Below are 72,089 nucleotides of genomic sequence, written 5' to 3'. Positions count from 1 at the left end.
CTTATTACTGAAACAACCAAGCTCAGAAAACATCAAGGACCCCTGAAGAGTGATGGGGACAAGATTTATGAAGAGAATAGAATAAAAGGAAAACTAATCTTGCACTTGTGACAATGAAGCTTTGTTTACAAAAGGGCTTGAGTGAAAAGATTCTTTCCTGTTATCCCTCATGCTATTAATTATCTAATTTATTGACCTAATTTGGCATAAGTGGAACTTGCCTCTGAGTAAATAAAGCTCTTATACCAAAGCACTTACTAGACAGTAAGCTCCACTAAACACAGTAGGCTTATTTCTAAATACTGTTCTGTCATAAATCTGATAATCTGTTCTCTAGACTACATATAAGAACTTGTTCATGTTAATACAGTGGGGATACCTTTCATAAGTCACTAAAACAGTATTAATCAACTAAATTTAAAGCAAACAGCCCTGGCCTACAAGTATATCTTCCCCAAATCAGCTCAAAACACAACAAAAGAGGATTTAATTTTCCTTGTTGTTGTTGTTATTGTTGTTTTGAAGGAGCAAAAACATAAGGAAATTGTTATTCATTTCTAATGATGACAAAGTTGACTTTTAGCATTATTCACATTAGTTCCAGTTTCATAACACAAGAGACTCTCCTTCTCACTCTTTCCAGAAAATTCCACCCATTCACTAATTACAAACAAGAGATAAAGATTGCCAGCAATAAATTAATGAAGAAGATACATCACTGCCAATTGACTTTACTACTAAGTTAATGGGAAAAATATGTATAAAAAGAGCCACCCAAAAGAGAGGGATGGTTCCTATGCTCAGAGGAATATTATTTCAGAAGATACATTTATGACATTAACATATTCAAATTCAAATCTTTATTGTCAGTGCACAACATATGTGCAATGAGATTGGTTGAACTCCCTCAGTGCACACCCCCCAACACAATTCAACTCACAGTGAAGACAGAAAATCCCTAATCCAATAAATCATATTAACAAAACAACATACAATTATCTTAATCTAATTTTTAAAAGAGAGAGAGTTGATATAAGTAAAACACAACACTTGAAAAATGATATCACTGCAATTGGTTTTCTGAAAGAAATGTAAGTACAAGGTTATATAGATTCTTGCCTGACACAAAGTTTAAATGAGTGCAGAATGTAGCATTCTGAAGTTCTCAAAATACCAGATTTCTAGTTTTTTAGTTTGAAAGATGGGCTTAAATTGAAAATATATGAGTTCCTGGAAGCATCGGGACTCTAACTCTGCCATTAATCTTTTTTTTTCCTTCTATCATACCAAATCTAGTTTTATAAAATAAAGCCATGGTATGACATCATATTTAATATTTCCCTGCCCTCTGAAAGTGATGACCAGTGAATTGCAACAAGAACAAAGAAAGATTGAATATTATATTCATGTGTCAGAAATATAAAACCTTACAGAAAAAATTCATGATGTGTAGAGGAGGATGTATAACTGGGCCAGAAAGAAGGAAGAACTACATGTTTTGGAGTAGAGAGATGTGGAGACCTTGGCAAATTAATAACTTATTTTTCTCTTCAGTATAATTAGTCAAAGCAACAGAATACAATCAAATTAAGGAATTATGGACTTTTGTATGTTCATCTCTCAATATCTTTGGACATGATCATTTAGAGCAGTGGTTCTCAAGGATCGGTACTTGGATCTTGAGGTCCCCAAGGCCCTTTCATGAGATCCATGAAGTCAAATCTATTTTTATAATAAGAAAGGTAAAGGTAAAGGTTTCCCTCGCACATATGTCCTAGTCGTTCCCAACTCTAGGAGGCAGCACTCATCTCTGTTTCAAAGCCGAAGAGCCAGCACTGTCCGAAGACATCTCCATGATCATGTGGCCAGCATGACTAAATGCCAAAGGCACACGAAATGCTGTTACCTTGCCACCAAAGGTGGTTCCTATTTTTCTACTTGCATTTTTTACGTGCTTTCGAACTGCTAGGTTGGCAGAAGCTGGGATAAGTAACGGGAACTCATCCCGTTATGTGGCACTAGGGATTCGAACCACTGAACTGCCAACCTTTCGATCGACAAGCTCAGTGTCTTAGCCATTGAGCTGTTTCACTCTTATTCTCAAGTAACTGTTCTGCCCCAGCTACGGATCCTAAAGAACACAGCACACACAAACTCTGAACAAAACTTAGTTTACTCAAATAACACCGTTTTAGCAAATGCTGGCTGTTAATAAAGCGTTTGTAACAGCCTGACAGAATTCCACAGATAAGATAGTCAGAGTATTACTGGAGTTGGCAGAAGGCCCAGAAGCAAGGTTGCAGAGACATCCCAACGCGATGATTAGCGAACTAAAGTTGTTTCCTGCAGCTTGTTACAAGCTGCGTACTTTCTTAAATAGGCTAAGGGAGTGGCCAATTAGCCCCAAGCCTTACTCTCAAGGAGACCTCCTCCTGAGGAACCACTCCTGCCTTTTGGCAGCTCTGCGTGCCTGTGCATTGAGAAGAGGCTCCTCCTCTTCATCCCCTTCACTTAAAGGAGCCTCTGGAGGTTCTGAAGGCCCTGACTGAATCCCTGCCTCTGGCACCACATCTTCTTCAGCCTCCTCGCTGTCCGACTCGAGCGCCGGCTGCACAGGCTGCTGGCGCAGCACCACACCAGCCTCCTCGTCATCGGGATCAGCAACAATCCGCGCAGGCCGCTGGCAGGCCACAACAGTAACTAAACAATGTCAAAAATTAACTTTTTAAAATACTTCTACTGTACTCTTATTAGCAATCTTCAGTTATACGTTCTATAATCTCTGTAACCTCATTATCTTCCAATAAATCGTTAATTGAAATTCCCAAATGATGCATGGGTAAAAGATCCATTCAGAGTGCAAGATAGACCAATAGATTTTAATTCAACAGAGTACAGTTATTTGAAAAAACTGTTAAAATACTCCTCCCTTTTCCAACTAGTTATCTGTGTGAGGCCAGATTTTCTTTATATACTTCAACCAAAACAACAGATTGCAACAGATTGAATGCAGAAACAGATATGAGGGTCCAGCTGTCTTCTATTAAGTCAGACATTAAAGAGATTTGCAAAAAATGTAAAACAATGCCACTCTTCTCACTAATTTTGCTGATTTTGGGAAATATCTTTTTTTTCCCATTAAACTATGCAATTTATGTTAACATGTAATGAGTTTATTACTGTTACTTTTAAATGAGTGAATTATTAAATATTTTAAACATTTCTCAGTTTTAATTTCTAATTTAGTAAATATTGATGGCTATAACACTCATAAACAAAAACTCCTCAGGGTCCTCAGTAATTTTTAAGAATGTAAAAGAGTCTTGAGGCCAACATGTTTAAGAACTGGTGATTTAGTATATGTCGCAATGGGTAGAGCAATTTCTTATAAACAAGGTTTACTGATGATTCATTTATATGTATCCAGTGACCCGGTATTCCCCAGAATGCTGATATGCACATTATGCTGCTGTTTAGAACTACAGCAAGTCACAACTTCTTTCATAACAGTTTCTACAATAATATGAATTTTGATTCTTAATTGCCTCTTTTTTTTTAAGCTATAGTTTGTCAATTAGCAGTCAAGTTCAGTATTGGAAAGAATGCTCAAATATATTTATAGAAACCAAGTCCATCAACAACCATTGGTCTTTACAATTAAATAGAATTTTTCTGTTTAGATATAATAATACCAGCTGCTGGAGAAAACTACCACCTTCCATTTCTGCATCTAGGCTTCCCAAAGTCATTTTGGCTGCCATCATTGGAAGTAAGATTATTAATTGAGTCTGTCATTTGCACCTTTAGAACTGTGAGTGTGATCCTCAGAGAGGGCATTTTTACTTTTTCTGTTCTCCTTGTTATATATCCTTTTCAACTGAACACGGTCTCTATCAAACCATTTTCTATTCTTTAGAGCCAGCTTTTTGGAGTGAGCCAGTGTTCCATTAGTGAGAACCGATTTCAATTTTGTAATTAAGGTTTCAAACCCCTCTAAATATGATCCTTCACAGTGGTGAAATCCAAATTTTTTTACTACCGGCTCTGTGGGTGTGGCTTGGTAGGCATGGTGCAGCTTGGTGGGCGTGGCAGGGGAAGGAAACTACAAAATCCCCATTCCCATCCCTTTCCAGGGGAAGGATACTGTAAAATCCCCATTCCCACCCCACTCTGGGCCAGCCAGAGGTGGTATTTGCTGGTTCTCCAAACTACTTAAAATTTCCGCAACCAGTTCTTTGAACTGCTCAAAATTTCCACTACCGGTTCTCCAGAACCTGCTGGATTTCACCCCTGATCATTCAAACTTGCTGCTTAGGAGCAATGTACGTAGTTCTATGGTTTCTGGAGCTAACATCCATTTAGTAACTTCATTTGTATTTTTCTTGGTCCATTTAATTTTTACCTGAGTATTTTGGCTCTCTAACCTGAGTAGGTAGATTAAGTTGGTCCTTAAAAATTTCTGGTGTAATGTAAGAGTAAGGGTTACTGGATCATGATCACTTTCCAATCACGAATCTACCTCCATCTTCTGTAAGAACTTCAGGAGGTCACATAATATTATCCAGTAATCAACCGTAAATTTTTTTCCTGCTCCTTGATACATATATCCTACTGGGTAACTTTATAACTGTCTGGTTTGACACTGCAACCAAACAAGATAAACACAGACTTCAACAGATAGTTAGAACTGCAGAAAAAACAATTACTACCAGCCTGCCTTCCATTGAGGACCTGTATACTGCAGGAGTCAGAAAAATGGCTGTAAAAATATCTACAGATCCCTCACATCCTGGACATAAACTGTTTCAACTTCTATCCTCAAGACATTGCACCAGGGGTGAAATGCTCCCAGTTCGGACCGGATCGCCCAATCCGATAGCGATGGCAGCAGGTGATTCAGAGAACCGGTAGCAAAGATCCCTGCCCCACCCCATGCCCAGCTGAGCCGTGCGATCATCAGAAGCTGGTTTTTTTTACTTTAAAAGCATTTTTCTACAAGCCTCTGATGATCGTGCGGCTCAGCTGGGATCGTCAGAGCCTTTTAAAAGCATTTTTTAATAACCGCAGCAAGACTTTTGGTGGCGCAGTATTGGAAGAAGGAAGATTTGCCTACTATTGAAGAATGGACACTAAAAGAGATGGCCAAAATTTCAGCGTATTTGAAGGACCATTCAAATGAAAGATATATTTTGGAATGGAGAAGATGGATTGACTATATTCAAAACAAATATGGGATTAAAAAGTTTCAAATATTTTATGAATGAATAAAGAGACTTTAGAAAGTATTTAAATTTAGTCATGTAAAAGAGGAGTTAAAAGTACAAGAGGGAGATAGGAGTCTATAGATAGTTAGCATATGTTAGTATATGATTGTTAAATGCTATACCCTGTATTTTGCTCTGGGAAGTCGGGGGAGGAGGGCTGGGGAGTTTAAAAACTTTTTTAAAAAAGCATTTTTTTACAACCTCTTTGGCCGAAGAGGTAGAGAAAATGCTTTTAAAAGTAAAAAAAAAAAAAAAGTTGGCCACACCCACCCAGTCACATTACCCCACCACCACCAAGCCACGCCCACAAAACCGGTAGTAACAAATTTTACATTTCACCACTGCATTGCACGCTACAGGGCATTGCACGCCAGAACAATAAGACACAAGAACAGTGCTTTCCCCCATGCCATCACTATGCTAAACAACTAATTCCCACAACACTGTCATACTACCTAGTGGGCTGTATTACTATTATTCTTCTCATTTTTCCTACTACCTATTTCCTTATCTTCTTATGACTATAACTTTGTTGCTTGTCTTACGATTTATATTATTTGTTTTATTTAGTATCCTAGTATGATTTATGTTGATTGCTCATTTAGTATTCTATGACTATCACTGTGTTATGATTTAAGATAAATGTATTTTATGATGAGTATCATCATGATTTATCATTTGTTACTTGTATGTACACTGAGAGCTTATACGACAGAGACAAATTCCTTGTGTGTCCAATCACACTTGGCCAATAAAAAAAATCTATTCTATTCTATTCTATTCTATTCTATTCTATTCTATTCTATTCTATTCTATTCTATTCTATTCTATTCTATTCTATTCTATTCTATTCTATTCTATTCTTTTAAAGGCTGTGGTTTACTCAGCTCTTATGACCAAGTGCACAGAAGCATATTTGCACAGCCATATCATAGCACCCACTAAGGAGACTTGACAAGAGGAAAGGGAAAGTTACAATATAATCAATGAAATACTCCTTCACACTTGCATAAAAAATTAGATTGAATCAAGGCTATATACGTCAATGCATTTTCCTATAAATCAATCTGGTAGAGTTGAATGGCCCTTGTGTATGAACATATAAGCATAAGATTGTTCCATTAACCTTTAAATTGTAAAAGAACCTTTGGAATTGATTTCAGTGAAACCTAATTTCAGGTAAGCATTTGAAATACATTTGACTTCAGACAAGTCAGATATTCTAAAACTGATGGTTCTTATCTCCTATTTCAATTTGATTCAATCTTCCATTTTCTAATTTATTTCTTTGTTCCGTTGCTTATTTAAGTGTGCATTTTTTTTCTCCTAAGGATTTTCTTTGTTGATTTTGAGCAGTTTCAACCAGCCCCACCCCCTCAGCTTGTCATCATAAAGCCCCACCAACAATTCTGCTCCTCCCAAACAAATTCCCTTTTGCTTTGCTCTGAGGGATCCTGAAATATTTGTTATTCCCAGAACCTGAAACTTAAGACAAATTGCTGAACTCAACAACTCTTTGCCTTGCCAGTTTGGGAAGGATCCAGATTCATCTTTCCCCAAATCACTTAGCATACCAAACCTTCTGCTTAAACAAACTCAGCAGGAAAAAAAGCATTTAACTCAATACATACATGCCCCAGCATAGCTTCAGGCAACATAAATATAAAAGATATTTCAAGGTATTCAGTTACTGAGTTAAAACGTTTAGGGCTTTCACAGGGCCCTAAAGACATATCACTATGCTTGGGGACCTGAATATGTGACATAGCCTATGAAATGGTTATGATGAATTCTCTGTTGTTTGTTGAGGAGGTTTTATTTTAACCTCAGTTACGAATTATGTGTGTATTGTTTTTATTGTTATAGGTCAGGGGTCAACAACCTGCGGCTCTGAAGCCACATGTGGCTCTTTCACCCCTCCGCTGCGGCTCCCTGTCATTCAAAATATGCATCACAACCGCCAATGTGTGACACCCACCAGCACACAATTTATTGAGCTTTTCAACCCCCGGTAGGCCAACCATAGATAAATCCAAGAAAAGAAAAGTTTCAGAAGAAAACAGAACGTTTAATTCAACTACCTATGCTAGTTTTGTGGCCGTTCAAGAAATAGTCAGGCACGGGAAGGGTTTTGTGGCTCCCAGTATTTTCTTTTCTGTGGGAAATGGGTCCAAATGGCTCTTCGAGTGTTTAAGGTTGCAGACCCCTGTTATAGATTATGTTATGTTGTTTTTACTTTTACCTTTTTTTTTATCCACCCAGAGTCATGAAGCTGAAATGGGTGTCCATATAAATTAAAAATAAAGAAAGAAAGGAGTAGAGTTTTCTGCTGTCTACTTTAAAAAAACTAACTTCAGGGAGTTTGCAAGAATTGCAACTTCTACAGGTTTCCAGGTTCAAGACCACATGCATGCTTAATCAATCAATAATAAAAATAATGTTATACACCTCACCTGTACCTACCAAAATGAAATCCTGATTATATTGACAAATCTAGATACTGTGATGGCTTTCTTATATAAATGGCACAACATTTGCAGTCATATCCAAGAATCTTCAGGCCACACAACAGTGCTGGCAACCGTGGAGCAACAATTACTTATGTAACAAGTTTGGGTTTAAGTGATCCTTGGTGATAGCTTAGGGATTACTGTAGTCTCCAACCATGCCAACTGCAACTTCTTATATCTGTAGCACAACTGATCAATGTATTAACTCTAAATGTTCTGAGAATCAATCCCTCCAATTTAAAAAGAATCCAATTCTTTTTTTATTTTGTCCTTTTACACTCCCCTCTAGTCTCTTGTTAGAACAGACTGCTTGACTGAAAATGTTATATTTTAATGTGAAAAGATTGCTCATTTTGGTCCACCTGTTGGTTCTGAACACCTCTCCACAAATCAGATCTGAAAAGGGCCAATCATGAATATAAAGTACAAGTTAAGAACAACATTGTTGACATTTGTTCTGGAGACTGGGTCTCTTTTAGCTTCTCTGACAATTATCTCAACCGTATGGAGCAAAGGGGAGATGACCTTCATAGAAATGAGCAAGACTCATTGCATAAGCAAATAGGACTGAAATATTATTTAAGTCCTAAAATGCAAAACAGTATTCAGAATTAACTTAGGCAGGCTTCTCCCTGATTCACTAGAACATAAGAAGGAGGGGAGGTAAAACACAATAATTCTGTTATTACAGCCAAACTATTTCAATAAAAATATATTCCTAGTCTTCCTATAGATTTGATTTTTATTTTTTTTTGGCCTAGTCTACACAGTAGGGCTGACAGCTGTGATGGGAAGTTTCTCTATCTCTGTGAGAGAAAAAAAACATTCAAATCCAACCAAATGACATGGGTGGGGATTACAGTAATTCCTAAATTATCCCACCAAGTAGCATTTAAATTCAAAGTTGACATAGATGTTTTTAATTTTTTTTTATCCTGTATACAAAATATTCTGCTCACATTTATGTTGTTGTGTATTTTTGAATTCTATTTGGTAACTGTTCCCTTCAAAGAACAAAGCTTAATGAGCAGTTGCTCTAAGTAGAATCCCCTTTTGTTGACTAATGATTTGCAGTATATTGTTAACAATATTAGAGATATACCAATAGAAGAGAATATTTGTAGTTCAGGGTTGAACTGTGGTGTCCTTGATGCTCTCTGAGTCTGTTAATATGAGGTCACCTAGTTTGATAATGAAACATCTGCAGGAAAACCACCAAGCTCAGAGATCACCCAGGACCACAAAGTTACAGATACTCAGAATCCTGATGCATATTCTTTGTTCTGATCATTTTAATAGTAGAAATACTACTGTTACTACTCGCATGTTGTTTCAGTCAGGAGGCCAATAAATGAATGGATTTTAGCAGGCTCAAAGTAAATAATGAATACAGTATAATTATTCAAACAGTGAATCACCATTTTTAAAGGATTGTGTTTTTCTTTTCCCACTACAAATTTTGAAAACATATTAATCAGTTACTAGACCTTGAGGGGTGTGTGTGTGTGTGTGTGTGCGTGCGTGCATGTGCCCGCCTGTGCACGCCTTGGCGGGAGGAAGAGAAACACTGAACTATGCCTCCCACTTCCTAACCCCTTCAGCTGGCCCAGAAGGATACTACTCTTTATGAATCAGGACGAATATAGCCAATGTGGTATAGTTATATTTCACAACTGAGTAGAGGCAGAAATATAAATGCATTCCTATCACCAACTTCTCTACATAACATACAGGTCTGTCAGGAAGAAACCCAGATCAGCCTGGGACTTCCTATTTTACCTATTCACAATAATCTGTATATTGTAATTGACCATTACACCAACTCACTGTGTGTGTGTGTGTGTGTGTGTGTGTGTGTGTGTGTGTGTGTCACCTGAAACAGTCACCTTACCTAGGTCTTACATAGGCTTTACATAGCAGCTTAATATGCACCCATTAAGATGACTTCAGGATATAAATCAGATCCTTAATAGGCAGAGGAACAGGGCAGACCTATTTCTAATCATTGGCATCCCTAAACAAGGTTTGAAGGCCAGGTTATAATTTATATTTGCTTCCTTTCTTTCAGGGTGATTGAGAATGACACTGCCCTACTAGAATGCTTGCATACTAGTTAGATATTTGTGCATTATATTTTAACACTCTGAAGAAAATTTAGAGTTCAGGATAAGTTTTGCCCTTGATCTTTTGTGTAATTTATAAGTAGTGATTAATAATAATAATACATCTTTTCATTTGAAAAGACTTACATCCTAATACATGATATTTTTAATAGACTGAATGTTTTGGCAAATTTCATGTTTCACTCTTCTTGACATCTTTATAATTCCAAAGCTTGCTATGCTGCCAGTGCAGCTTGTTCAATAAAAGATAATGTACGGCCCCTCTTAGGCACCATGGTGTTTTTCACAGCTTTTGATTCAATCTATTTCAATATGACAAATTTTACTCTGGATATGAGAAATTATCCCTTTGTGTCTGTATATAATTAACTCCCGTGCAGAACTTGACTAATGCTCTTGAAGAGATCTGTACATTAAATTCCTTTCACAAAACATCAGAATTTTCTCTCAGATCATTAATAAACAGAAATGCAACTTGCTAGCAGCATTCTGAGTTAAACTTTAAATCTTAAGCCAATCTCAAATATATGAGTTGTGTCCTGACATTCTCTAACAGAAGTAGATTTATAGGGTGAGACCTCCCCACATGCTCATATATCTCACTCTTACATATATGAGCAAAGTTTGATAAATATGTACTTGGATAGTTGAGGCCCCAGATTTTGAGAAGCTGGGAGAATCGCTTCTAACACTGAATATTCTTGCCAGATCACTCACTGGTTCATAGCCCTGCCAAGCACTACAGATAACAGATGCTGATGAAGGACTAGAACCTGAAAACAAAAGTGAAAAATGTTACTCATTTGAACAAGTTTGCAACTTGAGAATAGAACTGACAATGCATGGATTAATATAACCATGAACACATATGGAGGACTTTACTTGCTGCCTCAAAATTTCAACTGTAAAGAATAAAGCCAACATTTGCATAAAACTTACACAACTCTGGTTTCTTTAGCTGGTACAGGCTTCTGTGTTTTGCAACATTTTCAAAAATGTGGATGGCATCTATATGTATGTAGGCTGCAGGTAACCATATGCTCCTTATTTATACATTTTGCCATAGGTTTTGCTGCACATAATATTATCAGTATCAGGAAAAGTCCAGATTGTTTTGGGACTTTTAGTTGGGATCATATTCAAGCTGATTATCCAGCTTCCTGCTTCCATCCAGAGCAACACTAACCATTAAGACAGAAAATAGTATTGAATGTACTTTCTTCCAAAGATACTTGTTGCATTGCCTTCCACCACAACCATAGAAGTAGAATAGTACAGTCAGGTTCTACAGCTGAATTCCAGTTTGAATCAGAAGATTCAGAGCAGCCATGGAGTGGAGTTATATACCAGGATTATGTTTTTCTGGAATATATTGGAAGTAAGCCATGCAGCAAGAGTGATTTTTGTTGCAAGCTAAGCTTATGATGTATCTATCTACTGTGTGGCTATTTATGCTGTACAAGAACAAAGGTCTCAGCTCCAATAAGTTTATAATCCAAAATAGGGTTCATTAACCTGATTTGTGCAATGTGATAAATTATAGTTTTATAAATAAATCATAGTTGTCTGGATTCACACACTATAATCAAAAACCAATCAAATTGTCCTTTTTGGGTCCAGACAGACAGCTCATCCCTTAACAAGAACAGACCAATCATAATTGGATTACTGACATGACAAATAAATCTTATACTAAGTCAATGGTTGAATTTCTACGATATACTGAATCACAAACTATTCACCCAATTTAGGCTATAATATAAGCCAAGTGTTCTAAGAAGCTCAATGGCAAATAAAACAACCAAAACTGATTATGATTTCCTTCTTCTACCCTCTCTTTTTCCCCTCTCTTTTTTACTGCTTTTCTTCTCAGCATGCTAATGGTTGCTACTGTACTGCAAAAACTTCCACATATGTTGGTTGAAAAATCAAACTCGATTAAAGAGTTATTGTAATGATAAATATTCAAGCGCACAGTAGGAAGAAATAGCAAAGAAACTTTTAAATGGTTTTAGTTTATTTTTAGATACTTTAGTGCATCATATACAGTGATTTATATTACTGCTTGCTGTCTTGTCAAGGATTGTTATGTTGTTTTGAACTTCCTATCCAACTTCAAGTAGCCACAGAATCTGCGTTTGTATTATTTGCTACATAATTAGAACAAAACTTGTTTAAGTTTTGAAAGCAGGCATACCAAAGCACAGCTAAAGGGATAGGCTGATGCTGCTATGGCCAGTTGACTAAAATGTTATGCATGTATTACCTAAAAGTACATTAATATGCAAACTTGTCTTCTTTTTTGAATGTGAGATCCAGTAGCCCTGTGCAGTTCGAAGTCCTCCATGGTCTTCCAGTGAAAAATTGTCCAGTCCAAATATGATTGGAAGATAAAGGATCATAAAATGGTAAGCAAGGAGCTGAAGTATTCCATTAACAGGTAGCACTTGGAACATCAGATGAAGCATACATATAAGGCTCATCCCATATCCCTCTAACTTCAACACAAAGATTCCTTACTATGTCATCTCATTGATGGATGGTTGATGGTGCAGTCTAGCTGGCATCTGCCTAGCTATCATTGGACACTTCAAGCTATGTGGGTATATCCTTCCCCTCCAGTTGCTCAGCAATAGTCTCCATGGTCATTTTGATTTGGGCATAGAATTAGGATACTAGTTGTAGTGTGTAGAAGAGAAGCTTTGAAAGAATTCCTTAGAAAACTACAGGTCCACTGGCAGCTCCTTTCCATTGCAACTCAAGCCATCGTTTCCTGAATCCAGGTTCCAACCTCTGGCCACAGTGTCTTTCCTTTTCTACAGCAAAAATCTCTCTTCTATGAGCTTCAGCGCCTAACACCATCAGACCGATATACAATATATATCATTGTAAAACTAAGTTTTAAGAACATCTTATATTCAGTGCCAAGTACATAAGAAGGTACTATTAAATGCTGCTAGAATATCTGTGGCACAGTAAATACAGTGTGTAAAAATAATTATTTTTTCTTACTTTAATGATTCCGTCAAATGCATATTTATTCAATAATACATTAAAGGAATGTATTTCCAGGCATGTGTGCCCCACTGAACTCTCTGCTCTGCTGCATCTTAAAAAAACCTGTACATCCAGACACTAGATGACATGAGATCCATTCTGCCACAGTTAAAGTCCACTATTTTCAAAGCTAGAAATGTAACCTTGTGTTTAAATCTCTTATTAAGGACCACTCAAGATAGAAGCACTAAAATGGTCTCCTTTTACCCATCCCATGTTTGCTGTCCTTATCTAGTTGCTATAGCCTTTGTTTCATGTTACTTCTATTGTATTCAGTGGTGGAATGCTGCCTGTTTAACAACCGGTTTGGTGAGTGTGCTCTTTGTGCGTGCATGCGCACTTTGCACATGTGTGCGCCTAAGGTGCTTGCGCACAGCGCTGAAAATGGAGCATTTAGAAGCTCAGCTGCTTACCTTCCAAGTCAGGAATGGTAAGTAGAACAGCAAGGAGGGGGGAATCAACTGTGCCGCATGACTGAGATGAGCTACAAAGCAAGAAATAAAGGACAGGATAAAGCAGGGGCGGGTGGGCGGAGCCAACTGATTGTCAGCACTACCAGTTCTCTGGAACCGGTCCGAACCAGCTGAATTCCACCTCTGCTTGTATTTTACATTACATTTTAAAGTATACTCAATGATTTTCCAACAGTAACGTTAATGATACAGCAGAGCAAAGGTGGAAAGATTTTTCGTACATTGACTCAGTGTAATCAGAAATCATAAATGAAGCCGTTCTTGTACAAAAGTTTAAGACAGGCACAAACAATGTTTGGACTCAAAAGCTGTACTTTCCTTTCTTTTAATTGTCTCTGAAAACTACATTGCTGATGATACAATGATGTCATTATATAGGCTAAACTGACATTTTGAATATTGGGGATTCCAGAAAGGTTTCATTACAGGTATTTTTAACCATATACAGGGGGCAAAAAGATACTATGGAAAACTGATATTTTACTCCAGGATTTTGGCAGAACACAAGAATGAAGTTGAGGCTGCAGTCAGTTTACATGGGTTGGCCTTCCTGTTTTAAAATGACATATCAATTTGTGAATGTTTCATGTTTTGAGTTTTAATTCTGTTTTTCTAAATGTCTTAGAAAATAAGTAAACTTAAAAAGAAATGTTCCTCAGATCATCACATTTAAAAGCAGAACAACAATCCTAAACTAATTTAAACTAATTTAGGCCTTTCTACATGCTCTCCATTCTCATCACTGAAGAGGAGTATCTGCAGAAAAGAGGCAAGGAATGAAAAAAAATCAAGATGTCAGCCTTGATGGTGGCTGCCATCTAGTCCCTCCTTCAGACATTCCTGCTCCCAAGCTCTCAGAACTGCATGTGACACACCATCCTCATCATCATTTCCCACAAGAGATCCCAGCTACACTCTATCCCAGGGGTGTCAAACTCATGGCCCACAGGCTGGATACATCATGCACTGGCCATACCCACCCCCGGTTTAGCAAAGGGGGAGAAGTCACGATAGGTCACGTGATGACAATGTGATGCCCCAAGTTTGACACCCCTGCTCTATCCCAATGTTTCTCAACCTGGACAACTTCCAACCAGTAGGAAGGCAAAGGAGTTTTTCAACACCACCATCAGCATCTGAATTTGCAAGAGCCAGTTAACCTAATAGTCCTAATTAATGGCTCTTAGCAAGGGGGACAGGCCATAAAATGATGTGCTGCTGTTCCAGGTTCAGATCAGCCATGCTTATTCAGTTTTGTTCCATTTGCAATTTATTTTTACTATTTTTTTCATTCTTGCAAAGCTCAAGCCCACCCATTGTTTTTTGTTTTTTTTTGCAGATGTTTGGGCAGAGAAGTACCTGAGCTTTCCTCCGAACTCTGGAATTTTAGGGGAAAATAAACTCATATTCTATTAATTACAGGTGGATTACATCAACAGTAATGAAGATGATGGTGGTGATAGAACTCCTCTGTAAACAACTAAAATACAGGTAGTCCTCAACAACAGCAAGTTGTAACGGCACTGAAAAAAGTGACTTATGACCATTTTTCACACTTACGACCATTGCAGCATCCTCATGGTCACATGATTTACATTTGGATGCTTGACAACTGACTCACATTTATAATGGTTGCAGTGTCCCGGGGTCATGTGATCACCTTTTGCAACCTTCTGACAAGCAAAGTCAATGGGCAAACCAGATTCATTTAACAACCATTTTATTAATTTAACAACTGCAGTGTTTCACTTAACAAATGTGGCAAGATAAGTCATAAAATGGAGCCAAACTCATTTAAGAGCTGTGTGCCACAGTCGTTAGAATGCAGTATTGCAGGGTGACTCTGCCGACTGGCGGCAGTTCGAGTCTCATCAGGCTCAAGGTTGACTCAGCCTTCCATCCTTCCGAGGTGGGTAAAATGAGGACCCAGATTATTGGGGGCAATATGCTGACTCTGTAAACCGCTTAGAGAGGGCTGTAAAAGCACTATGAAGCAGTATATAAATCTAAGTGCTACTGCTGTTGCTATTAACAAATTTCTCCCTTAGCAATATACATTTTGGGCTCAATGGTGAGGATTAGCTGTACTTTTCTCATGTGAACTCTGATTGAGAGAGATTAAAGATCAGGGATGCCGTTCCCTTTCCTTTTTAAAAAAAAACAACAACCCTGCACGTAGCAAGCATGCAAATATTAAAATATGATTTGGTTCCTTTGCAAAGCTCAGGCCAACCAGATATCATTTCACCTCTGTACAATCAAAAGGAGGAGTGGAAGAAAGGCAACCCCGAACAAACAAATATAAATATATTAAGATAAAGAATGAATTGTTTAAGAATAAGAGAATAAATATGAATAAACAGTAAAGTTAGAATCTAGGGGCAAACGAAGATGGTGTTTATCAATGGAAATAGAAATACTGAGATATGATATAAAAAAAAAAGAAAAGAAAAGGGGGGAAGGCGATTTTGGCAAGAATTGTAATTGAGTAAAATGGATTTGAATTTGATTAATTGTGAAAGATAAGAAACGACCAACGCTCTGTTTAAAAAAAAAAAAAGATGTGAGTGAATATGGGAGAGGAGAAAAAAACCAATAAAACTTGATTTTTTAAAAAAAAAAAGAGAGAGAGAGAGAGAGAGAGAGAGAGAGAGAGATCATTTCACCTCTACCAGCGACATAAATTTTTCCAACCCGTTACCAAATTCTCGACCGAAAGGAGTTAACTCAGAAGAAGATCGGTAGGGGGCGTTAAACGGATGCTGACGGTAGCTGAAACTTTTAAAGTCGGTCCAAAACACCGCGAGGGAGGGGAGGCGGGGGCCGCCGTGACTCGAGGAGCCGGGCGAAGGCGCGGGGTTAACCTGCAACTGCGCCTCTTCGGGAGGGAGTTGCTGCCGCTCGCTCTCCCCAGCCGCCTCCCTTGGCAGCTCTGCCTGCACGGGAAGGGAATCCCCTCCCCACCTCGCCGCACGCCCGTGGTTGGAGCGACGCAGGTAAGACGCTCCGGATTCTCCTTTTCTCACCGGCCCTTGCGGCAACGCGGTGGGAGAAGAAAGCAAGGCGGTGCGGTGCGGTGCAGTGCCATGTTTTACAGGTTGCACGGGCTGCTCCCCGCTCGTGCCAACGCGTGGGGTGATCTTTCAGGAGGTGGCGCGTCGCGGGAGTGGTTTGCCCGCCTGCAGTTTTGAATTTTTATTTTTTATTTTTATTTTTGGTGTGTGTGTGTGTGTGTGTGTGTGTGTGTGTGTGCGTGGAATGGGTCGGAGGAATTGTATTGAGGAGTTGCTGATCTTCGTGCAGGGAGAATAAAAGACATTTAAGGACCGTCCAAGGAAAAGTAAATGCAGAGGATGCAAATTTAGAGGGGGAAAGTATGCCTTTTGAATCGCGTTGTGCAAGTCTGCTGATGCTCCCCGAACCGGGAACTAACCAAATTACCGATTGCAAAACTAACCAAGTCCACTGAAGTGAATCCCTTTGAAATTTAGCAAATCTTCCTTTCTGACCCAGTGTGGAGGGCAGCCTGGAAACAGGTTTCTGGGATACAGAAGATGGGTCAGGATGCAGAAGATTGATTGGTTTATATGTCAGTTCCCTGGGTGTTCTGGCCACCACATATCTACAAAATAGGCAAAATCATGAATCATATTTCGGGAGTTGAAGACCGATCTGCCACCTTATTCTGAGCTCATCCATTTATGCTGCCAGAGAGAAGTGGTCCAGTTGAGCCAAGTATTGGCTATTTTGAGCCTGGCAGCAGTTCTCCAAGTTCTTGGGAGAAGTTTTGCCCAGCTTTGTTATTTGAGATCTTCTTAAAGGGAGATTTAGTCAAGGAGGTTGCCTTAGATCAGGCTGCTGGAGTATCTCCTCTGATGGCAGACAGGAGATTTGCACATCACTTGGTGCTGTTAACTGAAGAGGTCACAACTTGAACATACATGGCCAGCTTGTATGTATTTCTAGGGCTGTCCTGCTTACACAGTCTAGTCTGCTCTGGCCAATAGTCAGATAAGGAGACTATTAAGGAACACAATTTCTGCTACCCTGAATTCCTTCACAGGAAAAAAGTGGGAAGTAAAAAAATAAAACACAAACAGGATTAAAATCTCAAGACACTTAATTATCACCAGCTGTTTTCCTAGTCACCCAATAGGCAAGCAAGAGCGATTTTGGGAGAGGCAGTTGGACAGTTCTTTTTTTAGATATAAAACTGGTTGGTTGGTTGGTTGGTTGGTTGGTTGGTTGGTTGGTTGGTTGGTTTTGGTTCTTTTAAGACAGCCTTCATTCCTGGTGACTGCTTGAGAAAGTCCCTTCAGTTTTCTTGGCAAGACTTCAGAAGTGGTTTGCCATTGCCTCCTTGCTAGAACTGAAAGGGAGAGAGACTGGACCAAGGTGACCGGCTTCTTGTCTGAGGTGGGATTAAAATTTAGACTCCCAGTTTCTAGCCTGGTTCTTTAACTATTTAGCTACTTCATGTAGGCAAAACTCATCAGAAGGAAACTCAGCCCTGTGATAGAAGCCCAAAATTTCTTTGCAATTCATTCATGAAATTTCTGATAGAAGGGAAAAACACTCCTGTAACAGCTGTTGGGAAATATTACTTCCAAAGATCCTGAAAGGGTCCTACTGATCAGAATGGGAGATGCATGTTTCCTACCTGGGTCTCCTCGCATTAGTTTTCATCTCCCCGCCCCCGTGATTTTTCTTTTATTCTTTCAATATGAAATTAGACAAGAGGCCCAGTGATCTCTTTCAAGTGCCAATATGCCCCCCAAAAAATTTAATACTGGTCAGTTTCTCTGGCCTGTATAGATTTCTGTTCAGATAATGGGCTGCATAGATACTTTAAGCATGGAGAATTTATCTGCAAGGCTGTCTTTGAACTGTTCCACTCCCAGATTTTTGGGAGTGAATAGAAGTTTGGTTTCTTCATGCAGCAATCTAAGAACAGAAGCTACACAGGCTTTCCTGTATAGGACAGCAAAGAGGCCTGAGTAAAACATTATGTTAGAAATAGGAGATGCCTGAGCTGACCCATGTGATACAGTAAATTACTTCTGAGAGATTATAGAATTCAATTGAGTTTGAAATAAAAAGCACAGCCAGTAAGTTGAACTTTATGCAACTTGATTTTGCTGGACTTGTGTAGGGCCTTCCGATCCATCAAAACTGTTTTCATTTGCTAATATTTTGTAAATCACACAAATAACAGAATAACAGAGTTGGAAAGGACCTTGGAGGTCTTCTAGTCCAACCCTCTGCTCAGGAAGGAAACCCTATACTATTTCAAACAAATGGTTGTCCAATCTCTTTTTAAAAATCTCCAGTGTTGGAGCATCCCCAACTTCTGGAAGCAAGCCATTCCACCGATTAATTGTTCTAACTGTCAGGAAATTTCTCCTTAGTTCTAGGTTGCTTCTCTCCTTGATTAGTTTCCATCCATTGCTTGTCCTGCCTTCAGATGCTTTGGAGAATAGGTTGACCCCCTGTTCTTGGGGCAGCACCTTAGATATTAGAACACTGCTATCATGTGTCTATCACCTAGTCTTTATTTTCATTCAACTTCATTAAACTAGATATATCTCATTCCAGCAACCATTCTTTATCTGTTTTAGCCTCCTGTCTCCTTAAATAAGGTAAGAGACATGGGAGCACTAGTAGAGATGCTGCTAGTCAGAGCAGATATATTAGCTAGATCATTTTTATATCAAGGGACACCCTTCCTTTTCCTACCCCTACATGGGGCAGCAAGATCCTATAGAAAGGACAAGCGAATTTTAGAGGGGGGGAAGGATTTTCAGGATTTGGGGTGCTTGTCTTAGTTTACTAGAAGTCCAAACTCATTTGTTTCTTTGGGGGAACCATTATGGGAACAGGCAGTACATTTCTGGATTAATAAGGCAAATCTGGAGAACTCCAATGAGGGAAAAACTAGGGGCTATATGAACATACATAGTATGATCTTCCTTGCTTTTTGATAGTGTAGACTAGACTAGACTAGAATTTTTTATTGACCAAGTGTGATTGGACACACAAGGAATTTGTCTTGGTGCATATGCTCTCAGAGTACATAAAAGAAAAGAGAGTGTAGCAGACTGTAGTGAGATTTGATGCTGAATTTCCTGTCCATTTTTTCCTATTAATATGTAGCTGTTCATCAATAAAGGCTGCATTTGTGAAATAGACATTGACAGCAGTGGTGGAATTCAAATTTTTTTACTACCAGTTCTGTGGGCATGGCTTGGCGGGCATGGTGTGGCTTGGTGGGCGTGGCAGGGGAAGGATACTTCCATTCCATTCCCACCCCACTCCAAGGGAAGGATACTACAAAATCCCCATTCCCTCCTCACTCCTGCGGGAAGGATATTGCAAAATCTCCATTCCCACCCCACTCTAGGGCCAGCCAGAGGTGGTATTTGCTGGTTCTCCGAACTACTCAAAATTTCCGCTGCTGGTTCTCCAGAACCTGCCAGAAACTGTTGAATAGCACCCCTGATTGACACTCAAAATATTTGAGTCATCATTTCTAATTCAACAGTTTTCAAAGGGAGTTGTTTTTATCGTAGTTGGGATCCATTTATTAATGAGATAATGATAAAGCTGGCTGGGATTCAGCCTTCCCTCAATGGTCTCAAGTGAAGTTAGATAGAATTGTAAATGTCATTGTATTGTACAGTTATTACCATATAATGCAATTAAGTTGACAAGAGGGAAAGATCGGGGTGAAATGCTACCAGTTCGCTTCAGTTCAGGTGAACTGGTAGTGATAAAAACTACTGGTTCGGGCAAACCAGTAGTAAAAGAAGGCTACCGGTTCATTCCAAATGGTATTTCTGATTATCAGCTATGCCACACGGTTTATATTCGCTAGAAAGCAGGAAATCCTGCTTTCTAGCGAAGCTAAATCGCGTGACACAATCCTCCCCCTTTGCTGTTCTACTTACCTAGTCTTCTTTTTCTGCACGAAGCACGCATTTGGTGCGCACCACGCATGCGCGGGCAGCGAACTGGTGGCGATCTGTGGAGGATTTCATCACTGGGAAAAATGTAGCCTTCTTCAATCTGACTCCTTTTCCTCAAATTCCCATCTCACATAGCTAATCTCTCTGCTGAGTGCAATTATAGGTGTTTGTATTCCCAATAAATGTACAAGGGAATTGTTGCCTTATTATATCAGCAATTGATAATTTAAGGAAATGTCCAGATTCTGGTTTTCTCTTGTCCATTAGAGCCATTTCACATATTGCACAAGGTTTTATTTGTTATCCAATGAGCTTAGGTGTCAGTGTCTGTCAGCTCTTTGAGGTAGACAAAAGTCAAAACAAGAGTTTCAGGAATGTTCTTCATTGTATAAGATAGAATAATAGCATCTGGAAAGCCTGTCAAAGTGTCTCTGCATCCCGTTTTATACTAAACAAATTGAGGGTGAGATTAGTTTGAATTTCATTTCTTATTGCCAAGGTAAGAACTACATTCCTCCACAACCTCATTGTCAAGTGTAAGGCATCTGAAACTGGTTCTATGCCTCCAATGCCAGGGGGATTAAAATGTAGCCGGAACTAGTAGCTGCCATTTTAATTCCCTGCAATTCCTCCATATAGATGCTATGGTGGGGGCCTTAAGGGATATTCAGAGCATTACTGCTTCCTCTCCACCCCCCCCCACCCCCATCGGCTGTTATATCAAACATGAAAAATAAGGGAAGTAAAGTTTTCCTTCAGAATTCTCAAGTACTGGTACCTTATTGGGTGTTCTGACTACACCAAGAAAAAAAAGCTAGTTGGCCTCCAGCAAGCTTTCTAGGTCAGAAGTTTAAGAGGGAAGTTCATAAGGAGCTTCCAAATCCACTGCAGTTTGGAGAAAGCTGAACAAGAGAGGGACAGCTGTAGTTAAAAAAAATAAATTTCCTTCTCTTCCCACAAATCAGAATGTAACAAAGAAATATTGTAAGAGAAAGGAGAAGAGAGAATAGAATAAAGAACCCCTCTGAGGGTTGGGCAACTCCTGCTCTTTAGAAGCACTTGCTGTCTTGTGTACATCCAGTAGTGGGAGGTATATATCATCCCAAGTCTAGGAGACTTTCTGTCAATCTGTGGAGAACCTGAAGATAGCTTTACCTGCCATATGGCAAGACATATAAACAGTGATTCTTAATCAAGAGTCCCTTCTTGATTAAAACAGCGGCAATATGCCAAAATGACAGTTTTTCTATTAGCATATTGTTTGCTACAATTAGGCAGTTTCTCCTTTCTTTTCTGGTCAGAAAAATTCTTTGTGTTCATGTTTAACCATGTCAAGATTATATGATGGTTTCCTCCACTCCCTATTGAATCTGTAAGCAGAAAACAAAATATATCCATTCTTTCCCTTTCTCTAAGTCTGCCTCCAGTAGGCTCAGTAGAGACTTTTAATCAAGACCTTGAATTAATGTGCTTCAGGACCAGGGGAAGAAATGTATATATTATTATTATGGTTCATTAACAATCAGCCAGATGTTTAGACTGGATCTGGCATTTTTATCCACCCATCAAGTCCTTCCCTTGGACCTGGGATAGGCAAATGTTTGATGGAGTTAAAAGTATCATTGCAGGAGGTAAGCTATTCCAAATAAAGCTGCATTTTGTAATTGACTGGGAGTGGTTTTATCAATGTTGATAGCGTTCAAGTGGTGGTCCAGATATTTTAGGAATACACCCAATGCACCTATTATTATTGATACTACTTTTGTTTTCTTTTGCCACAGTCATTCTACTTCTATTTCTAGGTCTTTGCATTTTATGATTTTCTCCAGTTCTCTCTCCTATTCTGCTATCTCCAGGTACTGCAACATCACTATCCAAACTTTTTTGTCTTTCTTATCAACGGATATTAAGTCTGGAGTGTTATATGGCAGGTGCTGTCTGTTGGAATTCTAAATTCCCAGTGCTTTCTAGCTTCTTCATTTTCTGTTACTTTCTCTATGTTGTGGTCCCACTAGTTCTTGCTTGCCTGCAAATGATATTTCTTGCAGATCTTCCGATGCACCATTGTTGCTACTTTGTCATGCCATTATTATTTATGGTCAATCTGTGCAGTCTTCTTGCAGCAGCTAACTAGGTGGTCTACAGTTTCTTCAGCTTCATTGGAGAGGTGGCATTTGCTGTCTGTGCTGTCTTCTCAAGTCTGGCTTTATATGCACTTAACGTTTTGTCTTGGCAGCTAGAATTAGCCCCTCTGTTTCTTTCGTCAACTTTCCTGCTCTTAGCTATTGCCAGGTCTTATTGCTATCAGTTTTGCCTGCTATTGTTTTCTTCGTGATCTTCTTCACTTTCCTTCACTTTCCAATGCTCTTTTTTCTTCTTACCAACTGCCTGGTGTACTTGCAACATTCTAGCCCACCTATTTTCCTTGGTAAGTAGAGTCTGTCAACAGGAAGAAGAATATGATTTATTGTCATTATTTTTCTGTTTTAGTTCTGCTTGTATCTAATCCACTATTCCAGCTGTGTATTTAATGACTGGAATTACCTAACTATTAATTGCCTTGATGATATTTTCTCCACCATCCAATCTGAGTGACCACAGAAAGACATCAGCAAAACAAAACTTTTTGTAGCCCTTATATAGTAGCTCTAGTCCATCACACACACACACACACACACACACACACACACACACACACACACTCCCTCTCAAAACTCATTCATGTCCTGTATGTTTTGTTTTACATATTTTTCATTATAATCATCCATATATGGTTGGTATCTGTAAGCAACTCTTTCATAATTATAAGTATCAACTTTTCAGTTTATTAAGTAATTAAGTAATTGAAGGTCATAAGTTTATCCTTCCAACATTGAAGAACAAGTCTCAGAGCAGTAAGGGTTTGAAACTTTGCATTATAGCATGCCAGCTTCCTATTTGTAGTGGTATCTTTGGCTCTTGGCATAATTTCCTTTATAGGATCCCCTCCTGCAAATGATATTTCTTGCTTCAGTTAAAATTTGGAGCAAGGGGGATAAATGTTCTTTAAGTGTTTTTAAACTAGATGACTTTCCCCATTTGTGAATGTTTTGGTTGCCAACCATTTGTGTGCTGTTCAGTGCTGTTCAGGGAGATGATAAAAATATCAAGATGGTGCCTGTGGGATTAAAACCCTTTTTTATGTGCAGGGAGGGCTTCAACTCCATCTTGTTTTCACTCTGCCCTGCAAAAAGATGTCCCTGAATGATGCCAACACTGTTTCTACCCATCAACTCTGGAAAAGCCATAAAAGAAATACATTTTTAAAACCCTCTTCTTCTCCCTGAGTCTCATGTCTCACTTATCAACAATTAAAAGTCTCCACTTAAATATTTCCTACAGTTTTGCTTGCATATGGGAGTCAATACGTAAGAAACACAACAGAATTTTGCCAGAGGGCTGTTGCTATTTACAAACAATTATTTGGCAGTGGCTCAACTTGGATGGTAGAAAGTGGCTGAAGTCAATGAGAAATGACCTTCAGATAAAGAAACTGTTTCATGAAATCAAAAAGTAAATCCCTAAGGCCTGAAATGACACGACTTCCCAATCCTGGGCTGTTGCCTGTTCCTGTAACAGGACCAAAACATCTGTATATAGCAAACAGTTAATATTTGAGTCATTTAGAAACAGGCTTGTTCCAACATCTGCCTGAATGATCAATGATATATAAATGGGGGGGAAAGCAAGAGGGTGGATCCCCCCTTAGTTTTACACATCCTTCTTTCTAAAAACTCTTAGTTTTGTTTCCAATTCTATGTTACATCTGAAGAGTTGGTATGGAGATGTGATGGTGAGATCATATGTTTTTTAATCCAATTCCATAGCAATTCAGAAGTCCAGGCTTTAATTCCAGATGGTGTCAAATACTTTGAAGCTCATGAACAGAAAAAAATATTTTTTCATGAAATTTTATTTATATGTGTTGCTTGAAATCTCCCTCCCGTCTTCTTTTTTCCAGAGAGAAAAGCAGTTTGGTGCACTTCATATAGTTCATTCAAACCACTGCACACATTGAAGGAATATGCTCATGCAGAGTAACTCTGCCATCACTGCTACTATGCACCCCGCTAACCAATTTTTAGAAACTAAAGAAAGGGAAGGCATGTTTTTATTGTTTTATCTTTTCAACAATGTTTCTCAATCTCAGCAACTTGAAAATCCATGGACTACAATTCCCAGAATTTCCCAACCAGCACGTTCTCTGAAGAATTCTGAGAGTTGAAGTCCACACATCTTCAAATTCCTGTGATTGAGAAACAGATCTTTACATGCTAACAGTCCCTTATCTGCTAGTTATTTCATGTATAGTTACAGTAGACACTTGGGCAAATAAATATTTCTTCGTCATGGGATATTCACAGTACAGTAGCACCTTCCTACTAAGAAGTCAGGTTAGTTTTGCTCGGTTCAATGGCTTTTACTCTCAGAAAATCAAGTATGGAATCACTGCCTATCATTTTAATCCACACCTTTATATCAAAATGATACAGTCAGTACAGAGTTAAAAACCAATTGTAGAAACTGCTATTATTGTTAGTGCATATCCAGATCACTTTCTTGATATTTTAATCAGCTTTTCTGTGAGTCAAGGTAATTTAAAGTAATTACAACTCGGTTGATTGTGGCAAAAGCAGTCAGTACTGTACTATATATTGGTAGAATTATGTGAAATGGTGTTTGTTGATCCCAAAAGCAGTCCCTGCACCTGTGGGAAAGCACTAGGATAGGAAGAAGAAAATTGGATATTGGTAAAGATGATTTTTAAAAATCCAATAAAGCCTTGCTATGTCCTGGGAATGAGAGAAAACGAGATTGATGGCAAGAAAGCCAGTATTGTATCTGCCCACCAAGGCAAGCACGTGAGCTTTTTAACTGAGCTGGAAGGATGGATTGTCAGTGGAAAAGAAGCTCCAAAGAGCAGAAGCAGCGTAATGGCTCTGTACAGTATGTACAACATGCCGAAATTGACTCAGAGGGCAAAGTTAGCGTGTCATGTAAAGTGACAAAGAGGAGATGGGGGATAGAAGGTGTTATTAATTACATATTTATTTGAAAACATTAAGGTGGTGACCGCAACCTTTGCAATTGAAACCCTTTTATTTTATCTCTTGATTTTTTTTTCCAGCCCTGCCATGCATGTCCCATGGCACTTCGGCAATGCCAGAAAGGAATGCTTAGTTCTGTTACATGCTAAAGCCTCAATGCCAGCTGGGTGGTATTGATTTAAAATGTGTGTTTCCTGTGTCTCTATTCTTATGTAAGCCATTTTACTTATTCTTGAGTCTCAACTTTCAATTGCCAGTGAAGACAAATTCTATAAACAGTATTCAAAGGTGGGATTTGAGTAAATGCAAATCTTGAGTTTTCAAAGCTATTAGTCTTCACAAAGTTACAATTTTCTCTCTGATTAGATCTTTTTTAAGCACTTCCATACTGCAATCCTACTCATATTTATTGGGAAGTAAGTCCAATCTGATCAGTGCAAAGGTATTTTATTTTATTGTCATTATTTTATTTTATACCCTACTTTACATTTAGGTATTTAAGGTGTTCCCTCTTTCTAATTTTTCTGCAACCCCAACCCTGTGAGCTACTTTGGACTAGCCCAAAGTCACCAAATGAGTTACTGTGGCTTATATTAAAACCCAGAAAGTTTTCTTAATAGTACTGAAAGCTTTTAGCCAACAAAAGATTAAATGATTGATTTCATTTTTGTTCTTTGGATTGTTATTCTGTGTTTGTTTATATTTGATATTTAATTACAGCATTTATACTACCACATTTAGAATGATTCCAGGTGTTTAATTTGTTTCCATAATTTTTTTTTAAAAAATAAACTGTTTAAAGCATCTGGATTTCACAAAAGTGCTTTGTGTTACGTAAATAATGTTGGTTTAAATAATATATTGGGCACAATCCATTTTGTTTTATTATAATGCCCATGTTTTTATTTCCAGTTCTGGAAATATACTAATGCCAACTTCCTTTAGGGCTATATACTTCGGGACCCTTCCCCTTAATTTATCCAAGTTGCTTTGCTCTGTCCTCTGTCTTGGGGAAAGTTTCATAAAATCTCCCAATATTTAAGCAACAGAATAACAGAGTTGGAAGGGACCTTGGAGGTCTTCTAGTCCAACCCCCTGCTCAAGCAGGAGACCTTATATCATTTCAGACAAATGGCTGTCCAATCTCTTCTTAAAAACCTCTGGTGATGGAGCATGTCATATCTGATGGAGGACATCAGTGATGGAGCAGGTCATTTGAACATTATATCTGTGTGTGTATATTTTAGTAATGTTAACAATGAAGTGGAACAGTCACCTTTTAATTTGTTTAGCAATCGGATGCTATTTTGCAGCAGCATTGTGAATATTGTGTACTTAAATATAATTACTAGACAGGGTGGGGGTTCTTTTGCCTATTACTGGACATCCAATAAGCTAACTGAAGGGTGGGGTTGTTGTTTTTTTTTCTTTACAAAACCTGAATTCAGAAGGGTGCTTTTAGCCATGCTCTTCTTCTTGTGACATAGCTCTTAGTGGTAAAATCCTGTCTGGGGAAATTGCATGATTGAATGGATTTTTGTTCTGATAATTAACTGCATGTAGAAAACTAGAACCTTTCTCCTTGAACCTTGTTTTTATGTAGGTAGAGGGGAATCATTTTATACAAAGAGTGTTCAATACTGAGACATCCTCCTCTCTGTAATCTGAAATGCTGCAGCCTAACTAATTGTTTTATTGAATAGTAGGGTAAAGGTAAAGGTTACCCCATACATGCGTGCTAGCCGTTTCCAGCTCTAGGGGGCAGTGCTCATCTCCGTTTCAAAGCCGAAGAGCCAGCGCTGTTCGAAGATGTCTCCGTGGTCATGTGGCTGGCATGACTAAACGCCGAAGGCGCACAGAGCGCTGTTACCTTCCCACCAAAGTGGTCCCTATTTTTCTGCTTGCATATTTTACATGCTTTCGAACTGCTAAGTTGGCAGAAGAATAGTAGGGTACTTGTAGCCAAACACAGCAGGGAAAGTGTAGAGATGTCTTCAAATATATGTTTGTATGAGTATATATCAAATATTTTTTTTAAAAAATGGATATTATTTCTTGTTAGATTCATCATGGTCATCTTTGCAGTCCTTGCTGCTCTGCTCCTTGCTACAGGACACTCACAAGAAGTAGATGAAACTATCACATACACGGTAAAGATGATATTTTAAAGGGAGAGAGGAAAAGAGAAAAACATAGCATATTAGAGAGTTTTCAAAAATATTATTTTCTATTCTTTCAGAGAATCTGCAGTTTTCAAGGAGAGGATGTGGAAAGCCTTGCTAGCAAATAACTCTGTATCTAAATCTGAATTTTTCTAGACAGTTATTATTTCAGTAGCCAATTAGTTCCAGATATAATTCAGAATGCTGGTTTCAACTTTTAAGTGCCCTAGATCCAATATATCTTAGAGCAGATTCCTTGTGTCCTCTGGAAATTTGGACTGCAGCTCCAATGTATCAAAGGATAAGAAGGACTGCAGTCTAGTTTAGTTAATGGCACAGATATGTAGAAAGCTACTTTAAGGCAATATTCTTTTAAAACATTTGTTTTATAGACCACAAAGCAAATTTTGTGTACATCCTAGGATGAAATATAAATCAATGATAACACCAAAACCATCCAAGGTAGACCAAGGAAAGTTAGCTGGAAGTTCTGACAGGGACTTGAAAATATGCTTATTCTTCTAAGCCAGTTTTCCCAATTTGCTGCCATCTTAGTAAATGGATTACAATTCTCATTAATTTTATTATTTGATAATTATGAGATACTTCTTAATGATACAAGATTCCCTACTAATATGGCAATTTGGGAAGTTGCCATCCAACACTTTAGGAGGATGCCAGGAGGGAGAAGTCTGTTCTAATATAATATATTGCAGTCTCTGTGACATCTTTAAAATGGAGAAAGCAGAAATTGAAACCTTGGGCTTTTTCTAGGTAAAAATACCTTTTGCCATTCAAATCTTGGAGGCTGGTCTAGGTTAAGTGCTGACACTAAACTGACATAGTTCTGATTGAGATGGGAGGTTTAAGTAAGAAATAAAATACTATAAAATTGATTAAAATACTGAACTACCTAGGAAATAATTATGGCCGCATTAATGATAATCTTTTATTCTTCAAATAAATTAATTAAAGAGTCTTGTAAGTATTATCAACAAAATTTCAGCAAGATCATGCAGCAGCCTAGATGTTATAGAGATTTGTGGAGTATAAAAGGATTGAATGCAGAATTATGCAGTGATAATGTTTTGTTAACTGCTGTGAAATAATTCTTTCAAAATCTGGAGCCACTCCTATGTAGCAGTATCATTTTGTGTCTTAACACCATTGCATTTAATCTATTTTTCTTGATTTTGTTTATTTTCTATGCAGCAATGTACAGATGGTTATGAATGGGACCCCATCATGCAGCGATGCAAAGGTATATTTGGGTGTGCATTAATATTTTCATATCTGTCAGAAGTACTTAGAAGCCAGATCTTGTATAGTAACATTTCCTCCATAGTTTCCCCAGTGGTAGCTTTTTATGGAGAAGACAATGGGAGAAATGTAGAAGTTTTCATATATGCAAATTTGGAGTTATATCTTTAATGTCAGTAGTTGTCCCAAATGTCTATGTTTTGGGTCACCTCCTAATATGTTTTTTTTAAAAATTTTGATCCAGTGAGAATGAGCCACATGGATTGTTCTCTTTGCATCATACAGGTGTAAAATTTTATAAAATACATACACATGGCTGAACAGTTCACCAGTCCTGTCATTTTTGATATGAATGATTTATTTAAATAATTTATACATCTGCCCAACTCATGAATAGCTAAGGGATAGCTAAGGGAGGATTAAGAACATTAGAAGAAAATATAATAAAACAAAAACAAAAGCACATTACATAAAGCACAACCGAGACCACACTTCAAATATATCCCAAATCATTACAATACATGCTTATATGGTGCAAGCCAGGTTTTCAAGGTCTTATGAAAGACTGACAGGGTCAAGACCATCTTATTCCCAGAGCATATGCTGTTCCAAAGGGAAAGCACTCGATAGAGATGATCTGCTTCTTGGATCCCACAAGGCGACTTGTCTCATAGAAGGGATCCAAAACATATCACCTTGCCAGATATAGTGGGACAGAGACAAATGGAAACTGGGGGGGAGGGGGGGTGGGAAATGTTCTGCAGATAACCAGGCCTGTACCATAAATAGCTTTAGAGATGGTTGCAAGCACCTGAACTGAATCTGGAAGCTTATAAGGAGCCAGTGGAGCTTGCAAAATTAGAAGTGTTACATGAGCCACCTCTGACCCATGCCAGGCAGATTAAAGTCACTCAGTACTATCACTCTTGGACTCCATTGCTTCGACAAGGAAGCTACTATATGACAGGAAACTGGTACAGCAGCAGCATCTCATCTGACCCTTCCTGATGACAGCTGATTAGAAAATGTGTTCCAGGATTCCATGTCTCCATCCTTCTTTCATTCTAAAATATAATTAGGAATGTTGCAATAATTAAATACATCTACTCCTCTTTTCCAGAGTAGTGTTCATCTTTCTATATACTGTAGTTAGGGGGATACTTGCTTACAAAATCAAATATATATATTTTAAGAGTGCACTCAGAATCAGAATGCATTGCCTGTCTACTGTATTACACTATATGTAGAGCTTGTTATATTACCTGTTCAAAACCATAGACATATCTCTCTAAATAGGGAATGTGAATTTGTCATCTGATGCTGGCTTAATTTTTATACTTGTTCATTCATCAGTCCACTTTTTATTCTAACTGTTGATAATTTCCTAAATACTACTGTTTACTTCAGGTTATTATTCACGACAAATAACACAGAGCTCACTCTAATTAATAACTCCTTTTCTTTTTGTCATTACTAATCACAGATATTGATGAATGTGAAATTGTGCACGAAGCATGTAAAGGTGGAATGAAATGTGTTAATCACTTTGGAGGATACCTCTGTCTGCCCAGAACAGCCCAGATCATTGTCAATAACGGCCAAGAAGAAACAGTATCAGACACTGGTAGCAGAAATGGTAATCCCATCCGTCGGACGCCTCCAGATCAGGTACCATCTCGGATACAGTGTGCAGCTGGGTTCGAGGCAAACGATCATAATGTGTGCCAAGGTAAGGAAACTGTTTCACAGCTCGGTGAAAGAAAACTGGAGCAATAATAAATGTAGCCATAGTGTATAATGAATTTAGGGAGTAAAAATGAATGTAGGATGACATTACTCAGAAGTGGTACAAAGAAAAATGATATAATTGGTATTGCAGCATGTGGTAGAATCATATCCCTGCATTTTAATACTGCAGCTCAAGACACTATATACTAAGGGATTCCAAAATCTAGAACCCAGATTAACATCCTCACTGATGAATAGTCTGCCATCTAGAAGATAGATGGCACTGATCAAAGTACTTCCTCTGTGTTACAGAAAAAGAAAAGTAGTATGGGAAAAGTGGGAGATTTCAAATACAAAAAGAGCCGTAGTTCAGATACTAAAAGAACTGTGGTGATACAGTGCTTAGAATGCAGTATTGCAGCTGACTCTGCTCACTGCCAGGAGTTCAAACCTGACGGATTAACTCAGCCTTTCATCCTTCCAAGGTTAGTAAAATGAGGTTCCAGATTGTTGGGAGCAATATGCTGACTCTGTAAACTGCTTAGAGAAGACTATAAAGCTGTATATAAGGTGAAGTGCTATTGCTAAAAAGCTGAGTTATCCCATGAAGTAGTTGGATAGTACAGTCAATATGGAATTAATTTCCACTGCAGTCAATATGGAATTAGTTTCCATGATGACCATAGATTCAGATAGCTTTAAAAGTGGATTGCAGAAATTTACAAGGAAGGACTGTATCAGCAGCTGTCAGTTAAATTAGCCAAAAGGAAACTGCAAGGCCAAATTCAATATAATAGCCAGAAGATGGGATAAAAGGTGTTGAAGGTATTGATGGACTTTCTGAAGGTATTAGACACAATCCACTAGGAATTTCTCACAGCGGATCCATAGAAATTTCTTCTGGGCAACCTCTGTGTGGGTAAGCATGAAGATTAAAAATGAAAAATCATAATTCAGACAATACATTTTAAAAGCAAATAATTATTGATTTATAATGTATATCACATTCTCCTGTCTTAGAATATCAATTAATTAATAGTAATAGATCCTTACTATGGTAATTGATTACTATTAGTACTGTAATGAGTAATTAATCCTTAGTCTCTGCAACAAATAAAGGCTAAGAATTCAGAAGTGGAGAATTGGAGCATAAAGAAATAGAACCAATATTTGATACCTTGGGAAAGGACACTGGCCCATGAAAGCAGCTTAGAAATAATGCCATGAGCTGGGGATTAGAATCAGTTAGTTCCACTGATCCTTAATTTATAGTATACAGTATCCCAAACGACTTGGTTGGCTGGAATCTGAGCAATGTCAGTCAAATTAAGATCAACCTCTATGGATGGTGGTCAATATTTACTTTGTATATTCGTAGGCCATACAGCCTTACCACATATTATGTTCTCATTTAACTATGGATCGTAGTTGTATTGGTTTTAAGATGAGTTAATGCACTCAGTTTGGGCCTGTTAAATCATATTTAAAGGCAAAAGCTTGAAATTTGTGAAAATTATTGGGGTGTTAACTGCAATTTATTTTAGTGTAAAGAATCTCTCTAAAAATTTTAATTTCTGCTTAATTTAGAAAAGTGTAAATTAATTTGAAAATAAGGCTGGCACTGTAAATAAGGGTAGAGGGAAACAAACTACAGCAATAAAGTATAAGAGATTTTTTTATATTGCACTAGATAACCACTACCCACTATAATTAGATGGAGAGATATTGAGTTTTGAGTTTTGTTTTTCTCAATTGAAGCCAAAGAATGAAAATGAATAGCCTGAGATTTGGATGGGTTTGCTGACGTTTGCTTGGATCCCCATTGGCTTTTCTTCAACAAGTGTTTATGAATCAAAAATGGAATTTGGCTCCAGGTCTTTTCTTTCACAAAACGATACACACACTGAGGGAACAGATGTTGCACTATTTATACTAACAATAAAATGGGAAACAGCCTCCAGAGTTTCCAACAATGTTGCAACCCTTATTCCTAATTGTGCAACCAAAAGAAAAATTGCTAACGTCCTGGGAATTTTGGAAAGAAAAGTGATAAAAATAGATTTATGTACTATATACACTAATGAATGTTGTTCATTGATTATCTTTTTTAAATGATGACAAGTTTTAACCTGGATCCAAATGCACAGATATGAACAAAAGGTTAGTACCAAAGCACAATATCAGAATAGGATTACTAATATCAGAGGTCAGAGTACATGATCCAAATTCAATCATAGAACCTCTGCTTAAAAGTTTAGGAAATGGGAATGATTGTCTCTGAGCCTATAGCATTGCTTGTCACTGGGCTAGATAAATGGAGAGATAATGGATAAATTGTCTGACTTGGTAAAAAGCAGCATTTCATGTTCCACTTACATGGAAAAGGTCCAGAAAATATCAGAAGATAGGTCTGGAAGAGTCTACATATTTCATTATAATAAAAGGTAGTTCCATATTTCATAGTGTCAGAATCATTTTCTTTTAAAAAAAACTATCTGAAGATTAAAAAAACAAATTCCCTTCCCTTCCCTTCCCTTCCCTTCCCTTCCTTTCCAAAGCTTGTGAGGTGTAGCCCCTATCTGCATTGTACACTTTTATTGATTTTCAATTAATTGAACAGTAATGCCCGCCCTCATACACTCTCCTCAAAAAAGTATCCTGTGGAATTTATGTTGGCAAGGATCAGGAGACAGGCCTCTTATCAAACACCATCAGAATAGAAGGAATAATTGCTAAAATAATTGAAATGTGTGACATTATCATATTAATGGATGTTTTTCTTAATTGCTTTGCAATATGAACATGAAACTTCACCATTATCTGCTTTAACAACTACAACTCTACGCCATAGCGCCCATACTTGAATAACCTCCAGTGAGAGGTCATATAATTATGAGCCCTGGTGTTTTATTGATTGCAATGCAGTATTGCAAGCTAATCCTGCTGACTGCCAGGGGTTTGATCCTCACTGGCTCAAGGCTGACTCAGTTTCCATCCTTTCGAGGTTGGTAAAATGAGGAGCCAGAGTCAGCAATATGTTACTCTGTAAACTGCTTAGGGAGGGCTGTAAAGCACTGTCAAGCGGTATATAAGTCTAAGTACTATTACTACATAATGCTCTTCATGAGGGCTGGTCTTGACACTCTTTGAAAGCTTCAGTTAGCTAAAATCCAGCTACAAGACTTCTGATTGATTGCTTCAGGTGATGTATTAGATCTATTACATCTGAGGACTTGGATTGACTGCCTATTTTTTAACAAATTCTGTTCAAATTGTTGATGTTTATATTTCAAGCTGTACAGACAAATCTGCTGCCATATCAACTATAGGGAATTTATTTTATTTATTTATTTATAATTTAATTTCTATACCGCCTTCCTCCCGAAGGACTCGGGGCAGTGTACAGCCAATTAAAACATAATATATATACATCGATTTAAAAACCAATTAAAAGTAATAAATAATTTTGGCTCAGAATTAAAACCTAATTAAAATGCCCAATTTAAAATCATTCACAAAGATAGCCCAGCCTGGCGGAATAGTAGGGTTTTAAGAGCACAGCGAAATACATGGAGATCAGAAATCTTACGTATTTCCGGGGGCAGTTCGTTCCAAAGGGCAGGAGCACCTACAGAGAAGGCCCTCCCCCTGGGTGTCGCCAGTCGACATAACTTGGCCGATGGCACCCTGAGGAGCCCCTCTCTGTGGGAGCGAACTGGCCGGTGGGAGGCTACCGGTGGCAGAAGTCGGTCTTGGAGGTACCCAGGCCCTAAGCCATGGAGCGCTTTAAAAGTGGTAACCAACACCTTGAATCGCACCCGGAAGACCACTGGGAGCCAGTGCAGCTCGCGCAGGAGAGGTGTTACATGGGCGTAATGGGTCGCGACCATAACTACCCACGCGGCCGCATTCTGGACCAGTTGGAGCCTTTGAGTGCTCTTCAAGGGGAGCCCCATGTAGAGAGCATTACAGTAGTCCAGCCGGGAGGTGACAAGGGCATGAGTGACCGTGCGCAAGGTGTCCCGATCCAGAAAGGGTCACAACTGGCGGATCAGGCGAACCTGATAAAAAGCCCCCCTGGCCATGGCCGTCATATGCTCTTCTAAAGACAGCTGTGCATCCAGGAGGATGCCCAGATTGCGAGCCCTCTCTGTGGAGGGCAGAGATTCACCCCCAATAGTCAGCAATGGCACCAGCTGACTATATCAGGGTGCCAGAAGCCACAGCCACTCGGTCTTGGAAGGGTTGAGTCTGAGCCTATTTCTCCCCATCCAGACCCGCACGGCCTCCAGGAATGCGTGGGGAGAAAGAAGGCTGGCAGGATTGAAGGGGACAAGGGGGAAATATAATGGGAGATGAAGTGAGCTACTCTCAGGAAATGGGATCTTTGGCATATTTATTTATTTAGTAAATCTATAGGTGACCCTTTCATATGCATGATTCTGAATAGCTCACAATTAAAACAAAATAACAAAAAGAAGCAGAATTAAAAACAATAAAAATTACATAAAAATAGCAGCCAAGAACACTAATAAACGCTAATAATGGGCTCATCTGTGCTATCAGGGCTATTAAATGAATTTGGGGACACTTTTAGATTGTTGATAAAAATAGGGAAATTTATGCTAAAAATAAAGAGGGGCAAATGTTAGTAGAAAAGTAACGTTAGGTGAATATATGTTGAAAGGAGCAAAGATGTCTGTGTATCATTTTCTTTTAGATAAGTGAGAATTGGATATGTCAGAAAAAAATCAGTTCAGTTAGAGCAGGGGTGAAATGCTCCTGGTTCGGACCGGATCGCCTGATCCGGTAGCGATGGAGGCGAGTGGTTCAGAGAACTGGTAGCAAAAATCCCTGCCCACCCCCCATGCCCACCTCTTCGGCCGAAAAAATGCTTTTAAAAGTAAAAAAAAAAAGCCTCTGATGATCGTGCGGCTCATTTAGAAAGCATTTTTTCTACAACCTCTTCAGATTCTTTCTTTTAAAAGCCTCTGACGATCCAAGCTGAGTTGCCTGATCGTCAGAGGCATTTAAAAGAAAAAAAGCCTCTGACGATCAGGTAACTCGGCTGGGATCGTCAGAGCCTTTTGAAAGCATTTTTTTATAACCTCTTCCCCGAAGAGGTTGTAGAAAAAATGGTTTTAAAAGTAAAAAAAAAAAAAAATTGGCCATGCCCACCCAATCACATTACCCCACCACCACCACCAAGGCACGCCCACAGAACCGGTAGTAACAAATTTTAGATTTCACCACTGAGTTAGAGTACTTAAATCCATGTGGTTAAAAGAAGAAACCATCAAGAATGAATGGGAACTAAATGAACGTAGGTTAAATATAAAAGGGAGTGAATAGTGTGACTCAAATGCATTGAAGTATATTTGGTTGTATAGAAAGAATAAATCAATATCAAAGCTGTTTTTCCTGAAAGTTAAGAGCATGATGAACATGAAATACATGGACAAGATATAAATCATAGGCTAACAGTTGTTAAAATCCATTCACATAAGAAGCAAAATAGTAGAAAATGTTGAAGTTACACAAGTCCTTGAAAGCGTCAGTAATTGTTCATATAACACAATTACCGCTACACACATATTCAATTGCAAAAGATCACACTTCGATGGAAAATACTAGTAACATAGAAAACACTGTAATCATTGCACAAGAAATGAAAGAATAAATATGAACACTTATGGAACCAACTCATAAAATTATGTTTTAACCAATGGTTGGAAATCTTTTTTGATTTCCAGCTGCAGTCAATATCTCTCAAAGTTCAAATGTTAAAATCCTAAAATCCTTTCAAAGGCTCATTTGCAACTGATGTACAATATGTTCTAATAATTAGAATGGATAAACAAAAAATTATTGTGTACATATTTGAAAAAGATATATTTTCTATACCATGAAAGTTACATTTTACCTTATCCAGTATAGGCTTGTGTGAACTAAAAATACAAAAGGGATTTGCAAATTATAGAGTGATTGGGCAGCTTGATCTACACATGGTAATTATGAAATTGCTTCTATACTAATTAACATTTTTGTGTTTCGTTTGTGTCATGTTGTTGCTCTCAAACTATAGTAAAAGTATTCTCTTACTGTAAGTCTAGGGGGGCTATTTCCATTTTTTGTTATGTATAATTAGATAATATTGTGCATAATACTGAAACACAAAAAAGATGCCATGGAAAGCAAATTGAGCTAGTCACTTATTTTTATAAATTACAGTGATCCAATCATACAGTATCTTTGAGCAACTGGAAGGCTTTTCTCCTCATAACAAAAGCTGTAATGAAGTAGTGAATTGAGCAGTGCAAAAAGGACACCATAATGAAATTAAGATGTAGTCAGTCCATAATATTCCATTTGGTTTTTCACTACTATGATCAGGCTATGTTGAACTGCCCCGGATATTGTATTTGGGTTGTGAGTTTTTTTGTTTCTTTGCTTTTGTACTTTGGCACAGCTTATTGATTCCCCAAGCCTACCCATCTTTCTGTAAGAAGGGCACTTTTTTGGATACATGAAATATTAAAAAGTGATAGGGTAACAAATCATACTTACTTTACTTTACATAATATGCTTGCTTTGTTTTTGATCTAAGGCAGAGGTCTTCAAACTTGGCAGCTTTAAGACTTGTGGATTTCAACTCCCAGAATTCTCTAGTCAGCTATGCTCTATGGAGAATTCTGGGAGTTGAAGTCCACAAGTCTTAAAGCTGCCAAGTTTGAAGACCTCTGATCTAAGGGCTCCTGCTGTTTTACTGTTTTGTGCCCAGCCCAGGATTGTTATTACAATATGGACAGCTATATCAATCTTTTAAATATAAATAAATAAAACTAAAGACTCGCCTGAATGCTGCAATCCAGCCACATAGTGTGTGAATTATTGTGATGAAGCTCACACAATCTGCTGACGTTTGAAATCTAAAAGATCTATTTTAAATCTTTGAATTCTAAAATAGATTTTCAGATGTCTATCAAATTCTTTGAAAACATTCATAAAGATTAAACTAGATGGCACATTCTGTTTTTAGATTTTCTATGCATGAATTACAACAAGCATAAATTTGGATGCCCACTCCAAGATATTCTCATTGTGGCAGGACGGTGTTCCTAGGAGGGATTATCTTTACCTCAGTTTTTATCTGAAATAAAATTATTTGGCATTTTATTTCTTCCATTTCTTCCATATCTTCCATTTCCATTTCTGGAAACATCAAGCCAAACAGAGCAAAACTATTGTAAAATAAGACACAATAAAGCAAATAATGTTTAAGAACAATTAATAAAAGAATTAAAAATAGTTCATTAAAAATACCAAGAAAAACAATAGTCAAACCTAAAAGCAAATAAGTGGTGGCTGTGAGGTATGTCTTCGTATATGTGTCCAGTTGTTTTCTGGAAAAAGCTAATGTAGAGACTACTTGAAATAAAGTTCCATAACTGGGACACTATAATAAAGAAAGGTGTGCTTTTTCTATAAATCCACTTAGACTCCCTGGCTAATTGTCCATAAATTGCATGGTATTGGGAAAAGCAAGTTTTTAAGTACTTGGCTTTCAAGACTGTTTGTGTTTGTGAGTATACTTTTGAGTCAATGTTAATCTCTTGTCACTCCTTGGACTATTCCCAGCAGTCTTCTTGGCAAAATTTTCAGAAATGGTTTGCCCTTGTCTTCTTCTTCATAGATGGGTAAGAACATGCAGTTGATTTCATACCTAAAGTAAGACTAGAACTCACAGTCTCCTGATTTCTAGCTGGTACCTTAACCACTATCCTAAAGGGGCTAATTCAAGACTAATAGAAGCATACTAAAGATAAGAGGTCCTAGTCTTACCTTTGGGATATTAAGCAATAAAGCTGAAAGATTTCTTGTGAACTGCATTGTGCAGCACACAATTGGCGAGTGTGAGGTGCTGGTGATCTGCCAGTCCTAATCAGTTCACATGAATTGAAGCTGGAGAAAATTGAAAATGATGAAAAATAATGGGGTTTCTTTAGATAAAGATGCCTATTGTGGGGAAAATACATCTGACTCTGTATGTAGCATGATTATTAAATTATTTTCTACAGTGTGAATCTCTTGTATACTAAATCAGTCCAAGTCAGATGCTTATAAACTTATAAACTTCAGGTGTTATACAGTTTCTTCCCCCATATTAGTATTTAAGATTTGGTAAATGTCCAATATTAGAAAGTGTCCAGATATTAGAAAATCAACCTGGAACACCTTGTACGCAATGTATGCATAGAGGTCTCTTATTGAGCTCGCAACTTGGGCGTCCTCCTGGATTCACGGCTGTCTTTAGAAGAGCACTTGACGGCTGTGACCGGGAGGATTTTTCATCAGGTTTGCCTGATCCGCCAGTTGCGTCCCTTTCTAGATCGGGACTCCCTACGCATAGTCACTCATGCCCTCGTCACCTCCCGTATGGACTATTGTAACGCTCTCTACATGGGGCTCCCCTTGAGGAGGCTCGGCAGTTGGAGACTCGGAGGCTCCAACTGGCTCAGAGTGCGGCCGCGCGGGTGGCTATGGGAGTGACGTGGCGTTCCCATGTAACACCTCTCCTCCGCGAGCTGCACTGGCTCCCAGTGGTCTTCCGGGTGCGCTTCAAGGTTTTGGTTATCACCTTTAGAGCCCTCCATGGCTTAGGACCTAGTTATCTATGGGACCACCTGCTACCACCAATAGCCTCCCACCAGCCAGTACGCTCCCATAGAGAGGGGCTCGTCCAGGTGCCGTCGGCCAAACAATGTCAACTGGTGGCCCCTAGGGGGAGAGCCTTCTCTGAGGGGGCACCTACGATCTGGAACGAGCTCCCCCCAGAGATGCAGAGGATCCCGGATCTACGCACCTTCCGTCGCGCGCTCAAGACTTTCTTATTTCATCAAGCTGGCCTGGCCTAAATCTTTTCCCCTTTTAAATATAAATTTTAATTTGTTTTTAAATTATTGGGTATTTTAAATTTGTCTCAGCCAAATTATTTAATTCGTTTTTATTCTATTTTAAATTTTTGTATTTATGTGTTTTATTCTATGGCTGTTCACCACCCTGAGTCCTTCGGGAGTAGGGCGGTATATAAATCCAATAAAAACAAAAACAAAAACAAACAAAACAATTGAGCTATTCCTCACGCTCATTTCGGTGTAGATTTTAATAACAGCAGTAGTTCCACAAGCAGCCATATTAATTATTTTGTTGCAAAAATATTGAACTCCAACTTTTTGATTATGGCATGAAACTATTTTTTTAAATAATTCTTGAAAGACTCTTCTAGGATTGACTTATAGTGGCTCTATTTTTCTGCTGATCAAAGCTGTCCTTTCATAAGTCTTTGGAGCTGCATTGCACAATGGTGGTGAATTTCTCTTTGCTTTTGTTGGCAACCAGTTTACTCTACCATTGCACCCAGTTAATAAAATTACAGAACTAAGTATATGTTTGTCTCTTGTGTTATTTGAACCAAAGCTGCTTGGTAGGTTTCACTTAGGAGAAGTAGTATCAGACACAAAGTCAACTGTGAGGTGATTTTATTTATTTAAGTATTCTAACTGAAATACTCACTGATAGGCCAATCTTCGCAGATTTTTTGTGAGGCTGCAATACTATGCTTATTTTATTCAGGAATAAGTCTCTTTAAAACTTTACCTGAAAGACAGTTCTGTTAAATTCAAAGGAGCTACCTTTTAGGTAAATGACCATAGGGTTACAATCAAATCCTATGCATGTTTTTACTTTCAAGAAATGTCACTGAGTGTTTGTGGTAAATATTTAATTTAGTAGAATTGTCTTCTAAGTAAATATTTAAGTCAAAGCAGTGGTCATTTCTACATCTCTTGGGAGAAAAACACATTTAACTGTATGTTGCCTAAAGAAGAACTTATGTGTCCTGCGTTTAAATTACTGCCAATTTGTTTTCACTGGATCATCCAGAGTTCACTTATTACAGAAAACAGAAAAAAGATCTAACCCAACCATTCACCACTCTCTACCAAAGTCACTTTTTAAAAAAATCCTTAAGAGTTAAACTTTTTTTTGACATTTATCTCTACATTTACCAAGTCAGAATATAATAACATTGCCTTACTTTAGAGAGATTGGTGAAAAAAAACAATAAATAGCTTCCAAATTCTTCGAACTTTAATTTAATAATCCCAACCAGCATGATTGGTGATGTTTTGAGGAATGGAGTTATTTCCCATTAAGGAATCTTTGGCAGTCTCCTTCTAATCTTATTCATTTGAGTTAAAGTTCATAAATTGATCGTGTCTTTTTCAACTTTTTGTGCTTATGCAAAATATTTATCCTTTAAATAATGCCTATTGTTCACTTTCATGTAAGCTTTTCCAACAAAAATGCCCCACAATACCCCTGAAGAAAGCAAACATTACTGTGATGAATGAATCAAGTAGACATATCAGTGCTATAAGCAGGTAAGCTCTCAGTTGTGACAGCAGAAGACTGGTAAAGCATAAGTATTTTACAGAATTGTTTTAAGAATTGATGTGCTAATGTAGTGTAATGGTCCCTATCTCCTTTTTGTGAACCCCAGAATCTCATCAGACCACCACTGCCAAAAATCAGTGTTGTCCTTTTGGGAAAGAAACAAACCTACAATAAATATGGGCTGAATTTAGTTACAATAAATAAAGAAAATCTCCTCACAGGAAAAGACTATTATTGAGGACTAATGTAGGAAATTCATGCTAGCTCTAAATTTCTTAAATACATCTCATGCTAAACCTACTTAGTAAATATCCTGACGTGTTCTGAAATGCTCCCTATTTTTGCACACTGTTCAGATTGTCAGCTTGTGACATGAATAAACCTTGACTACATTCCTTATCTAACCAAGGACATACCTACCTCTGTGCTAGAAGTGTGCTAGAGGATCACATGGACATCTTTGATGGGGGAAAATCACCATGGCTTGTTCCTGGCTGAGCCCTTCAAAGGCATATTTTAAAGCTGGAACAGCATCAGGAATCTACTTATTTACTCAGGGAGTTGTAGAGAAAGGAACCTGCTGCCAAGAGATAGCATGATTGCAGATGGAAAACAATATCCTCGTTCAGATAAGTCTTCCTCTTTTGATAGCTGTCACTGAACTCAGCTTGAACTTGAACTGCATTTGCAGCCTGTAAACCACAAGGCTCAAAAGGGCCAGGGGATTTCTTCAGATTTTCTTCAGAGGGAAAGTTGGGGACTTGAGGATAAAATTAACTTGAGAGGGTGAACAAACTATCGGTTCAGTGTGGTAGCACCTATGCCAGAGCTCCAGGTAAAAAAGACAATGAAAAGAAAGACCTAGGTCCCTAGAAAAGGGCTGCCAGATTTGGGAATATGGGCTAGAGGGACAGAGTAAGAGCTAAAAGGTAGCTTCCTATATAAAACAGTTTACTCAGCTAACACAGTAAGAAGTTTTAATCACAGCTACGTCTCTCAGTAGTAAATTCTCCTCTTTCCTCTCTATCCCACCATGAATCACCAGTCACTAATGCAGACAGCCTCTGAGTCATGGCTCTTAACATTAGTACTTTTGGCACATTCATGCTACAGGTTTAAACAAGCACAGCTTTATTACCTCTTCTCAGGGAATTCTAAGAATTTTATTTCATGGGATAAGAAAACAAGGATTTCTAAGGGCAAATTCTCTACACCAATTCTCTGGATTCTTTGGGGAAAGCTGGAGCAACAAAGGAAATCAAAGGATAACTCTGAAATATGTTTGCATTGCAGAGGGAGATAAGACTTGATCTCCCTTGTTCTCTTTAAGTTAAAAGGCTAGAGGAGAGGCCCATTCAGATTTACGATATTCTGTTACTGTAACCATATAATAAAAATAATATTAGCATTCATAGCTTTAGTTTCCTAGTCTGTTCTACCTCAAAGGGCTGAGAGTATTAGAGGAACAAGAAGAAAAGTAACTTTAAGAAAAGTGACTTTGCTAAATGTAGGGTTGCCATTCTGCCATTGCAGAAACCTAGCAGGGATCATTGGATGAAAATAACAGATAAATAAAAATCCACCTCTTTGTTGCTAGCTATTGGTTGCCTGAATTTTTTCTTGCTCAAATGTGGCCAGTTTAGCAATGTCAAAGGGATATAATTGGAATGTCCTTACTTAACTGATAAGTGTAATAATTCAGAATACTTTGTGGCTCTAATTGGGAGAACACAACCTGCTCTTCCCAAAGCCTTTGATATTGCTTTCTAAGCCTTTCAAGATGTATTTATTTAATATAAGATGTGGCACAATTCATTTAAATCAAAGTTATTTTTTGCCCTGGATCCACCCATTTTAGGGTGAACTATTTTTCAGTATTGTGGCCTGACCTATACATCAGTGGTGGGTTCCTCCCGGTTCAGTCCGGTTTGGCCGAGCCGGTAGCAGTGACGATATGATGTCACCAAACCGGTTCTTCCCACCACCACCACCCACCCCCTCCACGTTATTCTTACCTTTTATTTGGTCCCACCCCCAATCTATTGCTGCTTCCTGAGTCCCAGCTGATGACTAGAGGGAAAAAAACTGTTTAAACTCTTGCCGCGGGGCTTCAAAGGGCCCTCCTACAGCTGATCAGTGTTAAAAGCAAACAAATGAGTCGGGTTGTAAGTGCGAGGACTTGGTCGTAAGTGCAAGGATCTTCCAGAAATGACTGCCCAGCTAGCCACGCCCACCTAGTCACATGATCTCCAAGCCACACCCACAAAATAAGCCACGCCCACAGAACCGATAGTAAAAAAAATTAGAACCCACCCCTGCTATACATGTATCAAATAAGATAATAGAACATCTAAGATGTTACCATCTACAGATAGAATACCACATTTTTAATTTAATAAAAGAAAAAATCTCCTTGCAGATAGAAAATTAGCACTGCAGTTTATACATAATATTATGTAACTAGCATACATAATAACTATGTTATTAACATTCTCCTTTTTATTCACTTCTTATGGCAAATCACCATCCATACTGTTGCCAAGAAAAAGATATAGACATAGTCAGCAAGAATCAAATTCTTACCATTATTGCTTATAGGAAAGTGTACATTTACTCATTGAGAAGCACCCATCTATTAATGGAAATGTAGAGTATCTTTGATCCATAGATCTCCCTATTAAAATACTTGGGTTACACCCACTCACAAGATGCCTTACCAAACACAATAAAATAATTGTTGCAGTCTACTATGAAAGACTGCAAGCTCTTCTCCATAAAGTTTTGATTAGAGTTGGGCATAAATTACATTTTGAAACTCTACTTGAAATTTGTAGACAATAAAATTAGGTGAACGATTTTTTCAAAATTCCCTAATTTCTCAAGGGTAAGACTGTTAGTGTCGACAGTTAGGTCAAAGTCTGGTGGTAGACTTTTCATTTCTTTCTACTTCATGACTAGTTTATGGAAAACAGGGTTCATAGAGAATTTTCCTGGATTACAAAGGATATTGGGAAAAGAAATATATGTAAAAATGTCAATTTGTGATCTACCAAACCAAACTATAGGCATGTTTAGTAATTTACATGGAGAACACTGAGACTTTCATTGTTGTTGTTTTTCTCTGGTTGGAATAAAAGGAAACAGTTTTCAGTGTTTTGAAGACCTCCAGGTAGAACATTTTAGTGATTCTTCTAGCCTTAAAGAGGAACATTCGATTTTCCTGAATACTCAGTGAAAACTTGAAATGGCATTAAAGAGTGCTCTTGTGGTCTTGGCAAATGTTTAATCTTGCTATCCTTCAGTTTGATTGTCGAGTACCTGATAGGCCAAAATCCATAACTTAAATAAGTCATAATTTGTGCAAGCTTTACTTCCTAGATTTCCTAGAAGTGAAATAAGCAAAACAAAAATGGTTTGCAACCTGGAAATATTTTCAAAAATCAGCGTTTAAGATTTTAAAAATGCAGATAATTAGCCAGTTTGGTCTAATGGTTAAGAACAAAAAGCAGGAGACTGTGACTTCTATTCATTTTCTTTCAACCCAACCCACCTCTCAGCATTATTGTGAGGAAAATAAGAAAAAAAATGTGTTGAATATGTATTTGCTGCCTTTAGTTATTTGTAAAAATAATAAAGATAGGATAAAAATAAATAAATAAAAATTCTAGACATAAGATTTTCTATTCCTTTTCAAGAAAGAAAGCAGCTTCATCCAATACATCCAATAAATCAAGTAAGTATGTATCCAATACATACTTACTTGATTTATGTTTCCCTTATCTCGTGATTTCTTTCTTTACAATTGTTGAGGTGATGAATCAGAAGGTTAACTTAGTTGTTTTATTTTATTTGACTCTCCTTTTGCTTCTTTGTTTCAAAAACATTTTTTAAACTGCAGAAAATGGTAATGGAGAAAATGCATGGAACAATTTCATAATAATTTTGAAAAATGATGTGCCAGAGAAGGAAAAACACTTTTTATCTGTAATTATATTTTTGAATATCCTCCAAAATTCATTGGTCACCATGGGTGGGTTATTGCTGTTCATGTGTTGCATTAGTTTCATGTTTGCTTGATATGGAACAGGAACATTTTTAAAGAAGTAATTTGGGAAAGGTCTCCACAGTTGGTACAATCTGTTAAAATCCAATTACCTTTATAACTAATGTCAAAATATTGACTAGAACACTTTTGGTAAATGTATCAGATTCATTTCTTATATTAAATGCAGGCTACACTTTATAATTTGCAATATTTTATCTTTTGAAATGATGGTAACAGTCTTCCCCAATATGCTTTCCAACAAATGTGTTGGGATTACAATTCCCAGAATTCATAATATCGTATAGAAACCTACCCAACAACTTTAATAAAAAGACTTTGAAGCTGTGTTAGAATAGTGGAAATACTCCTTTATACTCCTTGCTAATTATGACTTTAGCAAGTCTCACTCATGGAATGGGGATGAAATAAGGGAAATCATAGGGACAAGATGGAAAATCATCTTGTCAGAGCATGATTGTACCATGATTCATGTTGGTGACCTGTGATTCAATAAAGCATGCTTTGAATGCCATTGTTAAAACATTAGAAACTGGGCAACAAGGTCTTGGATTTTTCCAACCCTGCAACCAGCAACCAAGAGTAACAAGTTCCTAGCACATGCTTGGATAGCTAGGACACAATGCTCTGTAACCATGGACCTCAGATTGTCAAAAGTTGAAAAGGACATCAAGACAGCTTGTGGCTTGTTACATAAAAGGGGCTGTTCTAAAGGAACAATTTCACTGAAGTGTAAAGGACTGGTGGGAACCACGCTGAAATGCCAAGCATGGCTGTGATTATCTAGTTGTAGGAAGTGAAGTGCAGAGATTAGAATGTTACATAAGAAAACAAATGAGCTGAATGAGTCAGGGGTTTGGGGAAGAATGAGTCACAGTCAGAAGGAACCAAGCCAGGCATGCAAGTGGAGAATGGAAGGATCAAGGGAAAAAGAGAGATCCTAAGCCCCCTGACTTGGAGTCACTTCCAATGAAATCTGTGAGGCTGGAATGCACAAGTCAGTCAGGTTTGTTTTTAGGTTTCAGAGGGAATCCAGTGGTCACGGGCAAGGAGGGGAAGCTGCAGCGGATGCCTTAAAAGAACAGTTTGCTTCAAGAAAGGGTCGTTTGGGACCTCAAAGCAGCTCACCCAGCATTTTAGCACAGAACAACAAGTATTCTGCCAAAGTCAGCATCAGAAGGGACAAAACCGTATAAATAACTTCTCAAAGAAGCACTGGGTACATTTTTTGGCAAATGCAGAGAAATCACTGGCAATTAATGAACCTGACGGGAATGAGGACAATGAAATGCAAATTGATCTGTATTCAGCAGGGGGGAAAGGCAGTAGGCTCCCTTCCCCCCATACCCACATACCTTTTATATTCCTTTTGGCTATCTCATAAATCTCAGCACATAACCAAGCAATTTCAAGAGTTCTTTTGAAACCTGTTCTTCATGATTATATTTTTTAAAAAGTTTGCTAAAGTTTGCATGGTGGATGCACTTCAAGCCTTGCATTGTTATAATAAAGCATTCATCTTGCATTGCGTTAGGGGTTTTTTGCAGTGGGTGGTGAAATCTATAATAGCACTAAATGACGCTAACGTTACAGGGGGCTAAGCAATCTGGCTTGCGTTAGCTGAGCTGTTAACATTTTATAAAGGTATTAAGAACCTTGCAAAGATATAAGGAAAGAATTAGAAAATGTAGAGCTGTAAAGAAGGAAGAATAAAAGGGAGACAAGTGCTGAGAAAAATAGAAGTTAGGAAGGGAAGATGCAGAATTGCTGTATCACTGAGATGGGCAGGATAAAAATGTAATAAAAGATGCAAGAGGGAAAAAAAGACAAAGACAACAAAGAGAAAAGCATAGGGACAGAGAAGAATTAGAGATGTGGGGGGAGTGGACATATCTGAGCTCATGATATTGTGTGTTTGATTATTGAGGCCATTTATTTTTATTCTGTTCCAGAATACATACTGATATTTTCTATTTTAGATCCATATAAATAACTACAGCTCTGCATAATTAGTTGATGGTTCATTTTCCCACTAGGAAGAATTCTTCCTTGTCCATTTTCCCTTCTCAAGCCATTATTTTTTACTCCCTCCTCTCCATCCTGAGTTTCAGCAATTTTATTTATCTCTCTCATTAATCCATAGCATCCAGCAAACAAGGTTAAAACCACTGGAGAAAATATATGGGTGAGCACCCACCATTTTTCATCTTTAGGGTCTTTTAAATGCAAGAGAGGAATGAGCACCTTGTATGGAAGAAGCCAGTGGTGGGTTTCTACCTGTTTGCCCCGGTTTCACCCAAACCGGGGCGAACCAGTAGTGGCAGCTGTGGGAGGCTCCACCCACTCGCCCCAACGTCATCATGGATGCTCTGCATATGCGCAGAATATTATGCGCATGCGCAGAAGCGCTGCACATGAGCGAAGCGAGTGCATGCACAGGCGTGCTCCCAGTTCCAAACCAGTAGCGAAGGTAAGTGGAACCCACGACTGGAAAAAGCTTCTCTTCATAGCAACCAATTGAGGGGGAAGAATATCACCAAACAAATGTATATAATATGTACTGAAAAAATGTCAAACAGAAATTAGCAATGCATTTCTTTTCATTTGATGTGGGGAGAGGATCTTATTTGTTTGTTTCTCCAGATCTAGTGGTATTTCGCTTCTTATATCCGGTTTTGGTCTACTTACCATTGATTCTGGTTCCTACCATTTTTACCTTTAGTCCCAGTTAATTCTTTTATGAGATATTTAGTCTGTGTGGAAAAAATATTTCTTAGCTGCCACTAAAATTCTAGTCTAGGATTTTTTTGATTCTTCAATTAAAAAGAATCCATTTTACCTTGGGCACATCACTTGGTTAAATTATTAGAAGCCAATTCTTAGATAAGCAAGTGGATAAACATTTATTTGCCTTGCAATCATATTATAAGAATTCTTGATACAATGGATGTTGATTTATATCTTATCTTTACACTTGAAGTAGCTAACAGTAATAAGAATAAAATAAAGTAAGACAATTAATAAATGGATCCAGCAACTTGCAGACCTATCAGTCTGACATCAATACCTGGGAAGATTCTAGAAAATATAATCAAGCAACGAATCTGCGAACACCTAGAGGCAAACAAAGTCATAACCAGTAGCCAACATGTGTTTGTCAAAAACAGATCATGCCAGACAAATCTTATTCATTCTTTGATAAAGTGACAAAATTAGTGGACCAGCAAAATGCTATAATTTACTTATATGGGTGACCATATAATTTACTTGGACTTCAGTAAAGCATTTGATAAAGTAGACTGCAACCTACTTGATAAGATAGAAAAGTAAAACATTGTTAAAAGTACTATTAAATGCCCATTAATAATATATAGATACCACCCATAAAACTGAATAATTAAATTAGTTTTTATGAATTAAAACCTGACTGAACTCAAATACATTTGCCTGACAGGAGAAAGAAAAACAGTGATGGAAATAATCTAGCCTTTCTTCCCAAAGAATTCCACATCATTTGTTTCTCTTTTCTTTCTGAACATTTGAGATTTTCTATGCAGCAGTACTGCCATAATATCTTCTTTAAGAAAGACTTGTAATGTTGTAATATGTGACCTCCCTCAATGACTCTCATAATACATGAAATGAATGGTTTCATTTGAATGATGATTAGGCAAGAGATAAATATACCATATTAGTTTTTAATCCATAAATCAAATAAAACAGTTGCAGAACCTTGCGACTTTATCAAATATTTCATTGAAAATGAGCAAAAACCAAAACTCATAATTTTAAAACATATTTTCAATAGAAGAGATGAGCTTGCTTACTTGTACCCAAATCCTAAAATCTGGATTTCGCTTTGGGGACAGTCAAGATCCTGTCATTCACTGAAATCAAAAAAGTGAAGACTTTTTCTGGTCTGAAATTAGCGTCTCTTAAACTGCTGCAGTTTGTAAAACACTAATGGTGCTCCTGGTACTCATTTACTCCCTCTCAATGTCTTTCTTTTCATTACAGTTTACTGCTTGTAACACACAGACACAGACCCTTGGCACTTCTTTCCTAATAACCCTGACCCTGGGGTGAAATCCTACCGGTTCAGACCGGTTCAGCTGAACCAGTAGCGATGATTGCCATCGGTTCGGCAAACCGGTAGCAATCATCCCTGGTGGCCCCACCCATGCCTGCCCAGTCACCTGCTCACCCAGTCCACACTTCCAGCTGCTCAGCCAACCCACCCACCCCCGCCCTATATAAGTTCCCCAGCTACTCGCCTCACCAGTCGCCTCGCCTGCTCAGCTCACCAAAGGTAAGCAATGCATGCTGCCTGCTCCCCCTTCGCCTTGGGTCGGGGGCCGGGGCCCAAGACATGCGATTCCCCGAGGCCCCAGAGCCACCACCTGCCTCGACCAGGTCAGGGAATGCACTATCCCCTGGTTCCGGCCTTGTCATAGAGCCGCCGCCCACTCGCCACCAGCCTCAACTGGATCAGGGAATGCACCATTCCCTGGCTCTGACCTTGACCCAGAGCTGCTGCCCGCTGCCCGCTCTCCCTTTGGGTCTTACCTTCCTCCCGCGGCTGGCTGCCAGGGAAGGCAAGCCAAGGCTGAACCATCACCACCGGGGGCCCCGCCAGCCCGCATCTCGCCCCCTTGTCACAAGATGCCTGCAGCCACAGCCTCTTTTTTTTTCAGTGCTCCTGGAGGCGCTTCTTGTGCCGAAAGATGCAGTGGCTGCAGACTACTTCTTTTTTTTTTTTTTATTGCAAAAGTTTTACAATTACATTTTCACCCCTTTTCTCCCCCACCCCCCCCAAACTTCCCAACCTCCCTAACCCTCCCTAACCCTCCCCTCCCCCCAGACTTCCCTATAATATACTCATACTCATAAAGAACCCTAATATCACACTTATATATAAACTTAAACCCCTCCCTCCCCTATATAATTTTTCTCTTTACCTCATTACATTAAAAAAATTCTACTACATTATTTTCAAATAAAAGCTATTTGATACTTTCTAGTTTGATATTTGTTCTGAACATATTCTATCCACCTTTTCCATTCCCATTCATAAGTCTCTTGTGAACAATCTTTTAAATATGCTGAAATCTTCGCCATCTCTGCAAAACTGGCCATCTTCAAAGTCCATTCCTCGATAGTGGGCAAAGCTTCATTCTTCCAGTATTTACCTATCAACAATCTTGCTGCTGTTATCATATACAATATCAATTTTGTTTCACCCAATGTAAAACCCTTAACTATACCCAATAAAAACAGTTGTGGAGAAAATTGAATTTTTTTCTTCAAAACATTCTGCATGACCCACCAAATTTTTATCCAAAAAGCCTTAACTTTCCTACAGGTCCACCAAACATGATAATACGTAGCATCCAAACATTCACATCTCCAACATTTTGGCTGAACATTAGGGTACATACATGACAACTTTTTGGGATCTAAATGCCATCTATAAAACATTTTGTAGAAATTTTCCCTCAAATTCTGCGACTGTGTAAATTTAACATTCTGAAGCCAAATTTTTTCCCATGTTTCCAGCATCACTGGTTATTCAAAATTCTGTGCCCACTTAATCATACAGTCTTTAACTAATTCGGTTTCTGAATCTCTTTCTAGCAAAACATTATAAAGCCTTTTGATATGCATTGGACCTTTCTCTCTTATATGTCTAACCAATTCTTCCTCATGCAACATAATACCAGTTTTTTGGTCCTCTTTCCATCTCAATTGTAATTGATTATATTGTAACCAAGTTAAATTAATCCCTTCGTCCAACAGTGTCTGCGATGTCTTCAGCTGCCATCTGCCCACATCTGTAAAAAGAACCTCTTTATATAAAACCCCCCCGAGTGACATTATATTTGTATTCCACAAAATATGACCAAGATCCAGCCATAGCGGTATTTTATAATCCCATTTGAGTCGGTGCTTCTTCCAAACTCTCATCAAAGAATCTCTAAGTATATGACTTTTAAATACTTTATCTACTTTGTTGTCGTAAAATAAGTAAGCATGCCATCCAAATTCCAGATCAAAACTTTCTGGCTGCAGACTTCTTGTAGCGAAACTTACCAGTGTCGTGCTCCCCTTCTTAAATGCGCCACTGCCATCACACCCTGTTCCATGCGCCATCCATGCATGCGCATACCATTTATTCATTCATCAGTGGCAGCAAGCAAGGGTGTGCACATGTGTGGCTGGTGCATGGAACAGGGCGGCAATAGCGGCAGCACGTTTAAGAAGGGAAGCGTGGCTCTAGTAAGTTTCACTACAAGAAGCCTGCAGCTGCTGCATCTTTCGGCACCAGAAGCGCCTCCAGGCGCACCGAAAAAAAGAGGCTGCGGCTGCAGGCATCTCACGACAGGGGAAAATAGGCAGAATAGAAAATAGAAAATTTTAAAAAATTCTACTGGGTTCTGTGGGCATGGCTTGGTGGGGGATGGTCATGTGACTGAGTGGGCATGCCTGTGAGTGGCGTTGAGTTGGCCACGCCCACTCAGTCACAGGACCCCACCACCAAGCCACACCCACAGAACTGGTAGGGAAAATTGTTAGATTTCACCACTGCTTTAGTTAGTTTCTTTTATTTCATTTAGGAAGGCTATTTAAACACCGTCCTTATGACCGTCTGTCTGAGAGTTAATATTATTTGTACTTCTACAAATGGTGTTGATTTCCCTTTTTTACTGTCAGATTGTTTTTTCTGAATATATGAATTTTGAAAGTGTTTTGACTGAACAGTACAGCAAATGTTTCACAAGACAATGCAATGCAATTAATGTCATCTGCCTTGAGAAATTGTTTTGAGATGTGATTTATGGAAAATAGAAATATTCATGGTTATGAATGAGTGCTTTCAATAGATCGTTTTAAAGGGGTTGGAGGAAAGGAGGGCCAAGCCTTACCCTGCCATAAACTGCTGGCAGGCATCGTCTTCTCTCTTTCTAATGCTTTTTCTCCATCCTTTTAATTCTTTTTTCTCTCTTTTGTGTGTTTCTCCATTTGGATCTCTCTGCTAAAGCTAGGGGGGGCAAAGGACACATGCTTCGGAACAAATGCATTGTGTGAAGTTTTATTTTTATTTTTTTATTTGCAAAAACAGATGATTCAGAAGGACGGTGGCATGAAAGCAGAAATGAGTTTGTGTGTGAGAAAGGGGGAGAGTGATAAAAAGAGGAAGACTCTTCACTAACCTTTCTCCTTTTCTCATGTTGCTGATGATTCTTATCTGTTTTACTCTCATGCATACACAGATACCATTATCTTTACATGCAGTGGAACAAGGTACTAGATTTCTGGGAATTATAAAAAATTAGGGTTGGCTGCATATGAGAAATCACTACCATGTTGTTATTACATTAAAAAAAAACATGCATGTTGCTTGAAAACAAGCATAATGACAGGAAATAAATTAAGCTAAAACTTGAATAAGAGCCAATTGGGTGTAGTGGTTAAGGCACCAGGCTAGAAACCAGGAGATTGTGAGTTCTAGTCCCACTTTAGACATGAAGTCAGTCTGGTGCCCTTGAGTCAGTCCTAAGAGGAAGGCAATAGCATACCATTTCCAAGAATATGCCAGAAAAACTGCAGGAAGCACAGCCACTCCATGAAACCTCAACTGCCTCATCCAAGCCCAGCAGCACAGTACAAAAGTTTGGCATACCATGGCTCTGGAGCTGCATGAAGCCCCTAAGTCACAGCACAGTGCAAATCCCTTTGCAGTGCAAAGCCCAGCCCAGGAACACAGCATGCAGCTCTGTAGTCCCAGAGCTGCTTGATGCACTGCAGCTCTGGGACTACAAGAAAACCACTGAGCCACTGCACAACATGAATTCCTTTGCAATACAAACTCCAGCTCAGCTCAGCCCAGCCCAGCAGTGTGGTGCAAAACTGCAGTTGCCACCCAAAGCTGCTGCTACTCCAACCTAGTTCCCAGCCAGTCACCTTCACAACCTTGCACTCCGAGGTTCCTACCACCCTGTGCTTTATTGTTCCAGCTAACCTTTGCTATCTTCTTGCTCACGCTGCTGACCAGGCATATCCGACCTGGCCCTTCACAGGGCAGCTAATGGCCTGTGAGGCCATCTTCCTCAGGTCTTGCAAAGGAACCACTGTGTGTGACTTGCAACAAAAAAAGCCTTATATGGTCAGCAACTGCCTCATGAAGAGACAGGCCAGCCACACGTACAGTCGTCAGCACTTGGAGCAAAAACACAGCAAAAATCAGCTAGGGCAGCAGGAGCCATGGAGTGCCAGGAATCAAAGGAGCATACCATGTTTCCCTGAAAATAAGTCCCTGTCTTATAATTTTTTTGAACCCCAAAATAAGCGCTTGGCCTTATTTTCGGGGTGGTCTTATTATTTTGGGGCACGTGGAGAAAGATGGGACTCCTCTTGCCGTGTTGCCTGATTTCCAGCTCTGCGTTTAAATATTTTCAGGGAGGGCTTATTTTCGGAGGGAGGCTTATTGTAGTGCATGCACTCAAAAGCTCAATTGGGCTTATTATCAGGGGATGTCTTATTTTCAGGGAAACAGGATAGATGGGGGGAAAGGTGGATGGGGGAAGTTGGAGTGTCTCTGCAACTCTGTAAGTGTAGGTGGGCTGCCAAGTGCCTGAATTTTGATCATGTGACATGGGGGCACTGCAACAGCTGTAACTTTGGAGTCCAGCCATGAGTCCCTTCATTTACACTGCCATAAATTTGAATAGTTGCTGAACAAATGGTCATAAGTTGAAGACTACCTGTACATGCATGTGCAGATGCACTAATACATACTACTCAGGGTTTTTTTTCAAAATGCAAGCCTTTATCTCCCCCAACCCTATTCATACATGCAAACTTACTGACTATATAGTGCTTACTTGCAAGATACATTCTCTCCCCTTCTCTCTCACTGTTTATCTCACACTCAACCCACCTGAGATATGATAGGCATTTTGCAAGTTAATAAAAATTCTGCATTCCCCCATCTGTCATCTTTGTATTTTTTTTTAAGCAATACACCAGCTTTTAAAAACTGATAACAGCTATCAGTTCAAAGACCAAGGCAAGTCGGAAGAAAATTTATATCGAGCTGTCAGTTAGAAAGGAAGCATGTTGGAAAATATTCGGGTATTTGAAGTGAGAACTGGAAGGGGAGCAAGTTTAAAGATTAAGGTCAAAACAGTTCAGTTTGTGATTTGAGTCTTGTGGTCAACATTGTTTTTCATTTTGCATGAGAAAGAATCCATTTTTTCTTTTCCATGGCTCCACCCGGAATTTGCCACTGGTCCCCAGTTCCTGAACAAATACAAAGAGTTCAATTGGGATTTGTAAACTAGTTTTAAGGAATTTGTTTATTCAGCTTAGAAACTTCCAGTTGGTTTTGAATGTCAGAAGGAAGTCATGTCATAGTACTGTATTAGATTATAGGAGGCATAAAACTGGGAAATCACCTACAACCCACTACAGAGATACAGTCTGCTATAAGAGGAAAAGAAGAGGAAAACATTTTAATCCATTAAAGTGATACTACTCCAAAGGGAGGATGAACCTCCAAAATGCTTCAGTATTCCAACAAACCTGTGCCTGCACTTTCAGGGAATAGTTATATTTTGTCCATTTCCATAACTATCTTCAAACATCAATCTGCCTTGGAGAAGAATAAAAACAAATATGCCAATACCTCCTTTCCCTCAAATCTGAACACATTGGATTATAGACATAGCCAACATTGTGTTTCTGTGTTCAGGTATGACTGCAAAGACAGTCAGCCACATCTATCAAATGAGATCTAGAATCCTACTTTCCTTGATTAGTATGATCTGAATAAAATTGCTTGGACTGTTTCATTGAGACAATTAGTTTTTATTTCAAGTAGATTTTATATACACCATATTGTTTTATGTGGGCCTTCTTAGCTACTTTGAATCACCAATTATTGGCAGATACAGTAAGTTGGCAAGTTACTACCCCAAGAAATCTTTGTAGACATCTCTGCCTACATCATCATTTTATGAAAAATAGAACTGGCAATGCCATGGACACAGAAATAGGCTGAGGAATGATTTATTCAGGATGACAATTATGATTTTCTTTGACTAACGTTGGAATCAGACCTTGGTAGTAACATTTTTGTATTTTGAAGAGAAATACAAAAGTTGTGATGACCTTTCCAAAGTTCATAACATGTCATTTTCTTTCCTTGTTTTTAAAAGATATTGATGAATGTACCACTAGTGCCCACACCTGTAGGTCAGATCAGGTCTGTGTCAACTTAAGGGGATCATTCGCCTGCCAGTGCCGAACTGGATATCAAAAACGAGGAGACCAGTGCTTTGGTAAGTACAACACTGCAAAATGTATTTTGTGGGGTTTGTGGCCAGGCTGAAGCAGCAGCAGCCCAGCAACACTGAAGCAGCCACAATTCCCTTGGGAGTAACAGGTCCCAAAATACTGTAACTTATCCCATTTGAGGGGCATTTGTTAATAAAGCGAAAAGTTATAGACACGGGAGTTTTAGTAATTTATAGTAATATATATATATATATATATATATATATATATATATATATATATATATATATATATATATATATATATATATATATATACACATAAACACTCAAAGACACACACACACACACACATATATATATCCTGTTTCCCCTAAAATAAAACATCCCCTGATAATAAGCCCAATCGGGCTTTTGAGTGTATGCACTAAAATAAGCCCCCCCTGAAAATAAACCCTTCCTGAAAATATTTAAACACATGCGCGCCGGTCCCCGCCATTTCCTCTGGTTTCCTCCACATGCCCCAAAATAATAAGACCTCCCCGAAAATAAGGCCAAGAGCTTATTTTGGGGTTCAAAAAAATATAAGACAGGGTCTTATTTTCAGGGAAACATGGTACACATACATACATACATACATATATATAAAGTAAAGTGTGTATATATATATATATATATATATATATATATATATATATATATATATATATATATATATACACACTTTATATATATATAGTATATATATGTATATAAAGTATATATAAAGATTCCCCTCGCACATATGTTCTAGTCGTTCCCGACCCTAGGGGATGGTGCTGATCTCCATTTCAAAGCCAAAGAGCCAGCACTGTCCAAAGACATCTCCATGGTCATGTGGCCAGCATGACTAAATGCCAAAGGCGCACGGAACACTGTTATCTTCCCACCAAAGGTGGTCCCTATTTTTCTACTTACTTTCTACTAGCATTTTTTATGTGCTTTCGAGCTGCCAGGTTGGCAGAAGTTGGGAGAAGTAACAGGAGCTCACCCCGTTAAGTGGCACTAGGGATTTGAACTGCTGACCTTTCAATCGACAAGCTCAGCGTCTTAGCCACTGAGCCACCACGTCCCTTTCAATATATAGTATAGATGGCCATATATAAGTTTTTGCAATGAAATAAATAAATAAATGGACACACGTATGGAAATAACAGGTTTGCTATTACTCATCCTCTGCAGCCAGCAGAGTGGTTGCATTCATGAGGATGATGAAAGTTGTAGTTATCACACGTGAAGGATAGGTAGCTGTGAAAAGCTACTACAAGGAAAGCTTTTAAGAATACTGTGCATTGAAATATTTGAAAAAAATAAGTTCAACATGTAGAAGTATGTAGAAGCACCTATTTTCAAATAATTAAAGCAGCCACGTGGTCTCTACGTGTTTATGCCTGCACATAAGAGGGTAGCTGCTAAACCAGCACACGGACATTGCAAATGACAGACCCAGACGCATTATCAATTCAAAAATAGGTGCTTTATATGCTGTCTCACGCACTATGAAGCACGTATGTCAAATATTTTGCCCTGCATCTCTCTGACCACCTTGATTTTGGGGGATAATTTTAATTTTTGGTTTTAAAATCCTATGATTTTTCCATTCAATGTCTGAACTTGATGGATTTCAAGAGAACCCAGTCAGAGTTCAAACAGTGACTTTTGACTGAGATTTACAGAATGATCCTAGCCCTAGCCCTAAAGAGCTGCTATAGGAAGGCCTCTTAGTAGGAAATTCCTTGTTACCCTCTCTGACCAGCAATACCACTCTGCGTATCAGTCTTTGGCTTTTTTTTTTTTTAAGGAGTACAGGTAGTCCTCGACTTACGACCACAATTGAGCCTAAAATTTCTGTTGCTAAGTGAGACATTTGCTAAGTGAACTTTGCCTCATTTTACAACCTTTCTTGCTACAATTGTTAAGTGAATCCCTGCAGTTGTTAAGTTAGTAATATGGTTGTTAAGTAAATCAGGCTTCCCCGTTGACTTTGCTTGTCAAAAGACCACAGGAGGTGATCACATGACCCCACAATACTGCTAACGCCATAAATATGAGTCCGTTGCCAAGCATCTGAATTTGGATCACAGGACCATGAGGATGCTGGAATGATCTTAAGGGTGACAAACGGTCATAAGTAACTTTTTTTAATGCTGTTGTTATTTTGAACAGTCACTAAATAGCAATAGCACTTAGACTTATATACCATTTCATAGTGCTTTACAGCCCTCTCTAAGCCATTTACATGGTCATCATATTGCCCCCAACAATCTGGGTCCTCATTTTATCAACCTCGGAAAGATGGAAGGCTGAGTCAACCTTGAGCTGGTGAGAATCGAACTGCTGGCAGTCGGCAGAATTAGCCTGTAATACTGCATTCTAACTACTGTGCCAGCACGGCTCCTCTGTTCTAACTTGTAAGTCTGTTGTAAGTCGAGGACTACCTGTATATGGAAATTAGTTTCCACTAAGAATGCCAATGTATTCTTAAAATTAAAGATGGTGTTGCACATTGATATTTTTCTTTGCAATATGCTACTTTTCTATTAAATTTTGGTTTAATGAAAAATGCATAAAAGAAAATCAAAAAGGAAAGTGAGGGGCACAAAAGAGGGTGTTTGAAGATATTGCTGCTCATCAGTTCCATGTATACAATTCCTGTGATATTAAGATCATATGTGGCAGTTCATTCTTTTTTTGTAACTTCATTTTTGGAATTATTTTTAAAATATTTCTGTTCTAATGGCAACATAGACATTGATGAATGCACGTTCCCTTCCTTTTGCCACCATCGGTGTGTGAACAGTCCTGGTTCCTACCACTGCCACTGCAATGCTGGCTTTCAGTTAACACCTGACAACCGCACATGTGCCGGTAAGCACACTTCGGGACATTTCTGTAGAAATTGTCATGTTTAATTATTTTTTTTACTGTCATATTTTCTGGTTATTAAAATGCCAAATGCATGGAATCCAATGAAGATAGCTATTTATGTGGCATATAAAATGGCCAGTCACTTCAAGAAATGCAATCATCGAAATACTTCCTGTATGTGATTTCATTTTTGTTCTTTTACAGAATAATAATAAAAAGAAAAGGTACTCTATATCAATAATAGTGATTTAGATTTAACTTAGCCTTTTCGTTAGTGTTAAATTTATATTTGTTTTAAAGTATTGCTATGATCCTGTCTTGGTGTGTATATGGTGCGTTTTTTATTTCAGTTTCAAATATCTTTCAGTTATGGATATTTTTATTGATTTTGTTATGAACTTTTAGGGAACTAATTGAAGAGTAGTTATAGAATGATAAAAGTAATTGCTAAAATCCCCACCCACCCACCCACGAATATCTTCATCCAAAGTAGTGTTGTAATATTAATTTTCCCAGAGTTCATAAAATTATTTCTGAAAAAGCTAACCAAAGGTTTCCAAAAGTGGGCGGGGTGGGTGGGTGTGCCAATGGGTACGTTTGAAATGTTGAAAGTCTGTTGGGCATTTAAAGAAATGAGGAGATGGCTTTCCTCTTCCAAAAAAGGCAAACACAGAGGGCAGAGGGTTGCTCAGCACAAAACACCCAGATAGACTTGTATAATTACCTCCTGTATCTTGGTCTAATGCTGGGAACGATTGAGGGCAAAAGAAGAAGGGGACGGCAGAGAATGAGGTGGCGGGATGGAGTCACTGAAGCAGTCGGCGTGAGCTCAAATGGTCTCTGGGGATGGTAGAGAACAGGAAGGCCTGAAGGAAAGTTGTTCATGGGATCACGATGGGTCGCACACAACTTCACAACTAACAACAACAATATCTTGGTCTAGCACTTGTCTCAGCTCATCTCAGTCTTAAACTGCCCTTTTTCTATCAATGGGTGACTTTAGAGAATAAGTATAGGCATAAGTATAGGCGTAATTTATGAGTAAATTTAAGATACTTAGGAACAGTAGTGGGTTTTACTTACCTTTGCTACCGGTTCAGAACTGTGAGCATGATGACGTCCGGGCAGGTGGGCGGAGCCTCCTGCCGCCGCCGCTACTGGTTTATCCAAACCAGGATGAACCGGTTGAAACCCACCACTGCTTAGGAAGTTCCATGTCACATCGTATGAGAGTCAAACATTGGGAATATTTTGGATTGAGTATAATGGATATATCGAGCCAGTTTGATGTAGTTGGTTAAGGCATTAGGCTAAAAACCAGGAGACTCTGCGTTCTACTCCTGCCTCAGGCACAAAGCCAGCTGAGTGACCTTGGGCCAGTCACTTTCTTTGAACCCCTAGAAGGAAGCAATAGCAAACAACTTCTGAAAAACCTTGCCAAGAAAACTGTAGGGACTTGTCCAGGCAATCTTCATGAGTTGGCCATGATTGAATGGAAGAATAAATGGATATAATCACATGTAACATGGGAGTCTGCTTTCTTTATATCTGAATAAGGTATGTTGTTTTAGAAAAACTTTTTTCCATCCCAGTTCCATTCAGATGCTTGGATTTCAAGTCCGAACCTGTTATAAATGCAATTATTGGAATTGAAATCGTAGGGAATGACTCAAGATTTTCATAGAAATATAGTGCTCATCTAAATATTTATAAGCACTAATGTTAAAACTTATAGATTTTGAAAAAAAAAATCTTCCATTCATTTAAGTAGAAGTTACTTTCTAGTCTACAAACTAAAACTAAAATATTTAATGAAAATGCCAACACTTAAAATTATTAATGTTTTCAAATACAGAGATAAAAAACTAACAAAAACATAAAAATAAATAAAAAGTAAATAAAAAGTGCATATGTAAAAAGGTTACTCCCCTTCCCTCCAAACAAGTATAACTAATTTCAGTAACAACACTTAACAAAGTGTAATGTTAAGTTATATCTTAATGTGATAAATACATGTTTCCTTATAACCTGCATTTATCACTAATAAATTATTTAATTCTTATGCCTGACTTGTTGCATGGTTCATCATCTCAGGAAGAAATCTTATACTGATAATGAAATCTATACTTGCTTTGTTAAAAGTTAAATTTAATTCTGAAAAAGCTTTATTTAAGGATGTTCTATGTCCTCCAATAAAATAGCAGTGAAATACCAGAAATAATATATAGTCCTCCCTCAATTACAAAATATTGTGTCTTGCAGTTCTTCTTTACTATCTACCTATTATTAAGAAGTATGAAACAGACCTGGGGAAGAAATTACATGGACTTCATTTTCTTAATTCTCTTTATGAAATTGTCTATAACCTTTATGTGGACATTAACTTTATTATATATAACAAGCTTGGGGAATTTACAAAAAAAATTATACACAGAAAATTGTTCATGTTAGTGAAAAGTGGGCTTGATTTCTAAAATGTACATATGTAAGTTTAAAATATATGTAGATCAGGGATCATGCAAATCTAATGAATATACATCAATTATGAAACAAAACTATTACTGCATTCTTATGATTTTGAAATTATATGGTTATTTGGCAAAAACCCAGACAGCAGGTGCTTAATTTTTATTAGCGGTATATTCTTCTTTACTATCCAATAATATGTTTAGGCTAAAATCCAAATGTCTTAAACACTTAAAACTACATTACAGCTTGGTCAACACTCTTAAAATAGCAATTAAATTAATTAGTTTGATTAACATTTTTATTTGACTTTATTGAGATGACAATTAATTACAAAAACCAAATCACAACTTAAAAGTTAAAAAAAAGTGATCATGACCAATTTCTAGCCCTCAGAGTTCATAATAATCTTAGTAAATCCCATGAAACGAGACAGGATTATATGGATTTTTGAGTTCCCAATTTTGTAGTCATGCCATATCTCATAGAGAAATTTGGGTGAAATTGAGGAAGATGATACCCAGTATACCTGAGGTTCCCATTTAACAGAAGACTGTCATTTTATTTTTCATGAAAATATTTAGAATGCTATATCCCAACAAATTCTCATTTCAAAACATTTTTGGAAATAGAAGTTATAGTATTTGCACTTCTTATTCTCAAAATCTGCCTTATTTTAGCTCAAATATAGAAGTAGAATGGAATAATAGAATTGGAAGGGACCTTGGAGGTCTTTTAGTCCAACCCCCTGCTCAAGCATTATACCATTTCAGACAAATGGCTGTCCAATTTGGTTTTGGTTATGTTTTTGTCATAAACTTGGCAAGCTAGACTGAAGCAGATAAATAGATAGAAGGATACAAAAACTTAACTATAGAAAAACTAAGAAGCCACCACAAATGAATACCAAGGATTGATGTGTCACTTATTTATTGGGGTTGTATGCATAAATCCATAGCATAACATGCAAAATGTAATTTAAAATAAAAGCAATAACATGTTTGTGGTTGTGTAGGTATATATAAAATAGCCATAGTAAATAATGAAGATTAAAAAAACTAATCCTAGCAATTAAAGCAATTAAAATACACCATAAAATTCAGATTAATTACCTACCTACTTAATGTTATTAAATTCTATGAACATGATATTCCGTTAATATTAGTACTACAACACTTCAGCAGCACTTCAGTAGCTACATACAAAATGCCATTAGGCTTTCATAGGCTCATCCTTAACCACTTACTGGAGGGCACCACACTTGAAGCTAACCTGTTATTTTAAGAAGGTTGATCCATAATGAATGAGTGAAAAGCATTGTTAACTAGCTTCATGAAAATGTGAGTATGTTAAGACATTTTCCCATTAAGATTGTATTGAAAAAGTTGGTTCTGGTTGGAGAAGGCAACCTTGAAGGTATTTTGCTAAGGCCTTATAGGTGAAAACCAGCACTTTGAATTGCACTTAAAAGCCTGTTGGCAACCAATGCAGAGCAATCAATATTTCCCATTAAGCAAGCTTTTCCATTTGAATCAATTGTAACTTCTAGTGGTCTTCAAGTTCATATTGCAGTGATCTAGACCTGTGACAATGGCGGCTTGAGAGTTACTATTGGTCTTCATACTTCAGAAAAGGGAATAACCAGTGCCCAGCCAGAATTTAGCAAACACCTATCTGGCAGTAATTGCAAGTCCAGAAGGACTTCCAAGTCACACACCTACTTCCTCATGTTAATACCTCCTCTCCAAGAGACACCACCAAAGCTAATTAGGGTTGCTTAGGTTCAACTTTGGTTGTTTCATCCCATCTAGTTCCTACCAACCTCCTAACACTGGGACAGATCGCCAGGTCAGACAAAGTAGAGGGTTTTGTGCTTTTGTGCTTTCAGTGATGACTCTTGGTAGCTGTCTAGACAAGTTTCCTGCAGTTTTCTTGGCAATATTTCAGAAGTGATTGGTCATTGTCACTCAGGGATTTGTGCTTAAGGCAGGACTAAAACTCATGGCATCCTAGTTTCTACCATTTGCCTTAATCAGTACACCAACAACCAATCCAACTTATGACCTCCCACAGTAGCTTCATGTACATATTAAACAACAGGGAGATGACAAAATCCTGCTACAGTATACAGTATCACACAAGATAGAAGCTATGTAGCTGTCCTTTTCTTCTCTTATCACCACTAAGTGAAAGCACCCACTAAAGAAGAACAGAGCCATTGCAAATCATTGCTCCAGTGCCCAATGCTGGCAGGTGGCAAAAATGATACAATTGTCAGTAATATCAATGCCACTGAAAATCCAGAAGGAATAGAACAAGAATACTACTTGCATCTAAATCCCAACAAAGGTTGATCCTTAGCATAGCCAGTGCCATTTCCACTCCATGGTGAGTCCTAACTAAAAAGCATCTAGCTAATCCTCTTCTACCATGGTACTTCGTAGACCAAGGGGTCTCCAACCTTGGCAACTTTAAGCCTGGCGGACTTCAGCTCCCAGAATTCCCCAGCCAGCAAATTCTGGGAGTTGTAGTCTGCCATGCTTAAAATTGCCACGATTGGAGAGTCCTGTGGTAGACTATGTTCCCACCATGTTTCGATAACTTTTCCCCAAAAGGTAATGTTGGACACTGGTTTTTAATTATCCAAATTGCCTGCATCCAGCAAGGGCCCCTAAAAGGAGGGACAAGTCACAGCTTTCTTCAGGCTACAAGCACCATCATGCTCCGTCCTGTCCCTTATAGGATCCAAATTAGGCAGAGATATAGTCATGAATGGCAGAGGGTATGCTACATAGTGTCTTAGCCATTTTATCAGAACCTACAGGCCAAAAAGAGTCCCAGCTAATGCCCCAGATGATATCTCAGCCTTTGTAGAGAGTAAGGAAGAAGACTGTCAAAAAATATTAAGGTATCATTACCTAGGCAAAAGGAGCTGAAACATTTTTTAAGTCCAAACAACAACATAACATTTGGAAGCAGCTCAGAAACATGGCTCTTTAATTCAGTTATATAAGAACTGAACTGAATATGAGGAGGAGGAGGAGGTCAAGAACTTTGTAAGGTTCTGTTATTCAATCTGCTAACCAATCTTAATAAAAGTAGTTTTAGTCTTCCTGTGGTGTTCATTTCCTGGTGTGGTCTACTTCATATAGACCCTGCCCAAGAAGAGTTAAGATAGAGCAAATATAAGTGATTCTTTCAGCTAAATACTGGGCAAACTGGTGATGGACTAGGCAAAGAGAGGTGGGGCGGGGAGTTTGCTCACTTTTCCTAAGAAAGGAGCTCAAAATCATAACAAAACTGTTGGTCAACAGCCCACCACCACAATAAAGGAGGAAAATGAAAAGCTTTTGCCTCTCCTCCAATCACGGGGTAGACCTGACTATGGGGTTGTACCCATGCTCAGTCAGGTTTGGGTTTTGTGTTCCTCCATCATTGCTTTAGGTATCAAATTTGGTGCTTCATCTCCAAGAAATCAAAGAAAATTGGGATGTGGTGAAAAGCCACTGATGTACACTCATGAGCTCTAGTTATTTTCTGTTGCCAGTAATTCACTACTCAATGAAACTATCAAACTGCAGGGAAATCCCCCCCAATGCTATGCTAGAAGTTATTCAGATCCATAAAGCACCAGGATCAACTTTATTTCTAATTATATAAGCCACTATTTGTATGCATAAAATACTCAGCCATTTTAATTTGGGGAAGGAAGCAAAACTAAGCGGGGGTAAATAATCTGCACTTGGGAGGCTGGCGTTTCATTCCCTGTCCATATAAACTGATTCAAAGTGAACAAGCATTCACAAAGTGAACAAAAATATGGTGAATATGCTCCAAAATGGTTCAAGAAAAGATCAAAATGCCACATTTGTCTTGTTTTCTTCTCAGATATAAATGAGTGTGAGACCGGCAACCCCTGTGCCCAACTGTGCTACAATATAGTTGGTTCTTTCTTATGCCAGTGCAATCAAGGCTTTGAGTTAAGCCCAGATAGAATCAGCTGTGATGGTGAGTAGCGGTTCAGCTTGATGAAGTTCTCAAACAACAGGGATGAGAGGGAACCTTTTGAGTAGAACGTGTTCACTGTTAGTAATGTGCAAAGAAAGCATCTTGCAGGTTCATTTCTTTTCCTTCCTAATCAGAAGCTTTAATCTTGAATGCCTTCTTTAGGCAATAGTAATATTTCTTACACACAAACGCAAATGTAAGCACACTGGAGTCTTATAACCTAATTTGTTCATGCTATGATTTCAGTAGCATGGAAGATAGACGCTAATCTGGAAACTCCACACATGTTGAAATTAGTTTCCAGAATTCCCAGGAATCACCAGTTGAGAATTCTCAGAAATATGATTTTGGCGCATCTTGCTTGTTATTTCCTAGGGAAGAATAATTCTTCCATGGCAAAGAAATTATAGCATGAGCAAGATGAATTAGAAGCAAGTAGTAAAAAGACCACTTCTGCACTTTGATTTTCCCACAAATATTGTACTGGGCTCCCACAGTACTGTATGTCAAAAAATAGACAATCCATATCATGGCTTAAAATATTTTGTCAACCAGACTAATATATTAGGCTCACATTCTTTGGCAAACTTTCGCAATTTAAAAAAAGATTTTAGAAGGCTGATTCTTTCACTAAAATCTTGCTCTTTGAAAGCTCTTTTTGCTTTCTGCTTGGTAGTAGTGATTCTATTCCTGTTCATGCACCTCATTCTTGCAGACAGATGCAATTTCCCTCCAAAAACTGTCAGAAAGCAGGAAGGAAGGAAGAACCATTTGTGTTTTGCAGCCCAAGTAATGAAGATAATAGGCAAGGAACAAGTTCAGTGTAAAAGCAGATGCTGAACCTTCAATAACTGGCTTAGAAAATGCCTCTGTTTTGCAGATGTTGATGAATGTAGAGCTTCTAACTTCCTGTGCCAATATCAGTGTGTCAATGAGCCAGGAAGATTCTCCTGCGCATGTCCAGATGGATATCAGCTGGTCAGAGGAAGAAACTGTCAAGGTAAATTCACATATCCGCAAAAGTAATGATAATATTAATACTATTTTTTTAAAAAAATCAAATCATACAACTGATAAATCTTTGCTTAACACAAAATGTTCCCTCTGTAATATAAAATCAGGGCTGTCAAACTCGCGGCCCGCAGGCCAGATGGGTCACACATTGCCCACCCCCACCCCCAGTTTAGCAAAGGTTGGGGGGAAGTTGTGATAGGTCATGTGACACCATCATGATGATGCAAGTTTCACATCCCTGTATAAAATAAAACTCACCTAAGAGATGCCTGATTTAAAACAGACCTGGCAAAAATGTGCAACCAACACAGACCACTGATCTCCTACAGCATATAGCATATTGAAAACCTAATTTGTTTTTTTGTCTAAGACTGCAAAAATCTGGGATGGGAAGGAGCAAGGAGAAATCAAGTACAGTATGACTATTTAGTTGGGGAATCCCACTTAAAAGTAGATAAAATATAGATGATAGAGATAGAGATAGATGTAGATGTAAATAAAAATAACTATAAGAAGCCTTGCATTTCTGAGATAGACTATGGTAGATGAAGAATGGGGCAACTCTTAGATCTCTGAAGTCTATTTTGTTTTTATATGTACTTCATGATCCACATACAGAAGCTACAATATGTGCAAAAGAGGGGCTAAGAAGATAGTTTGCAGACTGCAAGAAATAATTAAGTTCTAACTACTAAGATACTTTGCAGATTCAAAGATGCTTTTCAAATGGCAAAAAACTTTCTTGGTTTTTTTCCTTGAAAACATTTCACTTCACATCCAAGAAGTTTCTTCAGTTCTGACTAAATGGTGGGGAATGAAAAGAAAAAGAAAACACAAACCAACAAGAAAGTCCAGTTGCCTTTTGAAAAGCAATTTTGAGACAACCGTAACCTGGATGTTTGAGAATTTCCATAGACATTTGCAGATTCAAGTTTATGAATAACTCCAGGCTCAAAGATTGCAAATAGCAGAATTGTAGAACTTTTTTCCTTTTTTTCCTAATATAGATATAAATGAATGTGAAACACGCAATGAATGTCGAGAAGATGAGTTGTGTTCTAATTATCATGGTGGCTATCGCTGTTACCCAAGAAATCCTTGTCAGGAGCCTTACGTGCTTGCATCTGAAAAGTAAGAGAAGCTATCAACAGAGTTCCAAACTGAACACCAGTTAGCAATGGAACGAGGATGTTTTTCAATCATTGTGCTTTCTTTTACAGTCGCTGTATTTGTCCAGTGTCTAATCCTCTTTGTCGGGACCTGCCATATTCCATTGTTCACAAATATATGAGCATCCATTCAGAGAGGACTGTACCATCTGATATCTTCCAAATTCAGGCAACCACAATTATCCCCAATACAATTAACACCTTCCGGATTAAATCTGGAAATGACAATGGAGACTTCTTTCTTAGAGTAAGTATTCTGTATGTTCTTCTGAAGTTTCTTTGATGCTGAAGATGGAACTCTGCAAATATAATGCATGCCAAATTAAAGAGGCTAGAATCAACAGTTTCGTTATGAAGAACTCTTTGCCCCATTGTGTCATCTGATCACTACTGAAGCAGGGGTGAAATTAAAAAATTTCCCCTACCAGTTCTGTGGACGTGGCTTGTTGGGGGAGGTCATGTGACTGGGTGGGCATGGCCAACTCGACATCACTCACATCGAGGGGCTCCTCACCGACCCCTCCCCTCCCAGCCACTCCTTGTTGCGAATGGCAGGAAAATGGGGAGGAGAATATTCCTGCCTACCATCCTTCCCTCAGTCTGTGCTGAGATTGAGGAATGGATGACAGGCAGGAAAATCCCCTTCCCCATTTTCCTGCCTTTCACAAAAATGGCTCCATTCCAACTGCTCCCCCCCACCATCCCACTCCCTCCTGGGGACTACCTTAAAGGGACAGGCTGCAGCAGCTCCGTTCTGAATGGAGGGTGAAAAGTTAGCATTCTCTCTGCTGCATTTAACATTGAATTCTGGAATATTGAGCGGCTGGAAGAGGTGAGTTGCAACCAGCCGGGTGTGGGTGGGGCCAAGGAGGGGTAATTACTACTGGTTTGGCAAACTGATGCCCATAATCCCTAGAGGTTCGCCCGAACCAGTCCGAACTGATAGGATTTCACCTCTGTACTGAAGAAATAATTCATGTTTTATGTTCTTCTGATTTTTTTACACAAAATAATTCTATTGTCAGATCTCAGAAATCAAAACACACAGTGATTCTTTAAAGCAAATTTCTTTATTGCTCCATACATATAGACAAATCTTGCAAAACTGAAATAGACTGCTAGCTACATCAAGCATATAGTCAGGAAGGTATTAGGGAGGGGCTGTTTTCACCCACTTTCTCTCACATAAACTATCTGAACTGAGTTGCCTCTTACTCCTCTGGAATGCTCTCCCTCCCTCCTGGGAATCCAGACTACATTCCATCACATCTATATTGGGCTGACCCAGAGTTTCCCAGTGAACTTCCATGGCTGAGGGAGGATTGGAACCTGCCCTTGGTGGTCCTAAGTTTAACACCTTAACCATTACAATACACTGGATATATCTCTGTGTGTGAATATCTACATAGGAGTATATATACTCTGACAATGATTTGGAAGAAATGTTTCCAATCTCATGCAAGCATAACACATCTGTTCTTAATTAAAGAAGCCATATTTTAGAGTTATTAAAATGACCTAAAGCAGTGGTCTCTTGCACACTGAAGCCTGAAAAAAGATGTGATTGCTTTAATTAATAGGAGAGAAAAAGTTGCACTCACACTTGTGTGAGGTCTGAAATATATTTTCTAAATCATTTTCACATAAGCACGTATCCTGGGAAATTATTTATGGGTGCATTGGCTGTACATGAACATTTTTTTTCCTTCTTTCTTCCAGCAAACAAGCTCAGTGAGTGCAATGCTTGTGTTGGTCAAGCCATTAACAGGACCACGAGAACATATCATCGACCTGGAGCTGTTGACAGTCAACAACATGAACTATCGGTCAAGTTCAGTACTGAGGTTAACACTTATTGTGGGACCTTATTCTTTTTAGTCACTGAAATTAAGTAATTTGCAAGCTCCCAGAGCAACCAAAGAAGCTTTCTTTTGAATGAAGCACTTATGATTTTATTTATAGATTTTACATTGTGTTTTTTAAAAGAAAAAACTTTATTAAGGAAATCAGTAGTTGTAATCATGCTATTACACAATATAACCTGGATGTTGTCACCTTCTGTTAAGAAACTGCACCTCTATCATACTTACAATAACTTGTACTCATTGCCATCCTATAGCATAGCAGCTCTTTTCTGAAAAAAATGCATGGAGTGAATGAGCCAAATTACATTCTTACTCAGCTCCTGCTTTGCTGTGATTACTAGAAGTTGTAATCAGAACATGAATAAGCTGTATACCTGTGTGGGGGTCTAAGCAAGCAGAATTTCCAATTTCATAGAAACATCTTACTTCTGAAACATACATACTCGTTCATACATTCAGCAATCATAGCTGAGTTGTGGGGTTAGACCGTAAATATAGTTTATGTAATTTAAAAAAAAAGCCTTCATACATTTTCAAAGTAACTTGGTAACTGACCTTGTTTTCAGTTGTGATATTCAGGGCATATGTGCAAGTATTTAACCCAATACTACTATAGTACCACTTTTATCCAGTGAAATAGTGGGTATCGTAATCCAGTATGCCAATCCTTTGCTTGCAATAGCTCCATTTATTTCAACAGAGGAAAATCAATCCACATGTGTATTTTTCTCTTTAAGTGGATGAAAAGCTGTTAAGAAAAAGGGTTTCACATGTTCTTCACGAAGTGGCCCAGACCAAAAAGGGCCACATTGACAGTAAACTCAATAGGACCTTGATAGGAACTACATCCACATGGAAGGAAGTAAACACTGGGGTACCCCAAGTAAACAGTGGGGTACCCCAAGATTTTAGGTCCAGTACTCTTCAATATCTTCATAAATGATCTAGACAAGGAAACTGAAGGGGAACTCATCAAATTTGCAGAGAACACTAGGCTGACAGGAATAGCCAAGACCCCAGAAGATAAGCTCAAGATCCAAAAAGAATTTGACAGACTTGAATACTGGGCCCTATCCAACAAAATGAAATTCAACATAGATAAAAGTAAGGTTTTACACTTAGGTAAGAAAAACCAACTGTATAGGTATAGACTAGCTGAAAATTTGGGCTTAATGCCAGTAACTGCAAGAGAGCTCTTGGACTCCTAGTGGACAACCACTTAAATATGAGCCAATGTGGTGTAGCAGCAGCCAAAAAAGCCAATGCAATCCTAAATTGCAGTAATGGATAGAATCAAGATCACGTGAAGTTCTAGTACTGCCTTAGTAAGAGCACATTTGGACTACTGCATCCAGTTGTCACCACAATACAAAAAAGAGTACAGAGAACAGCAACAAAAATGATTAGCGGGCTAAAATGTACGAAGAAAGGTTAGAGAAATTGGGTATGTCTAGTCTAATAAAAAGAAGGACTGGAGGGACATGATAGCACTATTCCAATATTTGAGGGGCTCCTACAAAGATGAAGGGGGTCAAACTATTTTCCAAAGCACCAAAAGGTAAGACAAGAAACTATGGTTGGGAACTAACCAAGGAGAGAAGCAAGAACTAGAACTAAGGAGAAATTTCCTAGCAGTGAGAACAATTCACTGGTGGAATAGCTTGCCTTCAGATAAGGCAATATTGTAGGTGCTCCATCACTGAAGGCTTTCAAAAAGAGACTGGACAACCATTTATTTGAAATGATATAAGGTCTTGAGCAGGGGGTTGGACTAGAAGACCTCCAATGTCTCTTCCAAATCTATTATATGTAGTTACTAAATGGCTACTGAATTAACTACCAGTGTCAGTAGTACATACATATAAATGGATATACACATACAGTATAGCCATCCGATGCTCAAGATTCTAGATCCTATACCTTTCAATTCTCTCATGTAGCAAAACTAGGAAAGGAATCCTGCCAGTGACAGTCAAAATACATATTGGGTTTCACGGACAAATTCCTGCTTCATATGTGAAAGAATCACATATTTTCCTAAAGTAAGGGAAATGCAGCAAATCATGCCAATAGGGGAAAGTAAAGTGCTTCTAGAGGGGGATTCTTGAAGTACTGTATTCCTTCAGGGCCCTATAGTGGAATATATAGACTCTCCTCTGAATAGTAACCTGCATATTAAGGACATTTGAGTAATGTATATTAGATAAATCCCTTGCTGTTGTTCTTTTAAAGTGCCTTAAGATTAAAGAAAAGAAAGAATTCTGTAGAGAGTTATTTGTTCTCATAGTGGAGTTTTTTTAAAAAAACAAAGATTAATAGGTATGATAAAAAGGAAATAGTTTGCACTTGGTGTTTCCTGAACAAAAGATACTAGGCAAATCTTTTCTACTTAAACATACCACTCGTTGATATTTTAACTTTTCCAAGAAAAATAGGACATAAGGAGAAGTATTTGCCAAACATTAGTAAGCCTCTCAAACAAAACAATAAAAAAATCATTTGGAGAAATCATTTTGTATAAGTATTATTGTTTGTACAGGAGCAACCGTTCAAGTCTCCAACAAAAGGATGGGGAGAAGTAGATACATGTTTGTATACTAAGATCTTCCAATCTAAAAAACAGCTGTTTTTGTATTACTTCTTTTTTTAAATCATGTTTGGCTCTGGTTTTTCTATTTTTAAATTTGAGGTCCAAGAGTTAGCTTCTTTTGATAAAGCTTTCTACAATATGACATTAAACTTAGTCAACCGATATATCTGTTTTATAACTCAGAATTGTGATTCTAAATGTATGGTGTTTAGCAAAAGAAAAGTGTAATAGGACCTCGAGTTAAAAGCATTCTTTTGTATTATGTAAAGACTTCTCTTGCTTCTTATCTAAAAATCATAACAAAGAACTCTTTGATGTACATTTTTCTAAAAAAATAAATAAAGAAAAGAACATATCTTTTAGTGGATTCATTTTGTCTTGCAAGTTATTTTAAGCAAAACGACAGCTCAAAGAAACCAGATCAGTGGCTGGTGTATGTCATTAATTTTACAGGGATGCACAAGTTCATGCCGGCTATTGTCTAACTTTCATTTAGTAGCAGAATTCATATTCTCATGTAAAGTGGAAAAAAAAATTATAAGGAGCATGGTTAGAAAACTATCTATTGAAGTATATCTACCTAAACATTTTAATTAAAAGAATCGTTAATACTCTCTAATAAAATATT

General features: G+C 38.2%; 1 protein-coding gene across 2 annotated transcripts; it reads left to right on the top strand.

The window, feature by feature from the left end:
* Positions 1-16,274: 16,274 nt before the first annotated feature.
* EFEMP1 (EGF-like fibulin extracellular matrix protein 1) lies at positions 16,275-71,828 on the top strand. 2 transcript variants are annotated; one of them, XM_034427340.3, is made up of 11 exons: positions 16,275-16,423; positions 27,542-27,629; positions 28,854-28,902; positions 30,385-30,630; positions 55,365-55,487; positions 58,230-58,349; positions 64,704-64,823; positions 65,704-65,823; positions 66,845-66,968; positions 67,058-67,253; positions 68,726-71,828. In XM_034427340.3, exons 2-11 carry the CDS (start codon positions 27,549-27,551, stop codon positions 68,882-68,884), a joined length of 1,338 nt encoding a protein of 445 aa, XP_034283231.1. In that variant the 5' UTR covers positions 16,275-16,423; positions 27,542-27,548; the 3' UTR covers positions 68,885-71,828. The 2 variants fall into 2 exon arrangements, with proteins under 2 accessions (XP_034283231.1, XP_087744749.1); XM_087888623.1 differs by lacking the exon at positions 16,275-16,423 and adding an exon at positions 26,607-26,689.
* Positions 71,829-72,089: the final 261 nt, after the last annotated feature.

This window comes from Pantherophis guttatus, chromosome 1 (assembly GCF_059756535.1).
Source record: "Pantherophis guttatus breed Tessera chromosome 1, ASM5975653v1, whole genome shotgun sequence".
NCBI lineage: Eukaryota > Metazoa > Chordata > Lepidosauria > Squamata > Colubridae > Pantherophis > Pantherophis guttatus.
This window is presented reverse-complemented; position numbering and strand designations above follow the sequence as displayed.

Bases quoted from the DNA above. Each gene is read 5' to 3' on its own strand.
- EFEMP1 (XM_034427340.3), top strand. From the start codon at position 27,549: ATGGTCATCTTTGCAGTCCTTGCTGCTCTGCTCCTTGCTACAGGACAC. The intron at 28,903-30,384 runs GTATATTTGGGT...TACTAATCACAG, and splicing joins CATCATGCAGCGATGCAAAG to ATATTGATGAATGTGAAATT. The intron at 58,350-64,703 runs GTAAGCACACTT...TTTTCTTCTCAG, and splicing joins TGACAACCGCACATGTGCCG to ATATAAATGAGTGTGAGACC.